Source organism: Phyllostomus hastatus, unplaced genomic scaffold (genome assembly GCF_019186645.2).
Source record: "Phyllostomus hastatus isolate PE091 unplaced genomic scaffold, TTU_PhHast_1.1 phas_scaffold_216, whole genome shotgun sequence".
Classification (NCBI taxonomy): Eukaryota; Metazoa; Chordata; class Mammalia; order Chiroptera; family Phyllostomidae; genus Phyllostomus; species Phyllostomus hastatus.
The window spans coordinates 6,824,676-6,894,251 of NW_025334018.1; the positions used below are offsets into that span (position 1 = coordinate 6,824,676).

At 48.9% G+C, this 69,576-nt stretch overlaps 5 protein-coding genes and 1 pseudogene across 6 annotated transcripts in view; 2 read left to right on the forward strand and 4 right to left on the reverse strand.

The window, feature by feature from the left end:
• Window positions 1-9,188, reverse strand: part of PGLYRP3 (peptidoglycan recognition protein 3) — a 19,459-nt gene extending 10,271 nt beyond the window's left edge. Inside the window, exons 1-4 of one of the 2 annotated variants that reach the window (XM_045817357.1) lie at window positions 8,952-9,188; window positions 4,509-4,604; window positions 3,137-3,244; window positions 2,041-2,242 (exon numbers count right to left, since the gene is read on the reverse strand). In XM_045817357.1, the coding sequence (XP_045673313.1) occupies window positions 2,041-2,242; window positions 3,137-3,244; window positions 4,509-4,563 (365 nt within the window). In that variant the 5' untranslated portion in view covers window positions 4,564-4,604; window positions 8,952-9,188. Of the gene's footprint in view, window positions 1-2,040; window positions 2,243-3,136; window positions 3,245-4,508; window positions 4,605-8,906 lie in introns of both variants that reach the window. The other variant, XM_045817356.1, reaches the window with a different exon arrangement.
• An 8,880-nt stretch (window positions 9,189-18,068) lies between these two features.
• Window positions 18,069-30,715, reverse strand: LOC123804858 (peptidoglycan recognition protein 4-like). Its single transcript, XM_045817358.1, has 9 exons — window positions 30,453-30,715; window positions 29,820-29,914; window positions 28,847-28,945; window positions 27,946-28,147; window positions 26,469-26,587; window positions 25,057-25,209; window positions 23,495-23,693; window positions 19,859-19,977; window positions 18,069-18,812 (listed from the first exon to the last, which is right to left on the reverse strand). Exons 2-9 carry the CDS (start codon window positions 29,872-29,874, stop codon window positions 18,634-18,636), a joined length of 1,125 nt encoding a protein of 374 aa, XP_045673314.1. The 5' UTR covers window positions 29,875-29,914; window positions 30,453-30,715; the 3' UTR covers window positions 18,069-18,633.
• Window positions 30,716-38,767: 8,052 nt separating this feature from the next.
• S100A9 (S100 calcium binding protein A9) lies at window positions 38,768-41,290 on the forward strand. The gene is given in 4 exon segments (XM_045816770.1): window positions 38,768-38,921; window positions 39,299-39,462; window positions 40,952-41,119; window positions 41,121-41,290. Coding segments are annotated over 3 exon segments (369 nt in total). The 5' UTR covers window positions 38,768-38,921; window positions 39,299-39,321; the 3' UTR covers window positions 41,181-41,290.
• A 10,588-nt stretch (window positions 41,291-51,878) lies between these two features.
• LOC123804742 lies at window positions 51,879-52,336 on the forward strand (annotated as a pseudogene).
• Window positions 52,337-53,690: 1,354 nt separating this feature from the next.
• S100A12 (S100 calcium binding protein A12) lies at window positions 53,691-54,193 on the reverse strand. The gene is given in 2 exon segments (XM_045816966.1): window positions 53,691-53,831; window positions 54,056-54,193. Coding segments are annotated over 2 exon segments (279 nt in total).
• A 13,883-nt stretch (window positions 54,194-68,076) lies between these two features.
• On the reverse strand, window positions 68,077-69,231 carry S100A8 (S100 calcium binding protein A8). Its single transcript, XM_045816961.1, has 3 exons — window positions 69,080-69,231; window positions 68,423-68,585; window positions 68,077-68,273 (listed from the first exon to the last, which is right to left on the reverse strand). The coding sequence occupies exons 2-3, from the start codon at window positions 68,561-68,563 to the stop codon at window positions 68,148-68,150; spliced, it is 267 nt and encodes an 88-aa protein (XP_045672917.1). The 5' UTR covers window positions 68,564-68,585; window positions 69,080-69,231; the 3' UTR covers window positions 68,077-68,147.
• Window positions 69,232-69,576: the final 345 nt, after the last annotated feature.

The following is a 69,576-nucleotide window of genomic DNA, read 5'->3' on the forward strand; positions in this document are numbered from 1 at the left end:
CAGGGTGGGGCAATCCACGTCACTGGGTTGTGACACTATGTGGGGAAAGGATCTGAGAGGGAACAATGGCGCTTGCTCTGCTCTCTGCCAGATTTCAGTCACTTCCCCCATTTCCCACAAGCAAATTGGGCTGTGCTGGTGCTGATTCCAGGTGGGTGGGCTTGTGTATGTTCTAAGACCCTGTGGGTCTCTCCACTGAACTCCCCTGTGAGGCTGGGAGTTTCTCCTGCTGCCGCCTCAACCCCCACAGGTGTTTTCAGTCAGAGGGTTTGAGGCTTTATTTCCCCGCACTGGAGCCCTGGGTTGCGTGGTCTGTTTCCCTCCCCAATTGTTTTTCCCAGTTTATCTACATGCGAATGTGGGACCACCCGCTCCACAATCCACTGCCTCGCTGGGTCTGCCAGCCACCGCCTTGCCACGAGTCCTCTCCACCCCAGTTGCCCATCTCCACCCCTCCTACCGGTCTGGATGAATGTTTCTTTAACTCCTTGGTTGTTGGACTTCCATACAATTTGGTTTTCTATCACTTCTAGTTGTTTTTTGTTTTTAAATTGTTGTTGTCCTTCTTTTGGTTGTGCAAGGAGGCACAGTGTGTCTACCTATACCTCCATCTTGGCCAGAAGTCTCCTTTTTCAGTTTATTTTTTAAAACAAATGTATTATTCTTTTGTTCTACGTGCACCCTTCTCTTTGCTTCTTTAAATCTTTCTCATCCTCCACTTTCTAACCACAGACTTGAGAATTCATGTTGTTACGACTCTTGCCATATTCAGCTTCCACAGCAAGCTGAACACAGAGAGAACACTCCCCTGAGGTCCCCCAAAGACCCTGAGTGGAGATGGGCAGACTTCCCATTCTGCGCTGACATCAGCCTGAGGTTCAGGGAGCCTTAGCATGTCCAGCACACCCCTGGCTTTGCTGCCAGCACATTCAACATGTTCCTGTGTCACAGTGATCAGCCCACTGTGAACAGTCCCTCAAGGCTGCTGTCAGCTGCACTGTACTCACAGCAGGCTGTTAAATTGTCACCACAAAGCCTGACTTGGAGACTCAACAGCTGAAATCCCCTGGAAATGCTCTGGCAGAAGAGGGGACCCAGCAGTAACAGCAGTGGCAGTGGCAGTTCTCGTGGCAGGGACAGCAGCTGAGTTGTAGTGAACACAGCTACCCCAGAGGGAGGATGAAGACCCTGCTACCACCCCCAGCCCCAGGGACTCTGGAGCTGCAACGAGGCCTCCAACTGCTCTTACTTATTTACATCTAAAAATAAATTAAGGACATGGATTACACTTTCCAAATGGGTAATTCAGAAAGCATTTATATTTGTCTTTAGAATTCAGGGAGGAAAGCTCTATTCCCACACTCTCTCCCTTCTTATGAAGATAGATAGATGATAGATAGATAGATAGATAGATAGATAGATAGATCTTCATATATATAGGAAATCTTGGCCTCCACTGATAATCCTCAGCACAGATACCCAGTCTCCATGCCTCACACTTGTCTTAACATGGGGCTGTCCTCACTCCAACCCCAAAGCCATACCTCCTATGGAACCCCAGTGTCACTGTGAGGTGGCCTCGCAGGGTACCTGGTGGGGACTGCTTCTCAGCATAAAAACCTGTCCGTGTGTGAAAATGGAGCAGGCAGTCTGGGAGAGTCTGGGTCCACGCTCCCCAGTGGTGTGACTCTTTCTAACCTCCCCAGACCACAGTGTTCTCACCCAAGAAGCAGGACTGGTAATGTTTCTCCTGCCTGTTCCTCAGAGCTGCTGGGAGGGCCCGCATGGCTAATTCTTGTGAAGACCTTGTAAACCATGATGTTCTTCGAGCTGCAAGAGAGCAGCTGTGGGGACTACACGAGGTCCCTTGCTTCCTTCCCAGATCTCCCAGAGTCCTAGACCACATCTGAATAAGTAGCTCACGGCCTCCCTGCTAATGATCCTGGGAGGATTTTGGATTTTGCATGTTTGTTTTAACACTTCATACTTATTTTTAAAAGCAGCATGAATGGGAAAACAGAACAGGTGGAAGGCTCTTACTTGTAGGCCACATCACACCAGCCTTTGGTGTTGATGGAATGGGACTGAAGGTCCCGCAGCTTCTGGCTGCAAACATTCTGCTCCTGGCACTCCATCCCCATGAGCTGGTCCGAGATGACATAGGCCACGGGTGGGGTCAGCAGGGCCCTGCAGGTCAGTGATTGTGCCCCCCACTCCTTGCGGGAGACAATGGTGGGGGTACCTGCAGGGGGTGCAAAGGATGGCACATGGCAGCTCCTACTCACTTCCCCTGACAGGCTGCCAGCGCCACCCTTGTCCTCTCCTGCCCTGATGGGGGGACAGGCCCTGGGGAAGAAGTTTGCCACCCACAGCCTCCCCTTCCCATTCTCTATAGTCTGTTTAGGCTAAAAAAATTTCCCCATTGGACTCTGTGTTCAGCCTGGAAGTCAAGTTGCCTTCATTTCCAAACACTGGCTTCTTGTACTTCCCTAGAAGACATCCCATCCTCAACTCCTCTCAGGCCGGCTTCTCCCTCGAGGCCTTCAGAAAGCAGCCCCGGGGACACTCACGCCCAACCCTGGGGTCTGAGCTACCTTCTCTTGAAGCACCTCACCTGGTTGCTTTAGGAAGCACTGTCCTCACTGGCATTTGCCCCGGGTCTCTAAATGTGTCTTTTGTCTGGCCCTCCCCTCACAAAGGTGACTCTCAGGAAGTTCTGCCACTCTCCTCAAACTAGAGACTCCAGGATCTAGAGCCCACAGGAAGTTCCATGAACATCAGGTACATAGCTCTCTCTTTCAGATGAAAAGTCACTGTGCACAGGGCTGTGAGAGCCCCGAAGGGCCCCAGTTTCCCTGAGGCTCCCTGTCTGTGTCCATCTTGGTGCCTCTGGAAGCTCACTCAGGGACAGGATATCTCCACCCTCCTACTGAGACCTGAGAATAGGGACTTTGTCTTTCCTACCCAGGGCCACTCTCCTTTCTGCACCTCACCTTTGCCTGAGGGCTCCAGACAATCCATGGCACTCTGGCAAATGCCCCTCTTGGGATCCCACCCGCCCCCACCCCACCACAATGAAGTCCTGAGAGGCATTCTGGCCACCTAAGCAGCCCCAGCCAATGCCAAACCACCTCACCATTGCGACCCTTTTGAATGAACTGCGAGATGCTGACAAACAGGTCCAGAAGCTGCTCCGACACTCCTCTGGCTTGGGTTTCATTCCAGGAGAACCAAGGAGAATCCCCTACAAAGGAACATTGCACTTGGTGCTGGTCCTTACAGAACACCTGGACCATCCCAGAGGCATGGGCTCCACATCCCCACCCCACAGCCCACAGCCTCTCTGCCTCCCCAAGTTCCCTGGCTTCCTCTAGGAAACAAGACAGAGATGTTTCTTTCTGGCCTCACCCTCCCTCTGCCTCTCACATCTGCCCCAATGATGCCTTCGTGTTCCCATCTTCCCCCAACCCTCCCTCCATTCCTGGTACTCTGCAATCTCTCTGTCCCTTATCTGAACAGCCCAGACTTTCCCACTTCACCTGCTTACCTATTAATAAATCAGAATGTCCCATGCCAAAATGTCATCATCATTTTGAGCTAACACAGAAACACATACTAAACACCTACTGATCCAGATAAGGTTCTTAAAATATAGAAGTTTCCCAACTGTTGTGACTGCTCTTACAAACTAGGTGTTTTAGATAGGATTAATTGAGGATTAGTCATTACAAATATGTCTCATTTCCCTCTGCCTGTCCAGTACCTGAGGTCATGGGAGCAATAATCCCTAGAAGCAGCAATGTCACCAGCATCGCCACCCACAGGCTGTGCTTTGTTGGTTACAAAGCATTCTCAAGAACACTATCAGATTTGTGGCTTAAAACCACTTTAGAAGATGAGCAAAGCATATCAACTACTCCCTCTACACAGATGAGAAACTAAGGATCAGAGAGATTAAGTTACTTGCCTAAGAGACACAGACCTTAAGCTATGGACTTGGATCCTGACCCAAGCTTTTTGGCCCCAGAGCAATGTGCATAACTACTACCTTCTCCAGCCTCCCCAAAGTTATCGGATGACCTTGGACAACTGACCTTGTCACTGCCACAGTGTGGCCTGTTTCTCTGGCTACACAACAAGGTCAGGAAGGGTCTCCACCAAGGCTGAGATTCTGCACTTTTGTGAAATCATCAGGAACACATACATGACCATGACACTGAGGACAAGGCGTGCTGGGCAAACTGGAGAGACTGAGGACTACAGCCATCTCAGCAGGGAGGAGGAACCAGAGCTGGGCTCAGAAGGGGAACATCACCTCACCTCAGAAGGGGCCACCTCACAGTGACCCTGGGGTTCCATAGGAGGTGTGGCATTGGGGATAGAGGGAGGACAGCCCTGAGTTAAGACTCAGTGGGGAGGAGTGATGAGTCTAGAGAGGACAATTTGAAAGTGAAACCAGGTTGGGGCTGATGCCAAAAGTACTTCTGACCCAATGAAAGAAATCTTACCCCAGGCACTGAGACCCAGAGCTGAAAAGAAAAGAAGCAACAGCAGCATCCTCATGTGGTCCCAGGACACAAATTAGAGCAATGTGGACCACAGCCCTGAAAGAGATACAGACAGTTAATCCAACAGTGCTCACTTTTCCAACAGGATACAACCCTGCATGGTGTCCTGTCTGCCTCCCGCCCAAACTGTGGACTTCCTGAAGGTCAGCACCTGGCCAGGCTTCTCACCATCCCCAACATAGGGCCTGACTCTCAGCAGGTGCTCAGTAGAGGTGAGGGCATCAACATCTCCGTCTAGCCACCACCCTTGCCCACCTCCTATGACCCTGGGAGCTCCTAGTCCCTCAGAAGAGCCCAGTGCCTCATCTGAAGCCTTCCAGTACACATAGGAACAATTTCTAAAATCCTTTAGTAGCTGTTATGAATAAATCCTGTGTAGATAATTTCACATATGTGCTGTAAGTTTATATATAATCCTTTAACAATTCATATATTATGAACCCCACTTTTTTAAAGTGTTTTAATTATATTTTATTGACTATGCTATTACAGTTGTCCTGATTTTTCCCCCTTTGTCCCCCTCCACCCAGCACCTAGCACCTCCCTCAGGCAATGCCCCCACCATTGTTCATATCCATGGATCATGTATATAATTTCTTTGGCTACCCTATTTCCTATACTGTACTGTACATCCCCATGGCTATTCTGTAACCACCTATTTGTACTGCTTAATCTCCTCACCTCTTCACCCATTCCCCTACACCTACCTCCCATCTGGCAACCATCAATACGCTTTCTGTATCCATGATTCTGTCTCTGTTCTTTCTGTTTGCTTAGTTTGTTTTTCAGATTCAATTGATGGTAGATATGTATTTATTGCCATTTTATTGTCCATAGTTCTGATCTTTTTCTTAAATAAATCCCTTTAAAATTTCATATAATAATGGTTTAATGATGATGAACTCCTTTAGTTTTTTCTTGTCTGGGAAACTCTTTATCTGCCCTTCAATTCTAAATGATATCTTTGCTGGGTAGAACACTCTTGGCTTTAGTTCCCTGCTTTTCATGACTTTGAATATTTCTTGCCAGTCCCTTCTAGCCTGCAAAGTTTCTTTTGAGAAATCAGATAACAGTCTTATGGGAACTCCCCTGTAGGTAACTAACTTCTTTTCTCTTGCCACTTTTACGACTCTCTCTTTATCTTTAACTTTTGGCATTTTGATTATGATGTGTCTTAGAATGGGCCTCTTTGCATCCATCTTGTTTGGGATTCTCTGTGCTTCTTGGACTTGCATGTTTATTTCCTTCACCAAATAAGGGAAATTTTTTTTCATTATTTTTTCAAATAGATTTCCAGTTTCTTGCTGTTTCTCTTCTCCTTCTGGCACCCCTATGATGAGAATGCTGGAACACTTGAAGTTGTCCTAGAGGTGCTTACACCATGCTCATTTTGGAGGGTTCTTTTTTCTTCTTGTTCTGATTGGTTGTTTTTTGCTTTCCTATGTTCCAAATTATTAATTTGATTCTCAGCTTAACCTACTCTACTGTTCTTTATTTCAATTAATGTATTCTTTGTTTCTGACTCTATCTTTTTTATGCTGTTGAGGTCCTCACTAAGTTCCTTGAGCATCCTTGTAACCAGTGTTTTGAACTTTGCATCTGATAGATTGCTTATCTCCTTTTTGTTTAGTTCTTTTTCTGGAGTTTTGATCTGTTATTTCACTTGGGTCATGTTTCTTTGCCTCCTCATTTTGGCAGCCTCCCTGTGTTTGTGTCTATGTATTAGGTAGAGCTACTATGAATCCCTGTCTTGGTAACATGATCTAATATAGTAGGTATCCTGTAGGGTCCAGTGGCACAGCCTCTCCTATCCCTCAAGCTGGGTACTCCAGGTGCACCCTCTGTGTTGGCTGAGTACACTCTCCTCTTGTAGTGCAAGGACTGTCTGTGACCACTGACCACCAACCTCTGCCCTCCTTGGCAAATGAGCTGTACAGGAGCAGGGTAGTGGTGCTCTGACATGGTCTGTAGCTATCCACTGGGTGCACAGGCTTTGGGGTATCCCAGGTGGTGCAAGCCAAGGTCAGCCTCCACCTGTGTCCTGCCCAGAGCCACCCTGCCTGAGCTATAAAGCAATCTGAGATGGCTGCTACTTGTGCTGGGCTTGGAGATTTCCAGGCAAAACCAAACTATGAAGCTAGGCTGACTGCTGCTAGTGCCAGGCCTGGGGCCACTTAGCAAAAAGTACAGTAGCTGGGGGCTTCCTGAGACTGGCTATTGCTTATTTGATAGGATTTAGGGAGTTGTGAAGCATGAGCCAAAACCAGCCATTCATATGGAAATGTCACAGTTAATAGTTCAGGTGGTCCCATAAGTTGGATGGGATGGAGTCTTAGGGATCTCCATGTGGGGCAAACAGTGTTAGCCAGGCTGATGGAGTCTCAGATATGGTACCCACCTGCTGACTCTGTGGGAAAAGGGCTCAGAAAAGGGGACAGTGGCCTCTGCCCACCATTCTTTCTGGGAGAAAGCAATTCCCCCAGCTCCCACATTGATGCCAGACATTTCACTTCCTCCCCGTATGCCATTTGTGCCTTTCAAGCTGCTACCCCGGTGCTGGAGTTCAGACAGAGTGAGTCTAAGTACATGTGTGGATTCTTTAAAGAGAACTGCTTGGGACTTCAGAAGTTTCTTCCACCAACTTAATCCCTGCTGGGTTTTGCAGCCAGAAGTTTGGGGACTTCTCTTCCTGGCACTGGAATGCTGGGCTGGGGAACCTGGTGTGCAGCTGGAACTCCTTGCTCTTGAGATCCCCCTCCTGAATTTTTATACGTCATATGTGGATGTGGGACCAGCCCTTTCCATGTCTCCACCCCTCCTACTGGCCTAGATGGATGTGGTTTCTTTAATTCCATGGTTGTCAGACTTCATTCAACTAGATTTCTGACTGTTCTGAGTGATGGCTGTTCTATATTTTAGTTGTAATCTTTATTAACCCTACTTTTATAAGTGAACACACTGAGGCTCAGAGGAACTAAACTATAAGTAGGGCCAGGACTAGCTTCATCCCCAGCACTATTTGAGAGTCAGAGTTGTGTCAGATCATCCAGTTTGGTCCTCTACCCCACAAAAATCCTACCAGATGCTAATAACAGCAACAGTTACATCCTATATTACAGGTATTTGTGAAGGACTCCATGGACGTTCCATTAAATTTCCTCACAGTGCTCTATGAGACCCACTCTTACCATCAGGAAACTGGGCCTAAGTTACCCAACCAGTAGGAGCAGAGTAGCACAACACCCAGGTCTGTCTGACTTCATAGTCTGTGCCTGAAACTTCTCTGCAACCTGCTTGACTTTCTGGTGGTGGAGTTTCAATGTGGGCCCAAGAGGTTGAACTCTAGGACCTCTACAGTCCTTTCCAGCTGCAGGAATCTTTTCTGCTGTCAGGAAGAAATGAATTCTTACCTGTGTTTAATCAAAATTAAATATCAGCTCCCTGGGATATCAATCAAAACATCAACTCTTCTCCCAATTATCCTACTGAGAAACTACAGGGGGAGGTTTGAGGTAAAATGGGAAATAATCACCCTCCAGAGTTTTTTTTTAATAATCAGTGGTCCTCAGATGGAAAATGTTTAGAACCACTGTTTAAGACTTGAGCATGTGGGAGCTTCCTTAAATTAGAACAAGCAACCTTTTGGCAAAAAAAAATGCTGAATATTCCTTTCATCTGAGAAAACTGTGCACTGAAGAAAAAAATAAGCCCATCAAATATGAGGACAGGCACCTAATAAACAGGCAGGACAGTGTTCAGACTCCTTCAAGGGCCAAACAAGAGACCCCAAGAGCTTGCCCCAAGAGGGAAGCTCTGTAGGCTAGCCTCCTGCAAAGCTACCTGGAAACCAACAATCAATTCTAGTCAACGGGTGATCTGCATGCTTCCTCAACCACTAATGTTACCTTGCAAATGTTGTCCTGAGGTGTCACATCTTTGGGCTGAAACTGCAAGGCTTGAGCCCGGCTTTGATCATGCCAGGGTGTCTCCCACCCCCAGTCCCACTCCCACCTCCAATCACAAATGTTGAGCTGACAAAATAGGCTGGGGCCAAGGTTCAGCCACCTTGGCTCACATTCTTATGCATTCTGTACACTTTACAAAAGAAGGATGCAAGTGAGACATAATACATAAGATTCAGGGTTAGAGAGAAAGGGAAGAAATTGTGTAGAAGTAAACCCAGGACCCACAGCCAATAGATAAAATTTTCTTATTAGGAAGAATTCAAGATGAGAGACCAGAGCAACTTTCTCCACTGTGTTAACCTGATAGACTCTAGTCCCTTCTTTGAGACAAGGCTTCCCAAGAAAACCCACCCACACTCACACTCAGAAATACCTGGGAATCCCGTGCAGGTCAGGGTGCAGGTTGCAGGTTGCTCACCCCTCATTGGCTGACAGCTCCTCCCTTTCAGACTTGGCTTTGGCCCTGCCCTCCTTGGCCAGCAGCTGCCTCCTCTGGCTTTCACTCTCCCGACACTAGAGGGCACTCTCTCCCAGGAATGAAGCTTTGGGCTCTGGCTTCTCACAGAGGAGGAAAGCTGGATCCTTAAAAATAAAAGGTAAAGAAGAGGCAGAGTTCTGAGGCTCTGAGCCTGCTCCCTCCACAGCACCAAGGGGAACTTGGTGAAACCAGACTCGGGTTGAGAGCAGAGACCCGCCCTGTGAATAAGCCCAGGTGCCTCCTCCCTGGGAAAGAACGAGATTGCCCAAGAGCCATGAGCTCCTTCCTCCTCCCAGACTTCAAGAAGCCTGGCCAATGTGGGGGTGCCCGTGGGACCTGGGTTTTCACAACCCTGATGTATCTAAATTACCATTGAGCTGTTTTAAACTGAATAAAGTTTTCTTCTCAAATTGGGAAGTACCTCAAATTGAGTATTCCTGTTAGCACTGAATTGGCACCAAGCATTGGTTGACAGTCCTCATACCTGAAATTTTTATTTATGATTCTGGATGTTTTCTGTTGTGATTAGTAGAAAAGCCCTTAAAAGGAGAATGAGCTTGTCTTTGAAATAGCAAGTTAGAGAGAACTAAGGAGAGGGTCTCACTCTGAACTTAACAACTTGTAAAAAAAGAAAATCCAAGTGATAAGGGAGTGGCGGCAGCCAAAAAGGGAAAGAACAGGTATGATTGAGGGTCCCTGACTAAAGCCTGGGGGCCAACCACAGGGGCAAGGCCACTGCTGGCTCATATGGGATTTTTAAGAGAATTAGAAAAGGTGCTCCTTCCTTTAGTCACTGTTTTAATCAGTGACTAAAAATTGTAGTCACTGATTTCTCAAGAAAAAAAAATTATAGTAAGTAACCACTTTCTCTAAATCACATGAATCAAGTGATTAAACATAAAGTAGCACTTTAAATTTTTAACTACAATAATTAAGAACTCAAAGTCACAGAAGTATGATTTGTTATGCATTTGCTTTGCTTTCCTGGAAACAAAACTCATTGTGGTAATTTTGACACTTGATCCAATATCTCATTTTCTTAAAAACTGATAACTAGTCTTTGTTGGATCATTTTAAATACATTTCACTTGAAAAGTGATATTCTCTACTAGTGACCGATATCAACCAAGTTAAATACATTTTAAAAGCTACCACAGTTTTCAAAAAGATAGCTAATGTATTTTTGCTGCCAATATGCTCCAACTTCAGCATGATTCACACTAGATGAGGAAATAACTTAGTCTCCACTCTCATATGTGGATGTATAATCAATATCACTTTTATTACTATGTTCATCAGTTAATTTCAACTGCAAAATTTTACCTAGTAGTAATAATGCATGTTCGTTATAATTTTCCAAACTTCAAATGAAATCTAAGTACCAAAAAGGCCATAATCTTTTATCTGTATTGTAAAATTTTCCTTTAAAAAATGATACTGTCATATCCAATTTTTTAAAAGATTGAAACATCAGTTTGGTTCGTGGGTGGGTTGATATAGACACAACAGAAGTGAGTCATTTTCCTTTTTTCTAATATTTTCTACATTGGAGAAATTATTCTCATAGTCAAGAGATTCTTAATTTGTTAACATCATTAATACATTTTCCATAAACATTTTTACCTCTAACTTCTTTAAATCATCTGTTTTCAAGGGCATTATGAACACCAAATTGTGCTTCCTACTTAATCTTACTTATAAAAAATAATTTTACTACTTCCGGCCAAGATGGAGGTGTAGGTAGACACACTGTGCCTCCTCGAACAACCAAAAGAAGGACAACAACAATTTAAAAACAAAAAACAACCAGAACTGCCAGAAAATTGAACTGCATGGAAGTCTGACCACCAAGGAGTTAAAGAAGACACATCCATCCAGACTGGTAGGAGGGGCAGAGATGGGCAGCCAGGGTGGAGAGGACTCAAGGCAAGATGGTGGCTGGTGGACCCGGAGAGGTGGTGGATTGCAGACCAGGTGGTCCCACATTCGCACACAGATAAACCAGGAGGAACAACTGGAGAGTGGGATGGACTGCACAACCCAGGGTCCCAGGTCGGGGAAATAAAGCCTCAAACCACTGATTGAAAACACCTGTGGGGGTTGAGGCAGCAGTGGGAGGAACTCCCAGCCTCACAGGAGAGTTCATTGGAGAGACACACAGGGTCCTAGAATGTACACAAGCCCATCTACCCGGGAATAGCACCTAAAGGGCCCAATTTGCTTGTGGGAAGCAGGGGAAGTGACTGAAATCTGGCAGAGAGCAGAGCAAGTGCCATTGTTTCCTCTAGCACCCCTGCCCCATATACAGCATCACAGTGCAATGACATGGGTTGCCCTGCCCTGGTGAACACCTAAGACTCCACCCCTCACTATGTAACAGGTGCATAAAGACAAAAAAAAATGGCCCAAACGAAAGAACAGATCAAAGCTCCAGAAAAAATACAACTACGCAATGAAGAGGTAGCCAACCTATCAGATGCACAGTTCAAAACACTGGTAATCAGGATGCTCACAGAATTAGTTGAATTTGGTCACAAATTAGATGAAAAAAAAGGCTACGCTAAGTGAAATGAAGGAAAGTGCACAGGGAACCAATAGTGATGGGAAGAAAACTGGGACTCAAATCAATGGAGTGGACCAGAAGGAAGAAAGAAACAGCCAAACAGAAAAGAATGAAGAAACAAGAACTCAAAAAAATAAGGAGAGGCTTAGGAACCTCCAGGACATCTTTAAAAATTCCAACATCCAAATTATAGGGGTACCAGAAGGGCAAGAGGAAGAGTAACAAGTGGAAAAGTTATTTGAACAAATAATAAAGAACTTCCCTAATTTGGCAAAGGAAATAGACTTCCAGGAAGTCCAGGAAGCTCAGAGAGTCCCAAAGAAGTTGGACCCAAGGAGGAACACACCAGGGCACATCATAATTACATTACCTAAGATTAAAAATGAAGGAGAGAATCCTAGAAGCAGCAAGGGATAAGGAGGCAGTTACCTACAAAGGAGTTCCCATAAGACTGTCAACTGATTTCTCAAAAGAGACCTTACAGGCAAGAAGGGGCTGGAAAGAAGTATTCCAAGTCATGAAAGACAAGGACCTACATCCAAGATTACTCTATCCAGCAAAGCTTTCATTTAGAATGGGAGGGCAGATAAAGTGCTTCTCAGATAAGGTCAAGTTAAAGGACTTCATCACCACCAAGCCCTTATTATATGAAATGTTAAAGGGACTTATCTAAGAAAAAAAAGATAAAAAATATGACCAGTAAAATGACAGCAAAGTCACAGTTATTAACAACCACACCTCAAATAAAAAACAAAAACAAACAACTAGAACAGGAACAGAAGCATGGAAATGGAGATCACAAGGAGAGTTATCAACAGGGGAGAGGGAGAGAGGGGGCAAGGTACCGAGAATAAGTAGCATAAATGGTAGGTAGAAAATAGAAAGGGGGAGGGTAAGAATAGTATAGGAAATGTAGAAGCCAAAGAACTTATTTGTTTGACCCATGGACTGAACTAAAAGGTGGGGAACATGTGTGGGAGGGGATGTGCAGGTTGGAGGGGAGTGAAGGGGAGAAATAGAACAACTAACTGTAATGGGATAATCAATAAAATATATTAATAATAATAATAACTTTACTAAACATTATGCCAAGTTAGTACTGAGAAAATAAATTTTAAAATGGTTATTTTAAAACATACTATACCGGGGGGTGGGCTGGGATGGGAGTAAAAGATAGAAAACTATATTTGAACAACAATTTAAAAAAAGACAAAGAGGAAAAACCAATATACCAATATTGACTATTAAAAAAACATATTATACCTTATGCTCAGTTCTGGAACATATCTTTATTAAAGGCATTAATTTGATTTTTACATCACATATTAGATAAAGGTTTTATACTATTTTTGTTAAATCTCTCCTCAATACACTCCAATGTTTCATTGATGTTGAAAAGTAGCCATAAGCTCCTGGACAATATAAAAAATATCAGGAGCATCAAAAATATTTCAGCTTTATTATTTACTGCCAAGTTTAAAGGTTTCAGAGGAAAGGGGCCACAGAATTCTCTAGAAATTTTTTAGTATCTTTTGAGAACTTTTAAGTGTTCTATATGTATTTGTAGCATTATTGTATTTCTGGTTACACCATACCTTCAAATCAAACCCATTTTATTTATTTAATTATTCTGTACACATTTATCAGGGCTTTACTCTATGTGAAGCTTATTACCCAAGGAGAAGAAAGAAGAAAGAAGAGAATGCATTCACTTTCAAGGAGTTAATAATATAAGGTGCAACATGGGCACAAACACCAACAATTGTTATGACAATAAGGTAGAATGTGGAAGTTCATGTTCTCTGTAAAGTGATGTAGAAGTTCAGTGAATTGTAAGGAGGAATTGGAAAACCAGAAATAGGTTTTTAAGGCTGGAATTGAGGGTATTAATTAGGCTATTAAGCCACAATCCTGTGGCTTCCTGCTTGCTCTCAGCAAGGAGTAAAATGGTGGGGAAATTGGAAGTGTTAGAAGCAGAAGAGACTGGGAATATAAAGGACTCTCAATCTGGGAGGTGAGGTAGTCCACAGATATGATAAGCTCTGTGACCAGGGACAGCTGAGACGATGTCAGGGGAAAGCATTTAGAATGGAAAAGGTTGAAGGAACCAAGATAACAGAAGTGTTCTCAGTGTGAAGCAGCCTAGAGACCAGAAGGATGATCAAGTCTTGCCTGGTCTGAGCCCAAAGGGCAGGATCACGGTCTGAAGACACCTTTGGGCCATGAAGAGTACACTGAGACCTCATGCACAAGAGACATGGGGAGTGGGTAGACGGTGAATGTATTGGACAGTGCAGGGAAGTTTGCAGGCAATAAGTTCCAGGCAAAATGGTGGTTGCAGAAAGCCCCCTGGAAGGAGATCTGAAATGAAGGGATAAGATGAGAGGCAGAGAGTTGGAATCCATTCTTGAAAAGGCTGGGATCATGGTCCACCTCTGAGAGTCGTGACCCTCCCCAGACTTCAGATCCCTCTGGGAAGGAAAAGTCCCTGTACACTGGTGGGACACGGCATCTTCTGCTCATGGCGAAGCAGGTAAACCTGGATTCAGGAGATGGCCCTGTAGCCATGAGGCTCATAATAACACAGAATCTAAAAACTTTAATCAGCTCCACATGGTCCAAACTCTGTACTTTAAAGAAAAGAACACTAAAGCCCAGAGAGGACAAGACTTTCTCGAGACCACAGAGAAAGTCGTTTTGAGCCAAATCTAGAACCCAGCTGTCATCGCCAGTCTAGTGGGCACCATCTCCCACATCCCAGTGATCCAGGGAGGGTAAGTAACATCAGGTGTCAATGGCCATTGTTTAATATCTTGAAGGAGAAAAGCTCCCAAAGTCATCAGCAGAATGTGGGGTCGTAGACTTGCTCTCTGTCCTGGGAATGGAAAACCTGTTGCTTTGTTCAGTTTTGTGTTGGAATCTGAGGAAACTCCAGTGGCTTTCTCCCAGTGACTGCTCAGCACCAAAAGCCAGACAGTTACCTCTATTTATGCACTCACAGAATTGTCTTCCTCTCTGATGCGTAGCAACCCTGAAGGGAAGAACCTACGCTTTGTGTCCCCTCATTCTTAACTGGGGGCCTTAGTGACAATGAAGAGGCAAGTCGGGGCAGGAAATTCTGTGTGTCAGGCAAAGGGTGAGAAATTCAAACCCCTCAGCTCTGCAGAGGTTAGAATAACCATCTGCCTGCTACGGCCTCAGAGACATGGGCCCCATCAATGAAGTGAGATTCTGCAGTGAGAACTCCGCTCTGTGGTGGCCCACAGTACATGTGGGATCCCCACTTGTTGGTCCACCTCCCCCTGCCACACTTGTGATCCTTCTTCCTTCTCCTCTTCTCTCCTCCCCCTATCTTGTTTGCCACTTGGACCAAAACCATCATATGGAATGAGTCATGATTATCATGTTACATTATACACTATGTAATATATATCATGTGATTTTACATAATCAGTCAGTGGCTCTGAGCAAAATCACAGGGCAGTGGTGCACAAACCTAGTGTTCATTCATTTATTAATTTGCTCATTTTTGCTTTTATTTAACAATTACTCATTCAGCACATACTGTGAGCCATGCACTGCCTAGCACTGAGGGTAGAACCATGAATAAGACCTCTAATTTGGGGATGATGCAGAGATATAAACAACCATAAAGCAGGGGGCTAAGCAGTCCGGCCTAATAGAAGGAGGCACAGTGTTAAGGGAACCTTGAGGAGTCTTCTGCCAAGGAGGTAGGTCCCAGGGTGGGGTGGTGAGCAGGGGGGGAAATTTCAGAAAGGACAGCATTTGAAATGAACTCAGAAATCACAAGCATTTACTGAGCTACCTTGAGCCTGATATACTAAGCAAAACAGGGTCTCTGCCCTAAGGAGCTCAGAGCCAGAAGGGGGAAGACTAGACCAGCCCACCAACAACTACTCTACAGAGCAGAGGGTACCCCTGACAGTTTGAAAACTCATTTTATCAGGTCTGCATGCTATTTTTAGTTTGGGATTTCAATTAAACCAGTCATTATTATTTTAAAATCTGGAGATTTAATTTTTTAAAAAATAAAGATGTACTGGTATCTTAGCTCAGGCTGCCATAACAAAATACCACAAACAGAATGACTTTGTAACAATATAAATTTATTTTCTCATGGTTCTGGAGGCTGGCAGTCTAAGATCAAGGTGCCAGCATGGTCAGGTTCTGGTGAGATCCCTTTTCCTGGCTGTAGACAGCTGTCTTCTCACTGTGTCCTCACAGGATGGGGAGAGGGGTAGAGCTCTCTGATGCCTCTTCAAGTGAGAACACCAATCCTACCACGAGGGCCCGCCCTCACAGCCTCATCTATGCCTTTCTTTTTGTCTTATATTAACTTACATATTAAACCTCAATTGTTTTCTGTTGCTTATTTTATATAAAATTAGTTTTCCTGAACCTTTAAAGGGTCTGGTTTTGAATAGCTTTCCTAATCACATTGCTCTAGAGCTCCCTGTTCATCATTCTTGTCAAGCAAGTGTTCAAAGATGTGGTGGCTTCTATTCAGAGCTCGACTCCCTTTCCTCCCTCTTATCTGAACTTTTTCTTTTCTTTTGTATCTCTGATCTATGATCTTAGAGTCTTTTCCAGATGCTCTCCTCTTTGGGACTTTATTCAAGATGGAACTTTGGCTGCTTTTTTGAGAATCATGGGACCCAGACTGCTCCAGGTCCTGCAAATAGCACCATGAACTCTGTGTTTACTGACCTTGGGGGAGTGTAAACCTCTCCGATGTCAGCTGCTGAGCTGTCTAAACTTTAGGTAAGTTCATCTTGGTCATCTGAAGTCCCAGATCCACCAGGCACCCTGTTCTCTCCCTCTGCTTCCTCCTGCACAAATGCCGAAAATGTAGATATCTATAGCACTTAGTGGCTGGTTCCCATCTGCTCGAGTTTGGGGTTTGTGAAGAGACTGTCACCTAATTGTGTTGATTTTGCCTGTGGATTTTTGGTTGTTTCACTAACTTTGTTACTTTATGCGTTTGTTCTGTTTTGTGTTGGGAAGTACTCAAAATTTCTGCTGGTGCTACCATCTTCCAATCTTCCACCATGCCTGCTTTGCTGTCAAATACGTATCTGTCAGAAACAATGTTGTGAGAAACCATGATTGTGAATAAGGCATTCTAGAATTTCACAGCTGGTGGTGCCAGAAGCACTGTGTGCAAGGTACCTGTCAAGTACTCATGGGTCACCCCATCAAGTACCTGTTCCACGGAGGACAAGTGACTAACCCTACCACAAGGTAGTCAGCCTGCTGCCAGATCGTGGCTGGATCTCCCAGGTAGTAGTGCTAGTTGGCAACACGTCAATTGTTGGGAACCGCTCTTCCTGGTTTCAGAAGCTGTAACCCGCCCATTGGCTAAGGCTGAGTGAGTGACTGGTCCGAAGGTCAGACCAGAAGCCACTGAGACAAAGCTTATCTTCCTGGCAGGGGTGCCGCTTCTGCTCCTTTTACTTCATCCATAACTGGCCCCCAATGATGGGTTAGATTCTCCAAAGCGGGGAATGACCTAAGACAGGCACGAGCATGTGGAGGCCCTAAGGGAAGGACTTGGGGGGCTACAGCAAAAGGGGGTGATGGACCCTTGCCCCTCGGCTTTGACAAAGCCTGAGTCCTCGCTTTGTCTGCGAGAAGTCTCCTAATCTCTTGGCTGCCTTACTTCCCCTGCCTAAGCCTGAAACAATGACAGAGGGCAGTGCATCTCTGTGCTGGAAGGGGCAGGCTCCCCGGATGATCAGGCCTAAGAAAGAATACATAAACTCCTGTGAAACCTGCTTTGCTAAAAATGTTCTCAGTTAAATGATAAAGGTCCAAGCAGGAAATGAGTTTGTTTCCCAAATTTTGTAGCCCTTTAAGCTAATAGACCCTGACTCAGAATAGGCCCTCAGACTTCTTTGTATGTTATCTATTGTTTGATCCTTACTGCCTGACAATGATTAATGAGCTTTTCCTGTATTCCTGTGTAAAATGAACCCAATAAAAGCCCATTGAGGAAAAGGCTCTTGGCCCTTCTCCTTTGAGAGATCGGCCACCTTTCCTCCCCAAGCAGATCATGTCTTGGTAGACTTATTCTCATCCTTGGCAGACGGGGGGCTTTTGCCCACGGTGGACCCTGCAGGCAAAGTTCCCCGACAGTCAATGACCTCTACTATGGGCAGGGTGGCCAGCTTGGTTTTGTGAAGGGAAATATATTGTGGTTGGGCCCAGGCATAGCCTTCATCTCTGCCACAGGGTCACTTTTTACATGAGTCCCTTGAGTAAGTACCCAGGTGGTTAGTAAAATAGACGGACGGAAATCATCTTATCTACCTGATTATTATGACTCCACTCAGAAACAAATACCTTTGGTGAGTATTCAGATGGGACAAAAATGGTCTGATTTTACTCTTGCCAGTTCTTGGTCATGGGCCAAACCATTAGTCAGTACCCACGGTAGACAATTGATAATCCAGGCAAATCAAGAAGCAGACATACAGCTTAAAGTTCTACTCACTTAGGGGGGAGTATTTGGACAGGTGGTAGTGGTGGGGGGGAGAGTTTAAGGAAACAGTATGAGGATATCCCTGAAGATAGGGAAGCAGATATGTGATAGGAAAAGAGAAGTAATACAGTTCTGTTCCCAATCTACTCCTTTTCATACACATTTTTTCTCTTTTATTGGTTCCATCTGTTTTCTTCTTTCTCTCCTCTCCTTTCTTCCAAACTAAGATCCAGGAAAAAAAAATATTTCTGTGTTTCCAATGATAAGTGGAAGAGCCCAGGCAGGGAGGGCTGCAGAGCCCCACAGCTCTGGGTCTTCACTCAGCCCAATGCCCAGTAGGCTGAGGAGGTGGGTGCCGAGAGGAGAGAAAGGTAAGGACAGGGGCTGGGCCCAGACTCAGTGGGCATATCAGCCCTCTAAGACAGAAGAGACATGATAGGGCTGGCTGGGGTGGACACAAGGTGTTGAGCCAAGGTGGAATGTGAGGACAGGGTGGCCTAGAGCTTGTGGAGGAAGTTGGCAGAGCAGTCTCCAAAGGAGCAGGGATCTGTGCCCCCTCACTGTTTGAAGTGGGGCCAGGTGCTGATGATGTTGTACAAAGCCTTGCCAGGAGACAGAGTATTGGCAATATCACTCTGTCCCACCAGCAGGTAGTCAGGAGTCAGGTACCCCTTGTCCACTGCACACTGGATGAGGGTCTGAGCTGCCTCTAGTGCTGTGGCATTGGGTGGGGTACCTGCAATACACAACAACCCATCAGTTATAGAATTCCAGGCCACCCTACCCAGAGCAGGACACATGCCTGGATACCCACTAACCCACACCCACCACCAAGCTAGTATAGCCACTATCGCCAGCCACCCTAGACAGGCAGACAGAAAATTAAGTTAAAGCTTCAGCACCAAAGTTCTTCCTGAGTCAAACCCATAGAGCATAGAATAAAATATCCAATGACCCTAGGATGCACAAAACCTTTATTCACTGTAAAAGTTTAGCCTGGTAGTTCTCTACTAGGGGCAATTTAGCTCCCCAGGGGATATGTAGCAATGTCTGCAGATATGTGTGGTTGTCACAACTAAAGAAAGGATGTTCCGGGCGTCTGGTGGGTAGAGGCCAGGGATGCTGCTAAACACCCTGCAATACACAGGACAGCCCAACACCAAAGAATTATCTGATCTGGAACATCAATAGTACCAAGTTTGAGAAATTTTCTTTAGGCAAATGTGTGCTTCCTGCACCTGTCCCTTGTCTGGCTCCATCTCTAGGCACATTCCTGGTCACCCTTTGTCCCAGCCCAACACCCATTTTAATATCAGCCTGAACCAGCCTGAGGGGCATGGCCTCTTTTTTCCAGAGGTTCAGCAACAGGCCCCTGAGTCTAAACAAACTCTGGTCAAGAGATATGAGCAATGACAATTCTCAGTGTGCATTCTGGATACAGAGACAGGCTTATCATGGCTGTGACAGACAAGGCAAGTGTCCTCACATTCTTTCTGTGGTCTAAATTAGAAAAAATATGTACAAAGAGCTTTCCTCTTCATCTTACATGTGCCTTGGATGTTGGGAGAGAGACATTTGATTGGGTATAAAAGAAGTAGACTTATGGTGGCCATTCTGTGTGGGGCTCACTTCTGGTCACACTCGATTTAGTAAAAAATCAAATTTGAAGCTGGGAAAATCCAGCAAGTGCAGCCACTAAAATGACACCTGAGTCTGCATCATTGTCCATGATGTCCTTCAAACATGATACAATGACCAATGCTACTCAAAGTCTCCACTTACCTGAGAAGGTGCCCATGAAGGCGATGCCCAAGGCAATGTCATCATAGCCAGGATTTTGGGAGCCTTGGACATTCCAGCCCACCCCTTCATAAATGGCACCATCTTGGCCCACAAGGAAGCTAGAGTACCAAGAGGAGAGATAGAGATCAGCATGAAAGGGAGGCAGTATGGGATTGTTTCATTCACTCATTCATGTACTCATCAGATATTGATTAACTATTAAATTCACTGATTTCCAAAAAAGGGAGTCCTTGCCAGTGGCTTGCTGGTCAACCAGCTTTCAGGAGCAGTGGGAGGGCAGAAAGCCCTGATTTGTTTACTGATCTCTGTAGTGTAAAACTTCCACCTCAGTCGATCCAAACTACCAATGACTGGGCAACTAGCTCACAAAATTCTTGAATCTTTAATAACTGGAGCATGCCTAGTGACTCTCAGGCTGTAAAGAAAAGAGTCACAGCTTTCAACCCCTGCAACCTGGCCTTTCCCACACCTTGCCGATGAAACTGTTTCCCCCAAGGTGACCTATGACCTCCTTAGGACTAAGTACAAAGTATATTTCTCTGATCTTCATTTTCCTGATCTCTCTGTGCATTTGACACTAAGGACCCCTCTCACCTTCTTCAAGTATCCTCTCCCCCTAGCTTCCATCACACTACATTCTCCCGGCAATCTTCTCCAGTGGCTTCCCCTCAAACTCCTCTGCACCTCATCTTGCTGTGCCCTTTCCTGCACATGGTGGGGTTTCCTCAGGACACTGCCCTCCACCCTCTCTTTCTCTCCCTCCACACATTCTCCCAGGACTAACCCATCTACTTCCTTCACTTCGGTTGCCATCCAGGAAAGTCCACATGTCCACACCTGGACCCATGTTCTTTCCCACATGTTCCTCTTTCTGGGCTCTCCATCTTGATAAAAGGTGCCACTGTGCATCCTCCCATGGGCTCCAGCCAAGAGTATGGGCATCAGTCCACCTACTGCATCCAGTCATCAACTGCTTGTCAACCGTGTCTCTCAACCATTCTCCCTGGTCAACCCGTTCATCCTTGGCATAGACCATCTTCCACTAACCTCTTAGATTCCACCACCTCTCCATGACAGCTGCCACACTCCAGCCCCATCACCATCCTGTCTTGCCAGCATTGCTGCACAGCCCTCAGGTGCATCTTACCACCTCCAGCTTTGTCCTTCACACTCTGTTTCGGAAGCTTTGAAGTGAGCGGCCTTTCTAATACAAATCTTATGTCAAACCCTGCTTTTAGTCTCTTGGCACAGAGCCCAAACTCCCCACCTTATGTTACAAGATCCTTCATGGGATGGCCATTTGCTTCCCTAGCCTTACATCCCAATACACCCCCTTTGGCATCTATTTTTAACATGATAAACTTCTCTCAGCTCCTCAAAGGCAGCATGGTCGAGCTGGCATCCAGGCCTTTCCATAGAGTTTTTTCCCCCTTCCTCCTCTGACTAGCTTCCTCTCACCCCTAGGTCCTGTCTAACATGTTACTCTTCACACCCATTCTCCCAGCAACTGAAGGGAAAGGGGTTGGGGCAGATGTAGAAGAGGGTAAAGGGGGAATAAATGTTGATGGAAGGAGACTTGACTTTGGGTGGTGAACACACAATACAACATGCAAATGATGTATTATAGAACTGTACATCTCAAACCTATATAATTTTATTAACCAATGTCACCCCAATAAATTCAATGAAATTTTTTTTAAATAACAACAAAAAGAGCAACCTAAGCAAGAGTTAAGAATGCCTCCTGTTCACACTCCATGTGTTTCCTCTAATAACACTTAGTGTACTCAACTAGGATTTATTTGTTTAATTATCTTTCTCCTCCATCAGAGTATTAGCTCCATGAAGGCAACAACCCTACCTGTGCTGTACCTCATGACATCCACAGAGCATAGCCTACTGCCCACACGGAGGAGGCACCTAATCATGTCCCACTGGATTAATTTATAGCATATAGGTGTTTACTCTTGACCACAGACCATCTCAAGGTAAGGAAATAGCACAGTCACGCAGTTTTGATGCAGAAGACACAATAAAAGGTCAAAAGCCAAAGGACAGGCAACTGCCTTCTGAAACCTGAACAGTGAAAAGGAGAGGACCTCCCTCAGCCCTTATTATTTTTCAGTTTAGGATTTCAAAATTTATAGTCAATTTTCAGGTATCCACTCTAATTAAGCAGAGCAATGCTGTGAATAATCCTAATAGCAAGACCTAGCAAAACACCAAGTAGGTCCTGATAGATGATAGATGCTGGAGAAAAAGCTTCCTCCTCTTTTGGATGGGTTGCTACCCAGATGGGAGGAGGGAGAAGAGGCAGTGAGTCCAGGAGCATGTAGCAAGTGTTAGTAACTCCATCTAAGGCAGAGCACAGCATCGCTGCATGTGTTGCATCCTGCACAGAGGTTCTGGGCTGGGGACCAGACAGGACTGAAATCCAGCTCCACGAGCTAAGCCATGAATGCCTTAGAGGAAGTGCTCCTTTGATTAATGTACAAATATGCCAACTGGGCAAGTAGTGGAGCAGCCTAAAACAAGATTTTGTGTGATTGTTTCTGTTGGGACGTTAGATGGCTCCTCCCACTTCCTCTAAGGCTGGGCCTCCCCATCCTCACTCTTCACCCTGTCCCTCACGTCTCAAGTTAGTGTGATCCTATTCTGCTAGCATCCTCCAGAAACCATATCTGTGAACTCTGAAAGCATCCTTCAAGAAGCTTCTACTTTCCCACAGGTTAGTGTTCTTTATTAAAGGTATTTGAACAACAATTTTTTTTAAAGCCCCGGCTGCTGTGGCTCAGTGGATTGAGTGCTGGCCAGCGAACCAAAGGGTCACTGGCTCGATTCCCAGTCAGGGCACATGCCTGGGTTGCAGGCCAGGTCCCCAGTAGTGGGTGTGCAAGAGGCAACCACATGTTGGTGTTTCTCTCCTTCTCTGTCTCCCTCTCTTTCCTCTCTAAAAATAAATAAATGAATAATTTTGTAAAGGTATTTCTTTATCCACCCTAAAATGTTGGCAACTGTGAATAAATGAGCAAAGAAAAAAATTAATAAAAAATGTCTATACTACTCCCCCCAAAAAAAGAATGCAGACCGTGGCATTAGAGAAATCAGAAGATACTGTGTGGGCTGCCCCCTGCCTTCAAATAGGAAAGCTATTCTCCCTGAGGAGGTTGACAGCATCCAGATGCAGAGGAATAGCATGAGTCTACACTAGGGAGACAAACCTCAAGTTGCAACCAAACTGAAGGCAGAGCCTGAGACACTAAGTAGTAGGAAGCAATTATGAGGGGAGAAAAAACAACCTTAGATTATCCTTTCTACAGATTTCACAATCTTGCATGCTCTAATATCTTTCAGCAGAGCCTTGGCCCCCATGATGTCAACATATGACCTTGAAAAGGGACGTACATTTTGAGAACATGCTCTGGGGGAATGACTACACCCCAGCTATACCCTAACCAAGGCCCAGCCAGGGTTGTGTGAGAAATCTGTGGTTATACATGTGGCACCTCTTGTGCAGTGGGCACTCAGGAAACATTTGTCCCCTTTCCCTTCCTTTCAAAGGTTCAGTATCTGCCCCCAGGGCATAGAAACCCACATGTCCTGAGATCCACTTACTTATATGGAATGTCACATGAGTCAAATCTCTTCATGAGGAGAGACTGCATGGTTTGGACGAGCCTGCGGCATTCCTCAAATGTGTTGCAGGTTTTCTCCGCGGTGTGGATGATGATGGCATACTTAGCTGGGAGGGTCATCTTGGGGCAATGCGTCTCCCTGGCCTCCCAAGCAGACCGAAGTACAATGTCAGGGCAAGCTGTGTGGGGCCAAAAATATAGGAACATGAGGATTGATTACGCCCATCCATGTCAACCACCTCACCAGTAAAGGCCTACGTGATCCTCAGGATCCCCCCACATCCGCCACCCTCTGGGCATCCTGACCTCATCCTGACTATCCTGACTAGAACTTGGGAGAGCCCAGCAGCTCTCAGAGTGGCCTACCTGGGAACAGGTGTGTCAGCATGGAGAGGCTGGGCTCAAGAGGCAGGAACCAAAGAGCCACTGTTTAAAAATCAGAACCCAAAGGACAATGGGACTGTTGATTCTGAGGGAACATGGATGCTTTGTATTCCAAAGACAGTGTATTTATTTATCTGCATGACAGTCTTGTCTGCTCGACTGTGTGTGTGTGTGTGTGTGTGTGTGTGTGTGTGTGTGTGTGAGAGAGAGAGAGAGAGAGAGAGAGAGAGAGAGGAAGGGAACGTGTAACAGGCCCCTTTGGAGAACTCACTTGAATTTTCATTTTTAAGCATGTCTGTGGGAGTCACTTGTCATCTATAAAACAGTTCATCAATGTAGGCAATTGTTAATATTGATAGATGGTATGAGCCCAAAGGCAAAGATCAAATTTATTCAGAGATTTAATGTAATAGAGCTAAAGGCTTTAAAACTTTATTAAGTCCAAGAAAAGGTTGAAAGTGCTCATTAACTATGGAGAACAAGCCCTCCATGGCTGGCTGGTTTTGATGTTGCTACTTATTGAACTTGAAATTGACCTTTCATCTACCTTTTATTACCTGAGTGATGTGAAACTCCCCCTCTAAAGTCAACATAAGGGGAGACTCAAGCACTCGGTCTGCTGGTGCTGTTCCGGGGTTTGCACACAGAGATGTGCATTTGTGTTTGAGTGTTCATGTCAGATGCCTACCCTCTCCATGGTTTTCTTTTTTCCCTCCACAGCACTTTTCACCAATTAACGCACCAAATCTTTTCTTCTTTATTTGCTAACTGGCTTTCTCTACTCTCTAGGTTGAAACTTCATGAAACTGAAACTGCTTCTGTGTGTTTTGTTGCTTGGTGCATCTTCAGTGACTAGCAGGTGCTCCGTAAAGAACTGCTGAATGGTTGAAGGAATGAGTGTATCGTTGAAGGAATGAGCACGTGTACACACCAGGCCTGTTGGCATGGCCTCAACATTCCAGGAATCTGAGGGGCAAAGCCATGACCTGGAGGGCCTTTCTCAAGGTTTGCCAGCAGTAAAGTTTCAGACAATTGGGTGACCAGTTGTTTATCAGCAGGAATCCAATGAAAGCCTAAAGGAAAAGATCACCCCTGGTGGCCATTTGAAATTAGCGGGGGTGAGTCTGGAGGGAGACCCAGAAGAGTTGAAAGTCTTACCTTTCTTGGAACTCTCCTTCTGTAAAGGGACCAGGCAGTTCTCGCCTTTCACAAGAAATGGCTGAACGTACATGGGTGACAGGTGGCCCTTCCGGACAGCATAGGCTACCAGGTGCTCCATGGCTGACAGGGCAGCAGGGCTGGGACTGTGGCCTGCAAGAGAGTGACCTGTGGGACACCTCAGCCCAGTCTGAGTTGGGGGGGGGGACTGTGGGGAAAGGACAAGGTGCCCCACCAGCCCCTGTATGGCTCTGGGAGGGGAAGAAAGGGGAACAGGCTCATTTCCAGGTCAGAAGTCTCAAAGCCAAGGGTCTGCCTGGACAGAGCTCTAGGTGGCCCAGGATAAAGACCTTTCCCATCAACTGCCAAGCCTTCATCCATCCTCTCTCTGTCCCTGGACGAGCTAAAGGAGTGCCCAGCTGGCTGGGTCAGGGTTTCCCATCAGCAGGGGCCCTTCTGGGCAGGAGCCAGCCTCTTTACCTGCATTAACAGCTTTAATCCTCACCTGAAGCCACAGAGTTGGCTGCTATTTTTAACCCCACTCTTCACAAAGAGGAACTTGAGGCTCCAAACAGTAATGGGCTCAAGATCCCATAGCTAACAAGGTGACAGCAAGTGGTCACCTAAACAAACGAGGCTGAACAGTCCTCTGGCATGCCAGGACCACGGTGGAGCTGGAAAAGGAAGATGGGAGCTTGTGTTCTGATTCCTCTCCTCGAGGCTGAGTCACCTTGGGTCATTCACCTCTCTGAAACTCAGGCTGCATGTTGGATAATAGTGATCATGAGACTTATCTGGACTATCGCTAAGGGTGTTGGGAGGGGACAGTGAGAAACTGGATGTGCAAGAACTGTGTTAAGAGTCAAGGGTGCACAAATACCATGGAATGGTCCTGGAGGTTGTACATTAGGGCATGGGTGCTGGGGAAAACAGTAAGACTAGGAGGGAATAGAGGGGATTCAGGGGATCAGAGGCCTCAAAGTGGTTTCTAAAAATTATATGGAAAACCTTGGAGTACGAGAGCTGGGAAGAGGAGGCATCGTCAGGAAACAGGGAAGCATGGCCTGGTGCTACAGAAGTGTCAGGGTTAGAGAGGAAGGTGTGACAGTCATTGACACAGAAGTGAGAGCTGAGGCTCAGATCCTTCCAGGGCAGGAGCAGGAGGAGAACACGGCTTCAGAGAGAAGGCTGGACACCTCCGCTGTGAGAAGCCAGAGGAAGAGGACCTGCTGTAGAGAAGATAGCCAGGCCAGGAGGAGGACCACCAGCATGTCCTGCCACAGAAGTCAAGGAGAGGAGAAGTCCAGGAGAGAGTGGGTCATCGAGGAAGTTTGAGAAGGAGGAGAAGACACCTGAGTGTTGAGAAAGAAGCAGAGAACTCTTTGGAGAAGGGCAGCTGGGATGACTGTTACCTTCCTTTGTGCCAAAGAAGGCAAAACCCAGGGAGATGTTGTTGTAGCCCTGTGTGTGCACGCCTTGCACGCCCCAGCCGACACCTTCATACACCCTGCCATCGTCCCCAACCAGGAAGCTGTGAAGCATGGAGACATGGGCTCAGAGGTTGGCTCTGTGGCACATCCTTGCAGAGAAACCATTTACCCAGCCTCTGAAGGAGGAGGGCTGGGGCCATAGCCACTAAAGGAAACTTACATGGACTCATCCCCAACAATGGCTAGGAGAAGTCATTTATGCTCATCCTTAGAACTCAGAAGGACCCACCCCCACGCTCCCCACCCCACCCCGCCTTGTTCAGACACCTGGGTTTCATCATACTCAGAGGGAAAAATGTCTGGAGCTAACACAGACCCAACCACACAACATAAGGATTCTTCTCAGTCCCCACATTTCCTCTCCTTCCAAAGTGTATGCTCTCTGTGTAATCTCCACGCAGGCTGCCCATGCAATTTCTCCCTGCCGGGGCTCTGTCTTACAAAGACTTCCCAGGACAAGGATGTAGATGCAGACAATTTACCTGGGAAGAGATCCCAGATGCCAGAGTGAGGAAACAAGGAGGAGATGGAAGGAAGAACCCCAACAAAGCATGGGAGTTGGGCTGGCTTCACAGTGGCCACCTGAGGCTCAGTCCCCTCCACCTCTGACATGTAGCCTTACAAGGAACCATGTACATGCACCTTAGCATTGCCCCTCAGAAGGGCTGGGAGCTGAGGAAATTGCCCACAACTCCTGCCCTGCAGGGACATATTACTCACTGCCCTTCACCATGCAGGACTTGGGTGAAAGCCTGGAGCAGAGAAAAGAGAGATGCACTGGGCACTTCAGATGTAAAGCCATTGCCATGCACAGAAACTGCCCACAACTAGCAGATGTCAGAGGCCACGTACCCTTGGCCACCAATCGGGTCTACTAGAATGACCAACAGGGTAAGAGATTGCCTCACCAAGGTGAAAGCCCCATACGTGTGGTGTAGTGGAACACGCAATGGGTCGAGAGACAGTTCTGGGTCACATTGGGCTCCATAACCATCACACAGCTGTGTGACTTTGAGAAATCAACCTCCCTACCTCGGTCCCCTCGCCCACAGCACAGAGATGGCAGTGCTTGCCCTACCGACCTCACCTGCTGTCGGGAGCAAGTCACTCCTGTGCATGGAGGTCACCGATAACCTGCAATGTGCTGTGTGCACTAGGTGTGGAGGCATTAGAAAGTACCATCATTACTTAGCCTTCCTTGCTTCCTTTTAGAAGATCTCTGAGTCAAGGATCTCATAGAAATTCAAAGGATTTGAAAGTTTATAGGGTTTTTTAAATCTTTTATTCACTATAAACCTGATATAACCTCAACCCAGGAAGTCAGGAAATCAAAGGAGAAAGGGCAGGAAGAGCGCCCTAAGACGCAGCTTTGACCCCGTGCCCCCACCCAGTCACTCACTTGTAGGCCACGTCACACCAGCTGTTCTTGTGCACATGATGGGCCTGCAGCTCCCGCACCCTCTGACTGCAGGTGGTCTGGTCATGACACTCCAGTCCGGGGATGTGGTGTGTGACGAGGAAACCCACCGGCATCGTCAGTGAGGTGTTACAGGCAACAGCGTCTGCCCCCCACTCCTTACGAGAGACCAAGGTGGAGACACCTGTGGGGTGAACCGCAGGAGGGGGTGTCACTCAGCACACCTTGCCCCATCATTTCAACGTCAGCCCTCCCGGGTCCTGCGTGCCATCATGGGCTGTGTCTGCCCCATGCTGGTGGAGGCCCCTAGGAAGAGACCTTCAGCAGCAGGCACACCCTCCTCTTCTCACCTGCACACCCCCATCTCACCTCTACTCACCCTCAGCACAGACTCTGATCCTGTGCAGAGGAGCCCGGATGCTTTGCTCCCCATCCCAGGCAGTGCCCTCCCTGCTGCGCCCCTGGAGGCATCTGCTTCCCACCGCTCACCCTAGGGAAAGCCCTGAGCATCCTCTGAGTCTCACCTGCACGAATGCCCTCTGTGCGCACTGTGCTCTCCAAGTGTTTCCTCTGTGACTCTGACTGAGTCCTTTGTCCTGACTGAGCACTCCCTGAGGGGGCTACTCAGCCTGGGGGCTCCCCCAGGCAGGACCTGGTAGGGCAGTACCCTGCTCCAGTGCAGACCTGGCCTTTCCCCTTCCTGGTTCCTGTCCCTTCCTGGCACCACCGCACCCCCAGGGGCCAAGGCAACCTGTGCAGTTGGTTTGCCAGTGCCCTTCTCCATGCCTCCACCCCACTGCCCCCCAATCTCAGTCACTGTGCTGATCTCAGAGACATCTGGTCACGTGAGGAACCCCGACGCCAGCCCGTTCACCATACAGACCCAGTCTGTCTTTGCCAGTGAGCTGGGAGATGTTGCCAAACAGATCCTGGAGCCTCTCTGACAAGTCCTTGAGTTGTATTTTATCCCAGGAGGAATCGCCTGCAAAGGAACGTTCCATTTTGCCTGGGTCCTCAAGAAGCCCAGTATCAGCCACCTCAGCACACAGGTTCAGGCCCCTCCAGGCTCCCTCTGCCTCCCCATACCCCATCCCCTCCAGGAACCCCTCTGGGATGACCAGAGAGCCACCTCCAACAGAAGCACGTGGTGCTGTTTTCTCCAACACCAGCTCCAGGTAATCGCCCAGGAAGTTAGATACACAGGCAAGGGCAGGGAGTAGGAAACATACCCTTTCCTCAAGACGTACACCTACACACACAGTTGGAAAAAAACAACTGGAAATGTATCCAGGCACTTCAAAACCACACTGTGTGAATTTTACCTAAGGGAAGTGATGGGGAAACTAAGTGGAAGAGGGATAGAATGACCTACAGGAATCAAGACAGTTCCCGGGGACCTGGTTTTGGGGGCATTTGTGATGCCCTTGCTCCTGTGTGAAGGACCATAGGGATGGGCATCCCTACCTCCAGGGACTTTCTCTTACTGACAAGCATGAACCCCAGTCACAGGTTAGCCTCTGGTTAACACAACAAATAGAATCACTGCTCCCAGCTGCAAAGTTCTTCCTGTGAATTACAGTATCTCCTATAGCCCTCATAATAAGTTTAGGAGATCACAACATTATCTCAATTTTCAGGTGGTAAAATTAAGATTTAAAGAGCTGAATAACTTGTTTAAAATCTTTGCCAGAGTCAGGGCAAGGATTTGAACCCAGGTCCAGAGATTCCAAGTTCTGGGCTCTCAATGAAAAGCTATTCTTTCTCCATATGGGAGAGCCAGCATTTAAAGAAACCTGTAATGAGACTTTAGAATGATCTTCCTCAGTTACCCTCTGATTCAATGATGGAGCACTTACCCCAGGCCCCGATACCCAGAGTGGAGAAGACAAGAAGCCACGGCAGCATCCTCATGCGGTCCGGGGACACTGGCGGGAGAGTGTGGACGGCGGCCCTGGCAGAGGCGCAGACAGTTGACCTGACCTTGCTCACTCCTCGGACTGGCGCCTCCCGCTGCAGGGCACCCTGCCGGCTCCCACCAACCGTGGGCCTCCTGAGGTCCAGCACCCAGTCAGACTTCTCAGGGTCCCCAGGACAGGTAAGCTGCTCATCGAATAGGTAAACACCCTCGTTCTGTTACCCCAGGCAACCCCATTTCACTGAGGCCCTACTCCGTATAGGGCCTGTGTGGATACTGGCACATGCAGTCTTGTCTAATCCTCACACCAGCCCTGCAATGTAGGATTACCGACCCCCATTCTCATAGAAGAGAGTCGTAAAACCCGGGAATACAAGAACCAAGAAATCCAAATGCTTGGGCCTAGTGCAGAGACCTTCCCAGCTGGGGAGGGGGGAGGGGGTGAAGGGAGTGGAACGGTCCCAGTTCTGAGGCAGAGGAAATCTGATCTTAGCTCTCCATCTAGTGGAAGCCAGTCCCTTCTACAAGAGAAGGCTTCCCAAGAAAAACCACTCACACTCACACGCAGAAATACCTGGGGATCCCGTGCAGGTCAGGGCACAGGCAGCTCACCCCTCATTGGCTGGCAGCTCCTCCCTTTCAGACTTGGCTTTGGCCCTGCCCTCCCTGGCCAGCAGCGGCCTCCTCGGGCCTTCACTCTCCCGACACTAGAGGGCACTCTTTCCCAGGAATGAAGCCTTGGGCTCCAGCTTCTGCCAGAGAAGAGCTAGATCCCTAATAAAAGTTGGAGAGGAGAAGGGCAGAGTTCTGAGGCTCTGAGCCTGCTCCCTCCACAGCACCAAGGGGAACTTGGTGAAACCAGACTCGGGTTGAGAGCAGGGACCCGCCCTGTGAATAAGCCCAGGTGCCTCCTCCCCGGGAAAGGACGAGATTGCCCAAGAGCCATGAGCTCCTTCCTCCTCCCAGACTTCAAGAAGCCCGGCCAACGTGGGGGTGCCCATGGGACCTGGGAGTAGTGTCCCACATCTGGGAACTTCCTGTCCTGGAGACAGATCTTCACTAGGAGTGTGAAGGCTGTGGGTGGAGGCCCCTCACCAGCACCCTGCCCCACGGGAGACTGTGGGGGCCGGCAGAGAGGTGTCCAAGGTGGCAGAAAAGAAACAGAAAGATGTGTTCCAGGAGGCAACTGCTATGCCCAGTTCTGGTGGGCCTCCATGCCCATCATCCCCCCTCCTGCCACACCCCCACCCTCAGCACCCACTGTCACCACCCAGGGAGCCTCCTACAAACCGAGAATGCCCAGGCCCTCACCCACCCCCAGCTCAAGGCCATATTACACTCGTCACCTAACCAGTCCCACGGGGTGCAGTCTGTCTCACAGAGCCCTTGAATCCTCCCAGAGGAAACGCCACATGACACTCTCCACGGGTCAGTAGGACCTGTGTCTGCACTGGGACCCACCGGGGGCTCCCACCTCCTGGGGGTGGGGCAGCCTGCTGAGACTGCGGCCAGGACCCTTCTGAGGGGACGCTCCAATCCAGAAAGGATGCCCTGATCAGAACTGCAGTCCCACCCTCAGGCCCGGGGTCCCCTGGGTCTTTGAAAGAGCACTGGCCTCCCCCAGTGTTCTCCCCAGCAGGTCCACGCAAGCCCAGGCCGGGAAGAAAAGCCAGAGGGCACCTGCTCAGGAGAGCAGGGGGTTACTAGTCCTGGGGCAAGGATGCAGGTGGGGACAGGCCTGGAGCCAGAGGCGAAGGAGATGAAGAGCTAGCCTGGGGCCCAAGCTGCAGAGACCCTGTAGTTTCACAGACATGGATTGATTGCTGTCTCCCCTGCCTCGGCCATTTCCAGTCCTGACTGACACTAAAACTCTTACACTGAGCAGCCCTGTCGGCTTCCCTCCCTGACATCAAGTTAGGGAGTTAAGGAGACTGGTTCCCCTCTGCAGAGGGGCTTGGGGAACAGGAAGCCTGAGGAGAGGCTGGGTGGTGGCTGCTGAAGAGAGGAGAGGGAGCAGGTAGAGCAACAAATTCCTGGGGACTAACAGACAGGGGGTGGGGGCTCCCTGAAGCAAATGCCTATTGCAAGCCAGGGCATCAGGAGGGAGGAGGAGTGCCATGTGGTTCTTTGCCTTAGAACTAAAACCCTAACGGGACCTGCTAATTTCTGGGGTCCCCTCCCCAGCCCCTCCCACCTCTCTCAGAAAGAGTGGCTCCCTTCCCCACCTGGGCCCGAGGCTCGCCTGCAGCCTGGCCTCTTCCAGACGCCTCTGTGAACAGGGGTGACTACTCAGGCCTCAAAGCCCTTCTCCTGCACAGAATTCATCATAAATTGTAGCAGTGTAATTATGAGCCCTCGGTGATGGCAGCTCCCAAGGCCATCTCCTTACCTGTGCCTGCCAGAGCAGAGCACACTTCAAAGGTGTGGGAAGAAGGAAGGAAAAAGCAAAGCAAGCCAGCACACAGGTGTGGTTCACGTGATCATGGCCAATGGCAGTGGTTCTCAAAGAGAGGACCATGGGGTCCCCAGAATCTTGCAGGGGCTCCGTGAGGTCAAAACTATTTCCAGAATACTATGTCACTCCCTGATGACACGAAAACAACAGGACGTGAAGCTGCTAGTGCCTTAGCCAGAACCAAGAGATGGCACCGAACTGCGCTGGCAGTCGATGTGCTCCTCACAACTCGCTCTTTCAAAATGAAAAAAAGTTTTGCCTGCCCTGGCCAGGGCGGCTCAGTTGGTTGGAGCATCATCCCATCACTGAAAGGATGGGGGTTCAATTCCTGCTCAGCGCACAGGCCTACGGTGGGGGTTCAATCCCTGGTCAGGGCATGTATGAGAAGGTAACCAATCAGTGCTTCTCATTCTCTTCCCCCTGCTTCCTCTCTCTCTAAAATCAATAAAAATATCCTTGGGTGAGGATTTTTAAAAAATATTTTTAATGTCTTCTGGTGAAGATTAAAAAAAGTTTCACTTGAGAAAGTTCTTGATGAAACAGTGAAAATTATTTATTGTTTTACACCTTTGATTTTATTAAAGCTCTCATGTGATTGAGCGGTGAGCTGAACTAGCCGCTCTTCCCTGGAACACCGTTTTTACCCAAAAGAACAAATAACAGCCAAATTGTGGGTTGGATATTCATGCTGGGGTATACGTGGCAAACATTTTCTCCAAAATGAACAGAGTTAACCTTTCGCTTCAAGGAAAACAGCCAATGGGATTTGTTAGCATAATAAAATTGGAGCTTTCAAGCAAAAAAAAGACCCTTGGAATATTGTGTCTGCCACCATGAGTTCGACAGTTTCCTAAAACTTGAAGACTTTTCTGAACATAAATGGTGATATTAATAAATGTTATGTTGTATATCTGTATATTAAATAGTGAAATGTGTCAGTTTTGGGAAGATGTGATAACTCAGCGCAGTGAATCATTACTTTCCAAATGGCCACATATGAAGCTGCAGAGTCACAAAAGAGCCCTTCAGTTTCATGGCGGACCAATGGATTCCAACGCAACAGAGTACAAGGATCCGGGATATGGTTTCAGATTCCACATTGCAACTAACCTTTAGGAAACCCCCACTTGTTGAGTTTACATGAATGATTAGAAAGTAATATCCATGGTGATTTTTAAGACCATTTTTCAGCTACTTACCTTTGTGAGGCTGAATTTTCTTCATATCTTCAATCAAAACAATATATACAACACTTTGAATGCAGAAATAGATATGAGAATCCAATGATCTTATTTTAAGGCATACATTAGTGAGGAGTGCAAAATGTTTTAACTTACATCACTCTTGTTACTAGCTTTGTTTGAAAAATTAATTATTTTGTATTTAAAAGTTAAAAATTTTTTACTATGTAACGGGTTTACTAATACTATTTTAGGTGAATTAATAAGTATTTAACATTTTAATCAATGTAACCCACCTAAACCAAAGCTCTTTGAAATACTCAATAATTTTTCAAGTGTAAAAGGGTCTTAAGAACAAAAAGGTTGAGAACCCCAGCCAAGGATTGCCACAAACTGTCCTGATGCAGGTAGGCCACAAGGTGGCAGCATGCACCCTGATAATCCCAGAGCCGCCTCCGTCCTACCTGACTCTTCCCCATCTCCCTGTCTCCATCACACCTTCCACTTTTTCTCCTCTGCGTTCTCCCAAGCTGTACAACTTCCTAATTATAGGAAATAACAATCTTCTAAGCATAAGTTCCATCAAAACCAAGTCAGTCACATATTAACCTGCAGACGTTTATCAGATGTCTGTCATACACAAAGTTTATCATCCAGGGCTGAGTAAACAGAAGAAACCCCACTCTCAGGGAGTTACTAATGAGACTGACCCAAGGCCAGCAATTAAAATGCCAACACGGTAATGTATGTGAAAGCCCTTCGTTTTCTGTAAAGGGCTGTATACTTCAAAGGGATTCCTGAGAGGCAGAGGAAACCAACAGCCGATACTGAGATACTCACCAGAAATTTCTGGAAGGACAACAGCTGGGTTCTCCAAGACACAGAAGAGAAGGACCAGGAAACAGAAGCCGGAAACAGAAAAAGGAACATCAGATTCTTTTCATCTGGAAAGTCAGGTTTCCCAGAAATCACAAGGGTCATGAGAAGACAGCCGGGGTGGAGTAAGGGGCAGGTTTCAGACTTGGGGACGCTGCAGGTTGGGGATCTAAGAAGCCAGGTCACTGGAGGGGCCTCGCTGTGGGTGTCAGAGCAGGGGACGAGGCTGCTGTGAGCAGGGTGCCTTGGGGCCTCAGGACAGCCCACTGGTGATGCCCACGAGGATGCAAGGGGTCAGTCAGGGCTCGGTTCGGACTGAGCCCAAAGGTGCAGGACAGTGGTCTGACAGCACCTGTGAATAACTTCTCTGAGACACTCTCATGCACCAGAGACTCAGAGTGAGCAATGGGGTGACAGGGGATGTCAGCGGGCCTGTGGTCAGGGGTCTGAATCCAGAAATCTGCATGGAAGGACAAGTGGGAGGCCTGAGCCAGGACGGGGGTGAGGAGGAAGGGAGGTGTTTTGGGAAGAGTCAGTAGGTTGTGCAGCCTGGAAGGGGCTGGGCCCCGGGCTCCAGCTGCCATGTGGGGAGGGGACACCTGACTTCCCCTGCCGGGGGAGCAGCAGGTAAACCACGAGCCCACCAAGATTCCATTAAAACCTGCAGTAAGAGCTTGACAGGACCTAAAGGCCAGTTGACTGTACCTCCTCACTCAATGGATAAGAAAACGGAAGCCCGGACACACAAAGAACTTCTAAAGCCCACCCAGCAAGTCTGGCAGAGCTGGGACTAGAACCCAGCTCTCAGGCCCTCTGTCCACTGTAAGCTCCCAACCAGCGTCTCTCCCATAGGCTAAAGGATTCAGAGCCTGGGGAAGCCCCACGGTGTGCCTGGTGTTACCCCCTGTTATAACACCTGGTATAATGTGGACACCTTAGAGGAGGCAAACCTTCTTGAAGGACAACATCAAGGGAAGGAAGGGGCACAATGCCTGGGCTGGGACTACAGGAGCTCTGCCTGCTCACCTGCATGCCGGTTTGTTTTTAACACAGCAAAGAAAACCATGCTCTTTTCTCCCAACGGCAGCCTGGAGAGCACAGGTGGCAAACACAAGGCCCGCAGACCGAATCCGGCCCTCCACCGTGTTTAATCCGGCCCAGCACTTTGTTTCCACCCAGCGGCAGCACCAAGCTCTCTTAACTATTAAGGAGTAATTACACTTATGCAGTCCTAAAATTACATTCGGCCCTTTGAAGGCAACCAAGAGGCTGATGTGGCCCCCGGTGAAAATGAGTTTGACACCCCTGCTCTAGAGTTACTGTCCAGAACCAGGAATATTGCCCCAATGTATGCCCTAGCAGGAGGCTCTGAGTTTCCCCAAGGAGAAAACCCCACCTCCTACAACCCCTCATTCCAAGCTCTGGCCTTGGGCAGCAGTGAGAAAGCTGGGCGTGGGTAGGACACCTCTTGATGGAGCCAAGAGTAGCCTGCCTGGGACAGGACCTCCACGGCTCAGCCCTGGCACCCCCAAGTCTGGGCTAATCTGGAACCATGGGACCCGGTGTGGCCTTTGGACACAAGGGAGCCCACTGCCTATAGAGGGGGACCCCGTCTGTTTGAAAGCCCTGTGCAGCTGCTCCCGCCCACCAGCTGCTGCTCCTCTTATCCCGGCACCTCGCCGTCATTTCCCTTTCATCCTGAATTAACACCAGAGGGTCACAGCCGATGGCCCTGCAGAAAGTCACAGGGCCACAGACCAGTGTTCTCTTCATGCTCACTCACGTCTCCATGTAGTCGTGCTCTCCTGCATTTGTTCGTTCACCTAGTTCATCCAGTGCCCACCAAGCCAGGCCCGGTCCTACGAGTGCAGAGGTGAGTCAGGCAGCAGGGCGGGGGGGAAGGGACCTCCGGGGCAGAGCAGAGGTTGCACACCGCCTGCCTGAAGTCACGCTTTGTTCGCCATACACCATGCTTCATTGTTAATATCTTTATTTTCATGTAAAACCAGTTGACAAATCTTATAAGCAAATTTTCACATAAAATTCAGATTTCCTGGACCTTCGGTAGGACCAGCAACAGGTAGTCCACTCTCCCACATGGCCACTGTGGCCTGAGGCTGTGGACCACTGTCCCTTCAAGTTAGGAAGGCTCCCACTCACCACAGTCTCGGCCACTCCCTAGCGTCCCCAGCCCTGAGGCCCCACGTGAATTTCCACGGTTGTCCTGTTGGTGGTGCTGTTGACGTTCTCAGGCCCAGCCAGCCTCACCAGTTTACTAGGTACCTTGTTCCAGCAAGTTGTCTGGGATCCTTGACCCAGAGTGAAACGGGCTTTAACAGAGACAGCAGAGGGCGCTGTGGGCCCGCGGAGGAGAGGCGCCCAGGTACCGCCCGACGGCCAGAAACAGCAGAGATTTCCTTACAGCCTGGAGAGAGAGGGCTCCTTGCTGTATCGTGTGCTTCCTCCATCAGCTCAAACAATGGAGGGCGACCCCATGAGGGAACGCACCTGAAGTTTCCATTCACGTACTCCTGGGCCGGACCTGCACCGCTCATCCGTTCATAGAAGATTTACTCTTTCATTCAAGCATGCATTCATTAAGCGTTGATTTAAATATTTTTGTACACTTGGCACTGCACTAGGCCCTGTCCCTAGCTCCCAAGGGTTTCAATGTGATTAGGGACTCAGGATATGAGATTATGCCTCCCTCATGTATTGCAACTCACTCACCCAGTTCCCCAGCATCAGGCACTAGTGTCTGGTGCTCAACCAATACTGTTGGGAATGAATGAAAAAATAAACAATAATACCTCTCATTAGTGAGCTCTTCCACCTTTACTGTACTGTTTCCATTCTCAAGGTAGGTCCTGTGATTATCCCTTTTTACTGATCAAGAAAATGCAGCTCAGAGAGGTTAAGTAAATTGCCTAATGTCACACAGCCAGTCTGAACTCTAAACAACTATTCCATGTGTCATGTCAGCAGTGTAAGACAGAAGGTGCTCAGGGCCAAGGGGTAGCCCACAGGCTGCCTCGGGCTTTCGCGGGGCAGGGCTATCAGGAGGGGCCGGGGCAGTGAGAGAAGGCTTCCTGACAACTGGACAAAGGGGCTGGTAGAACCGGGAGAGAACACCTTCCCTGATGGAAGGGGGGAGGCTGGGGGAAGCAAGGGCTGGGGAAGGTCCCTATAGTAGGTCCTCCAGACACACTTCCTGGGCTGAGGGGTGGGGGTGCCAGTAAGGACACGGTCCTCCAGCAAACGTGAGGTCTCCCTGTGCCAGCCCTGGAGCACATGAACGCGAACACGAACTTTGCCTGAGGATCCATGGCAACGATCAGGCAGAGGCAAAATATGTAAATAACTTCACTCCAGAAAAGGGAGTGTTGAGAGCCAGAAGTGATGTGGGAGTAAATGTCCAGGGAAAGAGACTATTTCCTATTGGGAAAAACAAAGCAGGCTCCCTGGACAGGGTAGCATTGGACCGAGCCCTGTGGGGTGGGTAGGACTGCACCCCAACATGTGGGAGGGGCACACCTGGGCCAAAAGCACCAAAGAAAAGCCTGGAGGTGCTCAGTGGGCCCCATGGGCTCCAGGGGAGGGGGCAGGAAGCTGATCAGGCCAGGCAGGGCCGCTGTGGACACTTCGTGTGCCGTGCTGAGATAGAGCCACAGGAGGTTCGCAGCCTTGCAGTGGGAGGGGCAGGTCTTGCCCAAGAAGCTACACAAAAACACTTGTCTTTATGTTATAAGCTCCTTAAGGGTGTGGTTCCCACTAGCAGAATTTAGAAGAGCTAACACTGACAACCTCTGGAAACACTTAAGCCCCAAGGGTCTCTCCTTCAGGCTACAAGAGGGAGGGGTGATCCAATCACCCTTAGCCAAGAACCAGGATGCCAAAGCCTAGTTCCTGCTATGTCACCAACCAGCTATGTGACCTTGTCATACAAGGGGGTTGACCACCTTACCCCCCACCCCACCCCCACCCTTCCAACCCAGGTTCACCCCCTGTGAATCCAAAAACCCCACTCCAACCCCTCGCCCTCCACAGAGCACTTAACACAGAGCCAGGAAGGGGAAGGCTCAGCCATCTGTGCTGGGCTGCTCACTGGGGTAGGCTGAGTGGGTCCGCCCACCGCCCCCAGGGGTCCCCAGCCCCCCACCAGCCACTGGCTGTCACAGGGAAGGTACAAACTCAAGGAGGGGAGAGGGGAGGGAGGGATGCCAGAGGAGAGGCAGCTTGCTCAGTGAGGACAGGAGGGTGGGGTGGAGGAGAAGTGAGCTAAGCCAGCAACTTCCTCCCCAACCAGCTCCTGACCCGGGACTGGGAATTTCACAAAAAGGCAAAAGGATCTATGTGAACATTTCCTGTTCCGCCCCAGCCCCCTTCCTGGCAGCCCAGCTCCAAGTTACCACACTGATCGCCTGTGAAGCAATCTTCCCACTAGAGGGCTGAGTGTCCCCGCCAGGGGAGGCCTATAAATGCTGGTCCCACAGGACACTGTCAAACTTCTCTCTCTGACTCCTCAGCGTTGGTAAGTGAGCTGCCAGCCTCCCTGGCAGGAGCCTGCCTGCTGAGCCTTCCTTTTCACCTTCTACCAGTCTTCCTTTCAAACCCTCCTCCTGGAAGCCCTCCTTGACTAATTCGCTCGCTTTGAAGCTCCCTTCACGTTTTGTTAGGTCCTGTTCTGCTGAAGCCTCCTGTTCCCACGTGCTCTGCTTTCTGACATTCTCCAGATATTCTAAAAATCGTTTTTCCCACATGTGGGGCAGGGTCATCTCCCAGCTCAATAAAAATCGCGGTCATTTTATCATTTCCCCCTTCATTTCTGTGAGTAGCCAGTAGGAGGTGACGAGGAAGGGTGACAGCGTTTTTTTTTTCCTAAGCACCCTTTGCTTCTCCTCTGCACAGAGCACAGGAACACAGGGGACAAAATGCCGTCACTGATGGAATGCAGCATCAACAACGTCATCAAAATTTTCCACCAGTACTCCAGGCACGAGGATCACCCTGACAGGCTGAGCCAGAGTGAATTCAAAGAGCTGGTGCAAAAAGAGCTACCCACCTTCCTCAAGGTAGGGCTGGACTCCCGGCGGCCTGACCCGGCCTGGCAAGGGCCTGGGCTAAGGATGGAGGGTGGGTGCGGTCTGCAGCGGCCAGCGGGAAAGTGTGAGCCTTCAGCCCAGCCGGCAGCAGCAGCCCGGCACTACGGGCGCTCCAGCCGAGATGGCACAGGCAGAGCCAAGAGAGAGGGAGTGACCCCGGGCTGTGTGCCAGCCCTGCCCCGGGCAGGGGCCTGTGGTGGTGAACAGGGACCTGAGTCCCAACGGGAGCGACACACAGTAAAGGTGCTGACTGATGAAGGGCACAGGTAAATCCAGTGTCAATTTGAGCCTGAGAGAGAGTGAGAGATGCTGTAGGTGAGTGGGGCTGGGCAGGCAAGCACCTGAGGACGAAGGAGCCTTGGCAGAAGCCGAGTGGACCGGCGGGGCTCAGCTGCGGTGAGAGGAGGCCTGAGGGTGCTGTCCGAGGGAAGGGTCTCTGGCAGGAAACGGACAGACGGCAGGTGGGGGACGCTGCCCCGCCTGGACGTGCACGCCTCCCAGGGACGCGCCTGCACCTGCCCATCCGAAAAGGGCTCAGCAGTTCTAAGAAAAAAGGGATTTGTTCCACCAGATATTTTCGGTTTCTTCACAAATTTGAGGGCTTTGGGGGAACAGAGGCCTAAGAAGGTGGCTTTGGGGGAACAGAGGACTAAGAAGGTGGCTCCACGCCTGGGCGGGCGCCCCGGGGGAGGGGGCCACCCTTCCCTGGAGCCGCCCCCACCTCGGTGGGGTGGGGAGTTGCAGCAGCAGGAGATATCAGGGATGCTGACAGCCCTCCACTGGCCGGACCTCAGCAAGCAGGACGCTGGGTCAGGGTCCACAAGGGAGGGTAGTGCTGGCCAGGCTTCCTGTGTGGGAAGCCTGAGCCTGTCCCATCCCCCGCCCCACCCCCTCTGCCAGAAGCAGAGTGACAGGCCAGGGGGGAAAGCTGGGACCTGGTCAGTGGGCTACCCAGGAGTGACAGCTGGTCTTCCCCAGGGCGACAGCAAAGTGCAGCCAAAATAGATGGTGCGGAAGCGCAGTGTGGGGGAGGGCCTGGGAGAGGAGCTGGGCACCCACAGGCTCCAGAGGGGACTTAGCCGAGTGCCCCAGCCAGCAGGTGGCTCTGCTGGAACCTGCCCAAACTCACTGCCCTCCGTCCCTGCACAAGATCCCGAGGGCCCTCTTTTCCTCGGTGCCTCCCGTTACACAGGTTGAATGAGCATCACTAACTTGTCACCTTGTAACCGTGAGAGGGAAGGAAGAGGCGAGGAAAGGAGGGGCGCAGTGGGCAGGAGCAGAGGGGTGGGACAAGACCGCTCTGAGGCCGACCCGAGTGGCGTGCGCAGTCATTGGAAAGTGAATGGCGCCCCGTCGACGGTTGTTTTCAATTTTGGGATTGAGGCCCAGAAGCCATCGGGTCCTTTGCTGTGCTACCCATCCCCAGCCCTGACCAGCCTTTCTGTCTCTCAACCTACAGAAGGAGAATAGGGATGAGGAGGCCATAAAAGAGATCTTGGAGGACCTGGACACAAGTGGAGATAAGCAGCTGAGCTTCGAGGAGTTCGCCATGCTGGTGGCCAAGCTGACGCAAGCAGCCCACGAGGAAATGCACAAGGGTGGCCACATAGGGGATCACCACCAACATGAGGGAAGGCTTCGGGAAGAGCCAGGGCTCCTGCCAAAGCCAGGGTGGCCACAGCCACTAATCAGGAGGCCAGGCCACCCCGTCCCTGAACGAGGGCACCGGGGCTGTGCGCCACGCCGCCTCAGTGGCAGGGCTGGGGGCTGGGATGAAATAAAGTGTTCCTTCCTCCAAGCCAGCGCTCTGCGTGCTCCTTCCACCCCCGACCTGGCCCTCCCGGGGTCTGGGTCAGACCCCACGCCCTTTAACTGGGGCTGCGCCCCTTTGTTCGTAGAAACAAGATGAGAAGCCTCAGTGATGCAGTTCTGTCCTGAGCCCCTTGGGCTCACCTCCCGACCGTTGCCTTGCTCCAACCTCAGGCCCCACTGCTCAGGTCCCGGCCATGCCAGCCCAGCTCAGGACTCCCCTGTCCAGCCTGTCACATTGGCCCTTGTCACCACAGAAAGTAAAAAGGGGCGTATCCCACCCTCTCGACATGCCAGCCACCACCCCACCACGACCCCCTCTTCACCCAAGGCTGTTCACACAGCCATCTCTCTCCAAATAGAGCCTGATTCCTCTGGAGCATCTCAGACAGTGTCTGAGGGGGGATACTGGAGCTCGGGCCTTGAAAACAAGGACAGATGGGGTGTGTTTATCCACAAATGAGGTTCTGAATCCACGGGAGCAGCTGGTGTCTCCTAAATGAGGCATCTCTCCTGCTGCCCTTGGATGCTTGTGCGCACGGATGAAACTCAGGGAGTCCAGCCCATGCCCACCAGCCCATGAGGAGGTTGGACTCTGGGTCCAGAGAGCCTCCCAGGCCTGAAGATTCTGGCTCTGAGTCTGAGGGCAAGCTGACCTCACTGAGGTGACCAAGGTGCCTTCAGGAGGTGACCGCTCAGGCCAGCAGGGGCACCTGCTTCTCTCGGCTAACCTGTTGTTGGGCCTGGCTCCCAGCTTCTGCCCTCCAGCCGTCTCCAGACCCCACCACCCACTGCAGAGACATCCCAGAGACTTCTCTGCCCTCTCTTTCTGCCCCCTGTCCTGAGAGCATCACCAGGCTGGGACAGGCCTTCCAAAGACCACGGTCCAAATCAAGGGTGCTGTCCCTGCCCTGTCCTTCCACAGAGAAAAGACCAACAGAATTAGGATTTGGAGGAGCTGGAGAAAGGCTGACAATCCTCTATCCCCCACGTTACCAGTGACTAAATAAAGCGCGACACAGAGTGGGGAAGGGACCAGCCCAAAGTCCTGCAGTGGCACAGTTGGCCAAGGGCCTCAGAACCAGCTGGCTTTGGCCGCTGCACCTCCCAGCCGCCCCCCCAGCCGGCAGCTGAGGGTGAGGAAGGGAGCTGAGGAGCAAGAAAGACTGCAGCTTTCTGCTCTCCCGCACAGCCCGGCTGCAGCAGACCAGGCTACCCTGCTCTCACGGCCCTGGGCCTCTGCTGTGGGCGCACAATTAGGAGGGCTCCCACTGCAGAGCAGGGGACATCTCCAGAAACTTCTCCAGGCTGTGAGCTTGGGCAAGAGAGTTTAGGATTCCCCAGTTCCTTCCCTGCCTAACCTGGGGACCAGACATCTGGCCGCACTCATGTCCGACAGCCCTGCTCAACTCCTCTCAGGTCCCGTAGGGGCCGCCCCTTCTGAGGGCAGCTCTGGAGGGAAAGAGAACCCACTGGGAGTTGGGAGGCCTGGGCTGGGCTCTGTCGGTGGCTTGGCCAGGTTTCCGTGCTTGGGGTAAAGTGGCGCAGGGTCCGGGGCAGGAGAGGAGAGAAGAGGGGTGGGAAAGGGGGCAGGGGGAGAGAGGGGAGGGGAATGTGCCACCGTTACATTTGTGACTCTGCCTCCCACTGGTCTGTGAGCTCCCGTTGTTGGTGCCGTCTGCCTCGTTCTCTGCTTGACTCCCAGCACCTAGAGCAGTGGCTGACGCATAGTAGGTTCCAACCTACTATTGGCTGTCCGGGTGTTGTCGAATTCCTCGCATGTCCCATGCTCTCTTCTCAGGGACAGGTGTGGAGAAAGGAGGGTGGGAATGAATTCAGCAGATGGAAAGCGTCTGGGTATCATGGAATGTCAAACTGGCAGGTAGGGGGGCAGCAAGGTGATGGAGCCTGAAGCCCCCTCCCCAGGTTTTTTCAGTCATGCCAACCTCTACCTGTTGTACCCTAGAAGCTGCCATTTAAATAAAGAGATTTGTCTTGAAAAAAACATTTGAACATTGTTGATTTAACCCAGCCTGCCTTAGCCCCACACTTGAGTGATTCTCCCCAACATCCATGCCCAGTGGTAGCCAGGGCCCTACCTGCACCCCTCTGGGAAAGGGAGCTTGCTCCTTTGTCACTGGCACTTAGAAAGCCTTCCAGTTCGTGGACCCAGAATCTGTCTCCTCGGGCCTGTGGGGCATTAACGCTAGTTTCCCTCCACATCCATGGGGACACAGAAAAACCTAACCCTTTTCATGCATGCAGCCACCCACCTACTTCTTCAAAACATTTCCCTGAATGGCATCCAGCCTTCCTCTGGCCTCTGAACCTTTGCACCAAGAATGTCCTCCCCATCCTGGCGTCTTGGTGTCACCACCTCCTCTGCCAGGCCCACCGAACTCTTGGATACTTCTCCCTTTGCACTTCCAATGTGGGATTGGAAACCCTTATCAACAAGTCTGGCATGGCCCCGAAGGCAGGGACTGTGGCTGATTCGCCACATGTCCCCTGGTGCCAGCAGGGAGCAAGCTGTCAGTGAGGCTTATGGAAAAGTAAGTGAAGTTAGAGTGGTCCTAGGGCCTGATGGGCTGGAGAGTGAGATGGGGACAGCTGTGGGCATCAGGGACACGTCCACGTGCAACCTACACGCTGGGAGACGGTGGAACAGCAGGGTGGCAGGGGACAGAGCTTCTGGACACCAAGCACTCTTCCTTCGCCTTACTGCTCTGCTAGCTCGTCCTGAGAGTAGGAGATTGCTCTAGACCCAGGGGAGGGCCTGACAGCCAGGCACTTTACAGAGCCCTGTGGAATTTTCTTTAAACATATTTAAAAGAGCTGGTCAAGATGAGTTAGCCCCTTCCACTCCAGAAAACCCCTGATTCTGTTGAGTAGAGGAGAGCTGGCTTCTTCCCTCTGAGAGGGAACGAGGGTGTCAATGTCAACGTTAAGATTCCACCCCAAGTAAGAATTGGTGACTACTTGTATGATTAATGTGTCTTTTTGGAAAACAAGAACTTCGGGGTTTCCCTGACATCACAGTCACTGAAGAACAGCGAACCTGTCATCAAAGGTCACCTGCTGTCCTTAGCTGTGGAGCCTGAACTTCTGGGTGGCTGTCAAGAGGATAAGGAAGCAGCAGTCTCAGACTAAGCTGCCAGACCCTGCCCAGATACTTAACAATACTCTGACTGTGCTCCAGGGCCTGGGTGATGCGAGATGCTCCCGGAACCAGGGGTGGAGGTGAGTGATCACATCAGTCACTTGTCAGTCCACTCAGCAGACGCTCATCGCGGACTCACTGTATGTCAGACACCATAACGCTCTGAGGGGCCCCCAGGAAAAGGAAGGCTTCACCCTGTCATTAAGGCACTCCCAGGACTGCAGGGCAGGCAAGACAGCTCCTCAAATAATTCGAATACGGAAAATGCTGGGCCAGCAAGGTGAAAAGTTCTGGGAGGCTTTGAGGCGGGAAGGCTGACCGTCAGCCAGGCTGTCACCATGGCAGGCAAGGATTACAGTGGCATCAAGCCTGGCGGTGGCAGGCGTCCCAGAAGAAACATGCAGATGCCTGAGACATAGGAGAACATGCGTGCAAAGGCCTGGACGCGGGTGCAGGTGGGGTCTGGGCGGCACTGAGGAGCCCCTGAGCCCCTGGGCTCAAGGTGGGGAGGGAGGGAGAGAGGAGAGCGGGGCCGACGCTGGGCCACAGCGCTCACACTTTCAGGGGGAGAATGGAGGGCAGGAGCAGTGAAGGTTTTAGGGAAGGAATGATATCATCATAATTGTGTTTTAAGAAATTGTCCCTGTGGGATGTGGATTTGGCATGGGAATACGACCAGCGGCACAAGGCCCAGGAGAGGCTGCCGCCATTGTCAAGGTCGCTTCTCCGAGGACATGAATTCAGCCAGGATCTCAAGTGCCAGGCCCCATCTCCCTGGGCAGGCATGCCCTGCAGTCCCTAGAGCAGGGGTGTCAGACTTATTTTCACCGGGGGCCACATCAGCCTCGAGGTTGCCATCGAAGGGCCAAATGTAATTTCAAATCCTTAGCAGTTAAGGAGTAGTTACATGAATATAGCCTAAAATTATTTCGGCCCTTGGAAGGCAACCGTGAGGCTGATGTGGCCCCTGGTGAAAATGAGTTTGACACCCCTGCCCTAGAGGATAAAGAGAATAATTTTGCGCTGTTCCCCAAGATTTGCTTCAGCTTTCGCCAGCCCGGTGAGGTGGTGAGGCAATCTTGCACAACCCTGACACCAGCACTGCTCTGAAATAAACTCCAGATCCCCGCCTCAGTGCCCTGCCCGCCTCCCAGCAGTTGCTGAAAACATACATTTTAGAAAGCCCTGTGTCATGGGTTTTGACATTCCAATGACCAAAGTGACAACAGGACTGAAACAACTGGTTGCTCAAGTCCTGTTGCCTGAGGTGAGGAGCGAAGAGGAGGTGGCGGCAGAGGCAGGTGCAGGGGGGACGCGAGAGTGTGACATGCAGCTGGGGGCAGCCCCGGCTGGCTGGAGTCTCTTCCCTCCCTCGCCCCTCCCCGCCTCTCCCCTTCCTTCCTTCCTTCCTTCCTTCCTTCCTTCGCGCCTGCCCCTCTCCTCTCTCTCCACTCTCCTGTCAGTCGCTCCCTCCCTGGCTGCTCCCTGTCCTCCTGGGGTCTTGTCAGTGAGCGCAGTCCCAAGTAACCGGGCTTCCGGGAGGGGAATGCCTTAGGAAGTAACTCGGGGTCACGCCTAACCAAGAGTGACTCCAAAGGAAGATGCTCAGCTTGCGAGGTGCCTGTAAGTAATGGAAGGAACAATCACAAGGGAAAACAGTGGAAGGGCTGAGGATACTAAAGAGGATCAGGGGCCAGGACAAGTGCCTTCAAATCCTGCTGAAGTCTGGGCTCCACGGCAAGGCCTCCCAAACCCATGCGCCGCCCTCCGAGTCCTCCTCGCTCCCCTCCGCCACCACAAGCGTCTCACTAGCATTTTCTGTCTGCTGCTCACTCGCTTGGGTAGGAAACAGGAGCTCTGTTAACTCCAACATGCAGCAGCCATTCCCTCACTCAGAGACGGTCACAGAGGCGCTACTGCCATTGGAGCGCCCTCTGAGGTGGGGGCCACCAAAGGAGCAAATCCCAGCTCTCCTGAGCTTACCTCTAGGGGAGAGTCAGACAAAGAATAAACAATAGATAAGTTCAGATGGCGATGAGTTTCTCAAAGAAAATAAAAGAGTGACATGATAGCCCTGGCCGTGTGGCTCAGTTGGTTGGAGCATCATTCCACTCACCACAAGATTTCTGGCTGCTCAATTTCTGGCTCAATTCCTGGTCACATACCTAGGTTGCAGGGTTTTTCTGGGTCAGGGTGCTTATGAGAGGTAGTATATATATATATATATCCATCTTTCTCTAAAAATTAAACATGTCCTTGGGTAAGGACTAAAGAAATAAGGAGTGACAGGATAAAGTGACTGGCTGTGGCGCTGGTGGGGGGGGTGGGGCGGGGAGGTGGGAGCCAGTAACAGTGAAAGTGAGATCTGAATGACAAGCACTGAAAACCAGAGGGTCTTGATCAGGCAAGTGACACGATACGACTGCCAAATGGGGGAGATCATTCTGGCTCCGTGTGGAGAGGGCTGACGAATCCAGAGCAGAAGTTTGGGGACCAGTCAGAAGGCTGCTCAAGGAGCCCTCAGTCTCATGGGGGCCACAGGTGCCCAAGTAGATATTTTCAATATTATGTTGTGGGAGAAAGAGAAGCAGAGGCGGTTGATGAGCACAAACCCCTGGAAGCACAGAGGAGGTGTTTTTCTGTTTGTTTGGGTTTTTTGTTTTTTTGGTTTTTTGTCTTCTTGGCTAGAGTGGAGGCAGGGGAGACAGGTTAAGTAAGGTATGAGGAAAGCTTCCTCAGAGTGGGTTTTGAAAGGGCTGTGTTAGGTAACAAGAGAAATCAGAGACACACAGGAAGTCAGGGTTTTGCAGTCTAGTTTGCTTTCTTTCAACTCTGAAGATTTTCTATTGGTCACGTTAAAATGCTGAGTCCCAGCTACTCCTGCCCCGGGGCTCTGGCAGCCATCCCACTGAATCCAGAGCCTTCTCCTGACTTCCAACGCCCCGATACACCAGTTGGCACTGCCTGCGTTGTGCCAGGAGCCTGTCTGAAATGTCTTCCTGAAGGGCAGGGTGGTGTACACATAGCTCCCAAGAGAGTGAGACATTGGTCCCTTATCACACACTGACACCCTTGCCCAGAGGCCTCTGTCAGACTAGTCGTCCCCACAGGAGCCTGAGAGCAGAACAGGCAGATGAGGCCTGGTGTCCCCAAGCTGCAGACTACACTGGACAGAGGTGGAAATGTGAGGGTGTGTGAGTGGGTGAGCCCCCAGGAGGAAGTGACATTTGGGTTGGGTCTCGGCAGACAAGCAGGACTTCCAGAGCTAAACAAGGGCCCAGCCGCCTGGTGCTGGAACAGAGCAGACTCTGTACAATGTGAGTGAAGGGGAGAGAGGGCACCTCAGACAAAGTGAACAACAGGACACCAGATGCAAATCCAAGAAGTCTGCCAGCTCATGGGGACACTGGAGAAGGTTCTGGAATGGCTGGAGACTAGGGCTCACGGCAGCTGACAGGAGGCAGCTGGCAGTTGAAGGCGGGAGGCTGGCAAGGACAGGTCAGTGCCTGCGGTCCTGCGGCTCCAACCGTCCTCACGTTCGCTGGCTTCTTTCATGGTACCTGCCACCGTCGGGAGACTAGGCTGTGCATTTTCATGGACGGACTAGAGATCACCTCGCGTCCAAGTACTGCACTTCAGAGACAAAACAATTCAGGTTCAAAGAAGGGCGGTCACTTGCTCAAACTCCAAGAAGCAGTTGAGCTGGGAGCTAACCAAGCACATTTGATTCCAGGTTGAGGATGCTTTCCGTTCCCCTCAGGTGCCTCTGATGGATTCTGACCAAGCTGGGGGCCCTTAAACTTTTTAAAAACAGGACTTAAGTTCAGTTTGTGGTTCAATTGGTTGTTTTGAAACAAAATCATGGCTGGTGAATGTTTTCAAAATAGCAAATGCACTGAGTTTTTCTCTTTTTTTGTTAAAATATATTTTACTGATTATGCTATTACAGTTGTCCCATTTTTTTTCCTTCCCTTTATTTCCCTCTGACCTGCACCTCACCTCCTACCCTCATTCCCCACCCCCTTAGTTCATGTCCACAGGCCATACATAAAAGTTCTTTGGCTTCTCCATTTCATATACTATCCTTAACCTCCCCCTGTCTATTTTCTATCTACCATTTATGCATCTTACTCCCTGTACCTTTTCCCCTATTCTCCCCTCCTCCTCCCCATTGATAACCCTCCATGTGATCTCCATTTCTGTGATTCTGTTCCTGTTCTAGTTGTTTGCTTAGTTCACTATTGTTTTTGCTTTTTTTAGGTTCAATTGTTGATAGTTATGAGTTTGTTGTCATTTTACTGTTCATATATTTTATCTTCTTTTTCTTAGATAAGTCTCTTTAACATTTCATATAATAAGGGCTTAGTGATGATGAACTCCTTTAACTTGAACTTATCTGGGAAGCACTTTATCTGCTATCCTATTCTAAATGATAGCTTTGCTAGATAGAGTCATCTTGGATGTAGGTCCTTGCCTTTCATGACTTTGAGTACTTCTTGCCAACCCCTTCTTGCCTGTAAAGTTTCTTTGGAGAAATCAGCTGATAGTCTCATGGGAACTCCTTTGTAGGTAACTGTCTCCTTTTCTCTTGCTGCTTTTAACATTCTCTTCTTATCTGTAATCTTGGGTAACTTAATTATGATGTGCCTTGGTGTGTGCTTCCCTGGATCCAACTTCTTTGGGACTCTCTGAGCTTCCTGGACTTCCTGAAAGTCTGTTTCCTTTGCCAAACTGGGAAAGTTTTCCTTCACTATTTTTTCAAAGAAATTTTCAATTTCTTGCTCTTCCTGTTCTTCTTCTGGCACCCCTATGATTCAGATGTTGTAGCATCTGAAGTTTTCCCAGAGGTTCCTAAGCCTCTCTTCATTGTTTTGAATTCTTGTTTCTTCATTCTGTTCTGACTGAATGTTTATTTCTTCCTTCTGGTCCAAACCGTTGATTTGAGTCCCGGTTTCCTTCCCTGCACTGTTGGTTACCTGTATACTTTTCTTTATTTCACTTTGTATAGCCTTCACTCTTTCCACTACTTTGTAACCATACTCAACCATTTCTGTGATCATCCTGATTACCAGTGTTTTGAACTCTGCCTCTGATAGGTTGGCTATCTCTTCATCTCTTAGTTCTTTTTCTGAAGTTTTGGTCCGTTCTTTCATTTGGGCCATAGTTCTTTGTCTCTGTGCACCTGTTATGTTGTAAGGGGAAGAACCTTAGCTATTTGCCAGGGTGGGGCAACCCAGTTAGCTGCATTGTGGTGCTGTATGTGGGGGAGGGGTCCTAGAGGGAACAATGCCACTTGCTCTGCTCTCCTGGCTTTCAGTCACTTACCACTCTACCCACAAGTAAATTGGGCCCTTCTGGTTCTGATTCCCTGGTGCATGGGTTTGTGTTCATCCTAGGACCCTATGGGTCTTTCCAACAAACTCTCCTATGAGGCTGGGAGTTTCTCCCACTGTCACAACCCCCTCAGGTTTTTACAGCCAGAGGTTTTGAGCCTTTATTTTCCCATGCTGGAACTCTGGATTGCATGGTCTGTCTCCCTCCCCAGTTGTTCCTCCCAGTTGAAAACTTCACACACAAATGTGGGACCACCTAGCCCACCTGGTCCTCCAGCTGCCGCCTTGCCATGTCCTCTCCACCTCAGCTGCCCAACTCCACCCCATCTCCCAGTCTGGATGAAAGTTTCTTCTTTAATTCCTTGGTTGTCGAACTTCCATACAGTTTGATTTTCTGGCAGTTCTGGTTGTTTTTAAATTTGTTGTTATCCTTCTTTTGGTTGTATAAGGAGGCAAAGTGTATCTACCTACCACCAACACACTGAGTTTTTCTCTTGTCGTTTGGTTATTTTTTACCTGATTCTAATACTATATCCCTCAGAAGTGGTCACAGATAAATGTGAGTGCATTGAACAGGAATCCCAGTTTTCAGAACAACAGCTTAGTCTAGTTTGAAGGCCTTTAGAGAAAGACTGTACCTAAGTGCCCTTGGATGCTTGTGTAACACTGACAACTTTAACTATAAAAGTAACCCCTAAAAATAACCTGTCTTTGCTGTGGTTTAAAATAAACTTCACCTATTGTGGCTGCTGCAGAGAGAGGGTAGCTGACCAGCTACAACTATTACCTCCTACATAAATTAGTACCTTACTGGTTAATGCTAACATCTATTGAACGCTGACTCAGAAATTTAACTTTAGTTCTTATACTCTTGGATGCTACCCTTTTAGTCCAAAGAATAACCTCCTTCCTACTTAAATTTAGATCCTATTTAAATTCTCCTCCCATCAAAGTATCTCAGAGTGTTAAAACTGGGTGACACCTGGGTGTTCATCTAGCCTAAACTCTGCAAATGAGTATCTTCAGTTCCTTTGAATTCTTCAAAAATAAAGAAAACAGAGGTTCAGACAGGCAAAGTGATTTGCCCAAGGTCACTCAGCTAGTGAGGGCCTCCCTAGAATGCTCCCCCATTCTCACTTGATGCCAGAAGCCTTCCAGGCTGGGGCTATTCCAAGACCATCACCTCTGGGTCCAAATTCCTTTGTCCTCTGCCAATCCCACTTCACCCTCATCTTCAGCCTCTCCACCGTGCCTCATCCCCAGCAAAGGGGTCACCACAGGCTCCTGCTGTACTTTCCACACTTCCTTCCTGCTTCTGCTTTGCCTCACCTTCAAGTCTCACAGGTGCAGTCCCTCTGGTGTGTGGTCCAGCAAATCTATAAACCCAGGCCTCAGGGGTCAAGACCAGTCATTTCCCGGTCTCTGTCCTGATTCCTAACTTTCTACACATTATCTCCAATACATTCTCTACAACCAAGTTCCATAAGTTTTCAGTACCTATATTTTCTTCTAGATAATTTATTGTTTCAGATCTTATATTTAATTCTTTGATCTTTTTGTACATGGGGACAAATTGTAATCTAGTTTCATTCTTTTGCATATGGCTTTTCATTTTTCCCAGCACCATTTATTGCAGAGGTTTTCTTTTCTCCATTGTGTGTTTTTGGCTCCTTTGTCAAAAATTATTTGCCCATATACATGAGGGTTTATCTCTGGGCTCTCAGTTCTGTTCCATTTGTCTAGGTGTCTGTTCTTCTGACAATACCATGCTGTTTTGATTATCATAACTCTGTAGCATAATTTGAAGTCAAGTAGTGTGATACCTCCAGCTTCATTCTTTTTCTCAGAACTGCCTTGGCTATTCGGAGTCTTCTGTGGTTTTGTATAAATCTGATGCCAGCTGCTCTTTCTATGTCAAAACAAAGAGGGCACTGTATGGGATTTCTGCTGCCCCAGGTTCTCCCTAACAAAGTTGAGCATCTGCAGGCAAGGATTTTGTCTTTCATTTCTGTGCCCTCGGCATCTAGCTCAATGTCTGAGAAAAAAACCTTTGGCTTCCACAGGAGGCCTACTCCACTGCAGCCATGTCCCTAGTGATTCCTGAGAAGTTCCAGCACATTTTGCGAGTACTCAACACCAATATTGATGATGACAAAAAATAGCCTTTGCCATCACTGCAATTCATGGTGTGGAGCGAAGATATGCTCATGCGGTATTGAGGAAAGCATACATCAACCTCACCAAGAGGGCAGGAGAGCTCACAGAGGATGAGCTGGAATGGGTTATTATCATTATGCAGAACCCATGCCAGTACAAGATTCCAGACTGGTTCTTGAACACACAGAAGGATGTGAAGGATGGAAAATACAGCCAGGTCCTGCTCTATGGTCTGGACAACAAGCTTCGTGAATACCTGGAGCGGCTGAAGAAGATTCAGGCCCACAGAGGGCTGCACCACTTCTGGGGTCTTCATGTTCGAGGCCAGCACACTAAGACCATAGGCCACCAGGGTCTCACTGAGGGTGTGTCCAAGAAGAAATAAATCTCTAGGCCTTGTCTGTTAATAAATAGTTTATGCACCTGTGGAAAAAAAAACCTTTGGAGGAATCCTCCAAAATGTATCCTACCTTCATAATATATCCAGAGCCTGGCCACCCCTTGCCACCACCTTTACCACCACCCTAGTGCAGTCCTACTTCTCTCCTGCGGTCTGGGGCTACACTTCCAGGACAGTCACCATGAGCTGCACGTGACAGCTGGCCACTTGAAATGTGACCACAAGCATGAGCCATGCTGTAAGTGTAAAACACACACTGGATGTCAGGCTTAGAAACAAAGAGAAGAATGCAAAATAATGATAATTTTGATATTTAAGTGATACTAATTTTGATCTATTGGGGCTTATAAAAAATATTATTAAAATTAATTTCCTCAAATTATGGCTACAAGTACACTTACAATTACAACAGAAATGTAGCCCCATTATATTTCTCTCGGCCAGTGCTACTCTGGGGAATCCTTCCTTAGCCGGTCTCCCTGCTTCTACTCTTGCCTGCCTCCTGCTATCTCTTCTCCATAAAGGCAGCCAGAGTGATCCTCCAGAAGTGTAAGTGAAATCATCTCTCTCCCTTGCTCAAAAGCCCCCAACGGCTCCTGAGCCCACTTACAAAAAAGTCCAAAGTGCTCCCCATGGTCTGTAAATAGGACCTGCTCTCTGCCCCCTGCAGGGGGCACACCTGCCACCACCCCCATCTCAGCTCCTGCGCATTGCCTTCAGTGCTGTTCTTCGAGCAGGTCGAGCATGTGTTCACCTCAAAGCCTTAGCTTCTTCTCACCAGGAGCGCTTGGCCCCCAGATACCTGCGGCGGTTCTCCTTCCTGTCTCACTCAGATTTCTGCTCACACACATTCCTTGATCACCCTCTCTAAACCAGCACCCCTCCCTCCCCGACCTGGCTTCCCCACTTTAGCTTTCTTCATATCACCTCTCATTACCTACTGGTGTATCATGAGATATATTTTTATTTGTTTGTCTGTTTATTTCCTACCCCCTCCCCAAAAGAATGCAAGCTCCAAGAGGAGAGAAACTTTGTGTCTTTGATTTCTGGCGATCATAGATGCTTGGTGAATATTTGTGGAATGAATGAATGAATGCACACGTAGTGAACATATACTAAATAGGTGGTGAATAAATGACAAACAGAGAAAAGGGTCCCAGGGTCCTAGAAATGAGACCTGTCAGAATAGCAGGGGTGAGTTGTGATCAAGTTTGAAAACCATGGTTGTGGAAAGAAAAGAAGTGCACAGACACTGTTAAGAACTTTTGAAGAATGCATTTATTTACTTCTCCTCAGTTCTTCTTGCAGACCTTGCTGGGGAAAAGCCACTCAGAGCTTCCTAGTGTTTGTGGATATTCTCATGGCCAGTCTCTTGCACACTGGCCACCAGGGATATAAATTCACTAAACATGACCTGTCCATCTAAATTAGCATCCAGTTCTCAGAATATTCTGTTAATGGTGGGTTGATGTTTGGTGTTCTGAGGCAAGAGGGCAGCAGACACAGTCAGCTCAGACCCTCCTTCCTGGAGAGAGGAAGGGAGTCTAGCCTGAGGGGACAGAGTGAGTCAGCTGAGAGGGGGAGGTGCAGCCCTTGTCCCACAGCAGGGGGAGAACTTCCCTGGGTGCTCACACTGAGGCTGAACCCACCCAAGTCCTTACCCCTCGGTCACCCTTTAGTTCACCGTGACGGGCAACCACCGACCTTGATCGTGTTGTCAAGTTCCTTTGTGATCAGCTGCTTCAGCTCACCCTTGCAGAAGGCGTCGAAGTCCCCCACCTGAACTGCGTACTGGTGGGACACGTTGATGATTCGCTCCAGGTGGCCTTCCAGCTTAGTCATCTTCCCAGTCTCACGTTCACCTTCAGGAGACAAAGCGAGTCTAGGACAGCTCCTCCTCCACCCCCACATCGCATCTCTCCTCTCTTTCTGCATCAAAAGTTTAAATAAGGAATGGCTTCCCCTTGCATCTGCTTTGTGTCCTCTCAGCTCTGTGTTCGGTCCGTGGTGAACTGCTCATCTGTGGGTCGGGTGGGGGTGGGAGGCTATATAACACCATCCAACGTCTAAAAGAATCGGCCTCAGTTGCCACAGTTGCCAGTGTTCCACGGCCCCATATTTCCTGGGGAGTATAATTCAGAGGGGGTCACTCACTCATGCTCAGCTGAGGAGAGTTCGTGGCTCCCCAGGCTGTTCCTTTTCCCCAAGTGATGGCACTTTGGCCGCAGGTCCTGACAGACGTTCCCCAGCCCACTCACCTTGCCATCCCTGTGTCCTGAGACCGGGTCTACCTAGCACAGCCAGGGCTGTTCTCTTGGGTCCAAAATGCAGCCAGCCCTTCACTTCATAAGATACATAAGTGTCTAATCACTATGTTGTACACCTGAAACTAATGTATTCTTGTATGTCAACTGTAATTGAAAAATAAAATTTAAATTAAAAAAAATTTTTGGATTGAGTGCCAGCCTGTGAACTGAAAGGTCACTGGTTCAATTCCCAGCCAGGGCACCTGCCTGGGTTGCAGGCTAGGTTCCCAGTTGAGGATGTGTGAGAAGCAACTGATCAATGTATCTCTCATTCATTGATGCTTCCCTCCCTCTTTTTCTCCGTCCCTTCTCCTCTCTCTAAAAATATACAAATAAAATCTTTTTTTTAAAAGAGCAGTTCATTAACTGTAACAAATGTACCAGATGAATGTGAAATGTTCATAAGAGGAAAACTGTGTGCTAGTGTACAGGAACTGCTTATGTTATCTTCTCAGTTTTTGCCTAAATCAAAAACTCTTCTAAAACATAAAGTGCATGCACTTTTGAATGTGAGCGTGCATTGAGCACTCGCCACAGGCCAGGCTCTGCCTTCACTGACCCCCGCAGGGAGAGTGCTGTCAGCACGCTCATTCTGCAGATGAGGGAAATGAGTTTAGACAGGTTAAGTGACTTTTCACACTCTAATCTCTCTGCTTTCAAAAACTTTGCCTTTGTCACTTTTTCCCTAAAGGAAGAATAGTTCTCTTGTTATAAACAATAATAATAATAGCTGCTCATAATTTTTGCAAAACACATAATTTTGCTAGATGCAGATATTCTCATCAAACTCTGATTTTTGTTCTTTCAGTTTTTTTTCCTAATGCTATCAATTCTTTTTTTTTAGATTTTATTTATTTATTTTTTAGAGAGGGAAGGGAAGGAGAAAGAGAGAGAGAGAAACATCAATGTGCGGTTGCTGGGGGTCATGGTCTGCAACCCAGGCATGTACCCTGACTGGGAATCGAACCTGCGACATTTTGGTTCGAAGCCCAGGCTCAATCTACTGAGCTACGCCAGCCAGGCCTAATGCTATCAATTCTTGATTAGCCTTTAAAAAATTCTTTCCTTGATGCACTCCCAACCCCATCCTTAAGTGGAAAGTCCTGTCCTAGGCTCAGGGGCAAAGAAACACAAATTCCGTGGCTGCCCTATTGGGATTTGGTATCAGATGGGTTCAGGCACCTTCCTAAATCATAACGCAGAGAGTTCACCTCACAGGACCCAGGTGGAGAGTCCTGAGTGGGGCCAGGCCAAGACCAGCAACCCAGACTCCACACTGGGAAGGGGTCCTATGTGAGGCTGCTTTGCAGACCACAGTGGAGGGTGGGGAGCAGCTCTGTGCCCTTGGGCAAACCCTGACTTCTGTGGGCCTGTTTCTTCATTTGTGTGTCCTCTCACTGGTCCCATTTAGTTTCCAGAGTTGTGGTGAGGCTCAACTGGAAGAATATGTGAGGAAGTGCTTAAAAACAATCAAGTGTGGTGTTTAAATTTTACTTTTGTCCTTACGCACCCAGCATGGATGTGGATCATTCAGACCAGCGTGGTCACTGGCCACTGGGAGTCCCCTGCAAGAGACCTCCCTCCTCTGTGTCCTGACAGTGGTCACGTGGTGGAGGGGCCTACAGCCCTGTCTTTCCTCTGAGGAAGCTCCCCTCGCCCTGCTGAGCACCAGCCCAGAGTCTGTGCCGCCCAGCAAGGCCTACAGGGAGACGAGGAAGTCAATAAGCAGCAGGCACCTGGCACAGTTCCTGGCACGTAGAATAATGTCACTTGCCTTACCTTACTCCCACCTCCCACCTGGACCCCACTGAAAAGGTAGGATTGGCCCCAAGGCAAAAGGCCAAGCCCTGGCCATGCTCCTTCCTGCTCCATGGTGAGTGCCCCGCTGCTGACCTTGGGACTTCCAAGGGGATTACTGAGACCTGTGGCCTCCTGGCTGTCACCTGGACCAGCCCTGCCTCTCCCACTTGACAGGAACACCTCAAGGCTGGGACTAGGCAGAAAGGCTGATGCTCAGGGTGGCCAAGGAGAATGAAAGTATGCGACACTCCTCTGTTGAGGGTTTGAGATAGATAATACTACAACGGTGAATATGTGCATTATGCATTTGTCAAAACCCACAGATGTACAATGCAAAGAGTGAATCATAATGAGGATTATGGACTTCAGTTAATAACAGTGTATTAATGTCGGCTCATCAGCTAAAGCAAATGCACCACCTCAATGCAATAGGTGTTAATAATAGGGCACCTGGGAGAGGCAAGGCCAAGAGAGTATATGGAAACTCTACTTCCTGCACAATTTTTTCCTCTAAAAAAAGAGTCTATTATTTCATTTTAAAATTATTGCCGCAGCCCTGGCTGGTGTGACTCAGCGGGTTGAGTGCCGGACTGCGAACCAAAGGGTCACTGGTTCATTCCCAGTCAGGGCGCGTGCCTGGACTGAGGGCCAGGTTCTCCGTGGGGGGCACTCAAAAGGCAATCACATGTTGATGTTTCTCTCCCTCTGTTCTACCTCCCTTCGCCTCTCTAAAAACAAATAAATTTTTTTAAAATTACTGTTACATATAAAATCACTATGTACACATAGTAATAGCGTACTACACAATAAGGAAATAAGCTTTTCACCTGGCCAGTGTGGCTCAGTTGGTTGGGTGTCACCTGACAAACCAAAAGGTCACTGTTTCAATTTCCGGTCAGGGCGCACGCCTGGGCTGCGATGCGGACACCAGTCAGGGTTCATGTGGAAGGTGGTCAGCTGATGTTTCCCTCTCACATCACTGTTTCTCTCCCTCTCTTTCTCCTTCCCTTCCCTTCTCTCAGAAAGAAGAAAAGAAGCTTTTCAAATAAATTTTGAACCCAATTGATACAGATTCACTTTCACAACTAGAAATATACGTGTAATTCTTTTCTGAGGTATAAAAGATTTACTTTTAGAGAGAGAGAAAGAGGAAGAGAAATATCGATGTGAGAGAAAACCACCAACTTGCTGCCTCCCACTCCACCACACGCAGCCCGAACGAGGACCAAGGGAGCAGGGGCACCAAACCCACAATCCCGCAAGGGCCTGCAACCGGTGACCGACCCCCTCTGTGAGACAACACCCAACCAACTGAGCCACATGAACCAGGTTTAAACGCACATTCTTAAGACAGATCTTCACCTTCAAGAAAATTGAACTAAACGTGATCATGTAAGTATCCTGAAGAGCATATCAAGATAACGGCAAATTTTTTTAATGTATAGAAACAATGGATTAAGCCGATAAATCTGAGTAGAAGGTATATTGGAGTTTCTTGTACTATACTTGCAACTTTTCTGTAAATTTGGAACTCTATCAAACTAAGGCACATCAAATTGAAATTATATCAAAATTAAAAGTTACTCCCCAAAAAAGTACTCATGGCAACATGTGACTTTGTTAGTCACACCCAATCCGTGGGGAGGGGTACACACAGAGCTTACGGTGAAGCCCGGTGACCAGATGGGGCGGATGGCAGCCCACCAAGGTGGGTTAACCCCCCAAGGTATCCCAGAGACTGCCCTTTCAGAGGCACCTTCCCTAAAGCTACGCCCTCCAGGAGGGGAGGGGCTCTCAGGTAAGCAAGGAGAGAGAAAAAGAGGATAGCATCGCTTTAAAGGATGGGAGACTCTGCATCTAAAGAGGTCCCATCCCTGGAGAGGTGGAAAGAGCCTCAGATTGGCTCTAACCTCTGAGCAGTGGTGAGAGAGACGGGGAGTGTGACTTCCTCACCTGGCATGCACTTGCTGGCCCTTCATGTCTGCTAGTCACTCGCTGTCCAGGCACTGGGGGAAGCTGCCATGAACAGGACAGACACTGTCCTGCCCTCCCTGAGCTTACAGTCTGGGGAGGAGACAGAGTTTCCACAGGCATCTGGTGAGGCAGGGAGAGCAGTGGGAGAGCCAGAGCAGCAGAGGAACTGCTTCTTGTTTCAACAAAGGGCATGCCAGCTTCACCCTCAGTTCCTGCCAGCTGGGAGATCTTGTGTGTCTATGGAGAACACGGGGAAGGCGTTCTCTCCCGCAGTTGTTCTGAAATGCAAAGCCAGTCACTGGATGGATTTTCAAGAAAGATCTCAGGGTTTTCAGGAAGTGAGACCCCAGTCCCTCTGTGCCTTCCCCCTACTTTCCCATCACAACCCCCGGGCATGGCAGTGAAAAAGAGCTACCAAGTTGGACAAGGAAACCACCACCAAAGTGCCAAGGTAGGAAGAGGTTATCAAGGTTTCAGAAATAAAGATTTTTTTAAGTCTAGCCTGGGGACCAGCATTCAATACCACAGACTCCCCTGCATGCTTCATTGGCCTAGTTACCATGGCAGCATGGACTCTGAGAAACAGAGTCCCAGGGTCCCACGGTCCCATGGTCCCACACAGGACACCCCTGAGGCCTGGGCATGGACCCAGCCCCCTCTGCATTGTGCCCCTGCAGCACTGAGCCAGGTCTGTCCCTAAAACTGCACTGCAAAACTGCCCCCACCCCCCGGGCTTCAGTGGCCATGCTGTGCAGCCATGAGATGCAACTGCTCTAGAGGGACAGCTGGGTATGAGAGCCCAGCTCCCTGCCCCCTTGGTGTGTGGGAATGGAACCCTTCCCAGCAAAGCAATAAGAAAGCCCCTGGGGTGTCTGGACAATTCAGAGAGGAGAAGACCACAAGAGAAGAAACTGGACAGACAGTACGAGCAACTGATGGGGAAAAAAAGATCCATGGGACTTATGGGATTTCAGTCCTGTCACAGTTACTACTGGGAACCCATCCAGCATACTTGGGCAGCTTTGTTCCTCCAGAACAAATGCTGAACAAATGTTGACTGATGTTAGACTAATCCTATTAGAAAATCAGATGCAGCAGAAGTTGTGCAAGTCATTATTTCCTTCCTTCTTTCTCTTTCAGGAGTAAACAACTCTATGTTTCTATAGCTTTATTAATGTATAATTAACATACCAAATAACTGCACATATTTAATGTGCACAATTTGATGAGTTTGGACATATGTCTGCACCTGTAATATCATCACCACAATAATAAACATAGCATTGCCTCCAACAGTTCCTTGAGTTCTTTTGCCCTTTTTTTTTTTTTTGGTAGTGGTGGTAAGAACACTTAACATGACATCTACCCTCTTAACAAATGTTAAAGTGCACAATCCTGAATTGTTAACTAGAGTATGTTGGCCAGCAGATCTCTAGAACCTCTTCATTTTGTGTAACTGGAACTTTACACCCACTGAACGATAATAGTCACAGCTTCCTTCAAGGAATCTGGTCAAGAGAGGTGAGACTGCGTGAAGAACTCCTGCAGGACACTTATTTTTTGCCTGGTTTTCTTTCCTTCCCTTTACTATCACTTTCCATATCTTTTTGAGACACACACAAGACTGTTTGTAGCTCATAAGTTAATTATAAGATGAAATAAAACAACAAATATCTGTGAACATACAGGATGTTCTTAATCCCTGAACAGATACCAGGTGGTGTCTCCTGAGAGCAGAGAAGGAAAATAAAGAATTCTTTGCTTGCTAAAAAAAAAAAAAAAAAAAGTTAAATTCTTTGCCCTGACTGGTGTGGCACAGTGGGTTGAGTGTTGTCCTACAAACAGAAAGACCACTGGTTCAATTCCCAGTCAGGGCACATGCCTGGGTTGCTGGCCAGGTCCCCAGTTGGGGGTGTGAGAGAGGCAAGCAACTGACGTTTCTCTCCCTCTCTTTCTCCCTCCTTTCTCCTCTCCCTACAAATGAATAAATAACATCTTTTTTTATTATTTAATTCTTTAAGAGTCCCTAGACAAGCCAGCCAAGAAATCAGGTGTGCTTCAGGAATGCTTTTTAGCATCTGTGCCTCACACCCTGAATTTCTCAAGACACTGAACCTCTTCCTCTAGAATGGGGCACTGGCCCACAGCGCTGGGTCCAAGGGTACTGGGAATGAGGTCACTCTGTGGCTCTGAGCCAACCTTCAGGGCAGGTGTTGGAGCCAGTAATATGCCAGGGAAAGTGTGGTTGACAGGACTTGACATTACAGCCTCAGAGGAGCAGGCATTGCAGAGAGGACTAGAACTTGGCTGGGAACTGAAAGTGGCAGGCATCAGAGAAAGAAGGGATGAAAGAGGTCACAAGGTGCCCTGCAGGGCCCTCAAGGGCTACTGGTAGGGAGAATGTCCATAGCCGTGGTGAGAACAGAGGCCATGCAACGTGCACTAGAGCTTTGAAGAGTCATGTGGCCCCCGAGGGGCTTCCCAGACATTGGGGAAGACCGCTGATGCTGCTGGATCCTGTGCTCCAAGCAGCTCTGGAGAAAGAGCCAGAGCCCAATGGTGCAGAAGCCAGGCCAGGCCAAGTCACAGCAGGGTCATCCTTCACAGAAGGCTTGGCGCTGAGGGCTTCCGGCCTCCTTGGAGTCATGGAGGCTGTTCCAGAAGGGAAGAAAGGCTGTTGTCCAAAGCGAGAGGGAAGAGAGGCATACCTCATTAGAGAAAGTGGCTAAGGGCCCTGTGCAGGCCCAGGCACCTGGCGCCAGGCTGGGACTTTGAGTTCCTTCAAAACATCAGTCTAATGGGAACTTCTAAAGGTCTGAAGGTCTGTAAAGGCCTGTCTCTAAGACATGCTCTAAGGACCTCGAAAAATAAAAATGGCCATCTATTCACTTTACCTGTGGGGAAGATGACCATTTTCTGGTGACCTGAGACCATTCTGTGAACCTACCTTGCTTATTACACAGACTAAGGTTAACGTGCGCAGAAGAGAAGCGTGTGGAGCTCCTCAGCCCACGAGGATTCATTCAGCTTAGTTAATATGAGGGTCTTCTCCTGCCTCCCATACTAGGGGAAGACAATAAAAACTCAGGTGCAGGGGAGACACAGCCAGACACCTCCCCATGGCCAGCCAAAGGAAGTCAGTGAAGGTCTCTGTTCCCCCAGCCAGCAGCCCTCCACAGAGGACGAGGAGAGGAAGAAAGAGGGTTTCCTCAGTGGGGAACAAGGGCTGCCCCTTCCCAACCTGCAGGAGCTCCCTCCTGACCCTGCCAGTGAGAACAGTGTGGGTGGTGACTTGGTCTGGGGATCAGCCCCCACGGTGTCCAAATCCCAGTGACCACACTACTGACTTAAAACTTAAAACAGGAGCTGTTCACCGCCAGCATGGCCAGCCCATCGGAGATTCCACCAGAGTGACTGAGAACTCAGCCAAAGCAGGTGCCCCAGCTGTGAATGGAACGTGCTGGGCTTTGTGTAGTAATGAGAACAATTACTGCCCTGAAGTAGATCTTCTCCTCACCCAGCGCCCGCCCCGCACCACTGCAGAGGCAGGGCTCCTGGGGTGCTCTGGGAGAACCCCCATCCCGGTGAACTGTTTTGCTATAAGACACTTGCTCTCACAGAATGGATTTTGAAAAGAGTTGATTATCCTCTTAAAAGCATAACACTTCAAATGGGTGAACTGTGTGGTATGGGAGCTACATATCTCAGTAAAACTTTAAAAAGGGGCACGGAGGGCTTATAACAGAGGCCCCCTCCTGGCAGATGCAGAGACACTGGACCTGCGGGGCATGGCCGGCTGTCTTGGTGAGGGAAAGATGTCAAGTTGTTCAGGAGAGCGAGGCAGAGAGTGACCATGGAGCAGTTCTTCTTTGCCCTGTTGGGCAACGGTGTTGAGATGCTTATCCTGTGATGCCATGCAGTTAGTCAGCAATACTGTTGGCCAACTTTGGGGAAGAAAGCGCCTGGAGCTATGAGGTAAGAGAGCTGTATTGGCCCTACCTAGATCCATAGGCAGGAAAATTTTCTTGAAGTCAAATTACCATGAGGAAAGAGGAGACCATGCCAGGAACAAAGAAGCCACAGGGACAATAAGAGCTGCTGGTGGAAATTCCCAAACCCATTCTTCCCAGGAACTCTGGGGAAAGATGCCTGGCCATCAGGACAGAAACTCAGAAGAGCAGAACTTGTTTCCCAGCACAGGGAGCGGCCCTGGCACCTGGAGGGAGAAGCATCATTTTTGGAATTCGGCAGGCCGGCCTCAACATCAGCTCCTAGAGCAAGTGGAAGCAACCCCAAAAGAGGCTGCTGTTGTCTGTCCCCCAGTTCAGGGGAGCAGAGTTGATCCCTAGACCCACACCAGCCTGAGGGACCCGTGGCTCAAGGATAGGATACCGGACTTCCTTCAACAGGGGTTGTGGGTGCATGAGCAACTACGGGGGGAAATAAAAACACATGACTGTAACTGAGGAACTAAACACACCTATTGCATTTGGGGGTTCCTTGGAAGACTCCTGTCTATCTCACAGATCAATTGACTCCCCTAAAACTGCAGCAGCTGCCTGAGAGACAGTAGCTATAATTGTGTCTAAAGTTTGGTTGTGGCGGTGGAGGTGGTGTTGACTACCCAATGTCAGTGCTGGGATGGACAGGACTTCAGGGAGTCCTGTAGGATACTTCCAAACCCTTGCACAGCACAGAGTAGTTGGCAGAATATTCTGGAGGACAGAGAAGACAAATAAAGCATTTTTTTAATTTGTTGGAATGTTAACTCTCTGCGAAACCCAAAATAGACATCAGAAAAGGGAAATGCATGAGAAACGATCTTTGAGTACCTTGGACTGCAAATTTCAAAATTTCTGAACCTTTTCCTACAGGAGAGGACTCAGTAGCCGATGTCTCCGAGTCTGAGAGCATGGCAGCATCTTTCCTGGTCCAAGCCTGGATGTCCAGATACAGCGATGGAAAAGGCCATTCAGCCCACAGCGAAAACTAAGAGATACCAGCAAGCGTGTTTTTCAGGAATGACATTACTAGCCTTGTGCGAAGAACTAAGTCCAATCTGGCAGGGGCACATTTCTAAAAAGTCGGCAAGAGGAGCTGTTATTCACAGGGAGAAATGAAGGAGGCAATGAAACGCAGAAATGGGAGCACGTCCACTTCACGTGGCCAGAGCCGCCAGAGCCTCCAAAGCTCCCATTTCTTCCCATTTATTTGTTCTTATCTTATAACACTGGCTAGGGCCTCCAATACAGATATTGAATAGAAGTGGTAATGGGAGCATCCTTGTCCTCTTCTTGTCATCAAACAGAAATATCTAACGTTTCTTCATTAAGTGTGATGTTTACAGTGAGGTCTTAATAGATACACCTTATCATGAAAGGTCTAGGACAAACGTAGGAAAGAAATCCCGAGCGTCCTCTTTACGTTAAATATTTTGCTCTAGAAAGCACGGGGGGAATGTGCCACAGCTGAAGAAAATGCTGAGCAAGCTGAACTGAATGGAGCCCTTGCTGGGCTAGATTGATGAATTGCTCTGGTTGGGCTTTGGCTGCAGGAGAGCTCCATGCTTTCTGCTACTAATTAGGCCTTTTCAGCAGGAAGAGGAGGGGGCTCCTATCCACTGAAAGAGGTGGGTCAGATGATTTGAAAAAGTTGCTAAAGGTCTATGTCCTGGCCTTAGCAGCCAGTTCAAACCGTGATTTTACAAATCAGAGAATTGTGTACATGGAAACTTCTACAGCTCCTAAGACTGGAAGAAAGGCTCCCCAGCCCAGAATGAAGGGGAAATTATTATTGCAACACCTCAGAAGTCAAAGAGATCAAAATGCCAGTCATCCTGTTTATTGTCGAGAGGATTGCTCACACCAGGAAACAACCCACAACAGCTCAGCCCTGAGCCCACTTGGTGAGTCCTAGACAGGGAGAGGCCCCAGAGACAAGCTCACCCTGGCACCTGCTGTGCTTTGTTTTATCCTGATTGGTGGTGGCAGAGCCCATGCAGGAGGCAAGGACCAAGGGGCAGCAGAGAAAGCACAGGCCCTCCACACACACAGCATGGAAGAGAGAGCTTTCCCATAGTGTGCTAACTGGGCTTTTTAGCCTGAAGATAGTTAGGGATCCACACTTCCCTCTGCCACTTGCCAGATTCGTAAATTTTGTCAAAGTTTTTAACCTCTCCGAATCTCCTCATATACAAAACAGAAAGAGTAATGACTTCTTTCAGAAGTGTCACAAAAAACAAATGAGATAAACTGTCACAAAGTCTGAGAAGCAAAATGATCAACAAATTTAATGGGCCCATGTCAAAATTTTTATTTTATTTCATTAAGAGAATCAGCAGGTTTTTTTAAGCTGGTTTGAAAATATTTGAGAATATATAAAGACAGTCAGGAAAAAAATGCCTAATTAAGACTCTTAGTTAGATATAAGACTCTTTTAACTTTAAACAGAGTGATGTTTATTAACTAACAGTTAGGGGTTTGCCATCTCTACCAGGTCATACAATCATATTATTCCATCAGGCAGATAAACTGACTTTATCTATTGGAACTTGTTAATCAAATGTACTGTGCCAACATTTAACATTTTTCAATAATGGAAGATTAACAAGTAGCAGGACTTGCTTCTATTCAGACAGACTCTAGCCTGAGATCAAAGACTTAAGCAATCACCCTTTTGTCTTTTCCAGTTTTGCGATGCTATTTTCCTCTCACACTGCCACCCAGCAGAAGCCCAGTAAATGTTGGTAGCTTTCCCTCCCCTCTTCAGCCCATTTGAATTTAGGCTGAATTCCCCAGGTCAGGAGGCCAGAAAATGGGCTGGTCTCTGGACCCCAACAGAATGATTTTGGTTCCCATGTAGAGGGATGTATGAGGAAGCCCTTTCCATTGGAATAAGCTCCTTTGTTCAGCTGCTAAACACAAGTTGCCCAATTCCAGATCCTCTTCATGCCCTTTAGGATTTTTGTCACAACCGTTAGGAAACTGGCTGAAGTCAGGAGCCTTGGGTGGAGAGTCTGGGCGAAGAAGCAGAATTTCAGACAGGTCATCCTGACAGGCCCCGGAAATCTCAGTGGTCGGATCTGCCTCAACTGGTAAGCCAAGGTCTCCTTTGTGAGCCCAGATGTTGCAGGTAGTTTCCTGCTGAATGACTTATTTCTCAACTTCCCACTGCCTTCTTCTTCTTTTGTAGGCAGGGAAACAGGAACCCAAATCACCTTGCTCTGGGCTCAAGCCTGACTCTGCCCAGTTGTCCCTGTAATGGGCACAGTTCTGTTTGTAAACCACAGTCTTCAAGCCTGCCTCCTCCCTGGGCCTTCCGGTGATGCCCCCCTCGCTTCCACCTCTTTCTCCAGGTAGCCAATGCCAATGGGGTCACCTCCCCTCCCCGACCATGAGCTCAGGTATCAACGGTTGATGGCCCGAGGTCAATGCAATTCTTCACAGCCAGTGCCCATCATTCACAGGGAAATTCCAACAGACACTTTGTGCCGCCCTCCCCATGGTCTCTGGTCAAGCTTGGCAAACAGAATTGATAATGATAAATCTCCCCTGAAGAACCCATGAGCAGCAAGTCCAATAGAACATTTTCAAGGAGAATCAAAGGCACCGGGACATGTTTCCCCCAGGCCTACTCAGACACACACACACACACCCTCACCGTCACCACCACCAGCGTGGATAACAGCAAGGCTGTTTTCTCTTTGGTGTATTCTCCCATTATATCTCCTAAAGGTCCAGTTGGGCCTGGACTGTGGCCATGAGAACCCTGTAGACGTTTGTCTTTTTTTGCCAGGCCACATTTGGGCCATCTCGCCTCTAAGGTACCTCTCAGACCTGTATGATCTCCCTTCCTGCAATGCATCCACACTCTGGACTTAGGTGGAAGCCCTCGCATTGGGAGATGGATAAAGCTCTCCTTCAGGAAAAGCAAGAAGGAAGAGATTTTGCCCCTGTGTCTTCCCACTCACCCAGCAGAAAGAAGCCCAGCTTCTCTGCTTGATGACTAGATCCCCTCATCCCATGTTAGGTTCCCAAGCTTACTTTTCCTCTGTCTGCCAACTGTTTTCACTAACATGTAGGCTGATAATAAAACTGGCTGGTAATTAAAGCCTTGGTTGATGAATAAGGGTGTAAGCTGTGGCCTTTGCCTGCTCATTTGCATTCTCATACGATTAAAGTCTACAAGTACAGTAAAAAACCCAGGACCCAGGAGAAAGTAATCTTCAACATTGGAAGCCAGTTAATCTGAGTGGCATTTTGTCAGGTTAGGGAACAGTTTGTTCCTCCTGAAATCCTGGGGAGCTCCTCTTCTCTGCTTGGGCAGGAAGCATTTCTGCCTTCTCCAAAGTACCTCACCCCCACCCCACCCCCACAGAGTGGGTTCCTCTTCAGCTCAGGCTCTTGGGGTCAGAGGCACACAGTCATCTCAGAGGGGCTGAGGGGTCCCTGGGGTGCTTATGCAGAGGCTCAGTGCCTCCCACACACAGAGGGACCCCCAGCCAGCCTTGGTCTCTGAGGAACACTGACCCTGAGCTTCACAGTGCAGGAGAGGGGGCAAGAGGTATGGACAGCAGGAGAGAAACTGGCCCTTAGCAAGGTGTCTCTGCAAAGTCCAACTGCCCACACAGCAACAATAGTGGAAACACTGCACTCTTCGTCACTAAAATCCAGCAGCAGCACAGGTGTCCTTAACATTTTATGGCTCTTTGCACCTCTATGAGAATCTGATGAAAGCCACAGAGGAATGTGCTCATGTGCCCCCAAAATGATGCATTCACTTCAGTTCCATTTAGAGATGTATAATAGACCCAAGTTAAAAACCCTGGTTTGGAGATTCTGGTGACAGCTCCCTATCCCCTTCTCCATCACCAACACTACTGCCTCATCACACAAGTAGAGACAACAGAAAATTTCCCCAGGCACAGCAAGAAACTCTTTCCGGGGTCTGGGATCTGAACTTCCCGTTTACCCGGGCCCTTCAATACTTCATTGATTGACAGACATTCATCCGCAGGGCAGCATTTGAGTAACCTGTTCTTTGAGCTGAGTTTTATTTGTGTATTGGCTTATCTGCCCATTTCTTTATTATTTGATTGACTTGGGAGCTTGGAAGTCGAGAGAGAAGGAAAGGTTCCAAAATCTGGAATGGGAACTATTAGTGTTAGTTACTGGGGGATTCTAAACATCCACCTAAGGTCACACCACACACAGGGTCAGTCTCTGTCTCTGTCTTTCTCTCTCTCTCAAACACACACACACATGCACGCAGTTATCTCCCAAGGGTTCCCAAGAGTCTCAGGTAAGAAATTTAGCTGGAAATTAAAATTTAGTTTAGAGGACAGTAGTGTTTCTTATATCACCCTGTTTCCTTATCACCCTCTTGAAAGATCAGCTATAGTGTCATGGACTTTTTAGAATCCCTAAGTCCTAGAACCAGTGGCCCAGGGCTGGGGCTAGAAGAGACTCAGACAGTTGAGGGGGATGCAGAGAGGACACCAGGCAAGTTGTAAGCACTGAATGTTCTTGAGGCATAGGGAGTGCCGGGCAGCAGAGGTCCGGTGTTCTCCTGTGGGTTTTCCAACACTCCCTCCACTCCCCCAGGAACCTCATTCCACAAGAGAAAAGCAAGAGACCAAGAAAGACCTGAGGTATCAATTACTTTATTATTCTTCAGGGACAATTCCAGGGGCGCAGCCCCAGCACCCAACAGCCATGTTACTTGTGGCTTTCTTTATGGGCCAGCACACCCATCTTTATCACCAGTATGAGGAACTCCTCGAAGTTGATGGCTTTATCGCTGTTGATATCCAACTCTCTGAACCAGGCATCTGCACTCTTTTTCTGTCGAGATTGAGGAGAGAGAAGCAGAGTGTAAAAATCTCAGTGAAAGCTGAAGAGTGGACATTTATCTGGGGCAGGAGAGGGACCAGTGGCCCTGGGGCATCATCAGAGCTAGGCAGAGAACGGGACCACACCCAGCCCATCCTCACCTTCATATACTGAGGGCACTCGGCCTCTATCATTTTCTTGAAGTCACTCCTGTAGAGGGCATGGGCGTTCCCTTTCTCCAGAGAGTACTTGTGGTAGACAGTAATGAAGTTGGTCAGGGCACTCTCCAGTTCCGTCAGCATGGTGTCCAAGGATGTGCCTCACCTGGAAGGGAGAGCACATGGGTAGGGATGGCGCCTCTGCCCACAGCTGAGTGAAGACTAAGACTAAGACTGAGTGAAGACATTCAGAAGGTTCAAAACCCAAGTAATGGCTTTGTCCTGACCTGCACCATCCAATAACTAAACCCAGAGAATGGCTAGAGCTATGATGGGAAGGGGTTGACTGATACAGACAGGAATGCGGGAGGCAGTAGGTACACACACATGCACACATGCACACATAGTGCCTGCCACCTTTCTCCATGCTCTCACCCTCTGCCCAAGAATGGCCCGGCTTAGGAAATGAATGTGCCCTCATCCAAAAGTGCTGCAGGACTGGCCTTCTCTGTCCCTGTCTCACTCTCCTCCCCTGGGAGGTTCAATCACCGTCCAGACCTCCCTGACCTTCTCTCCCCACTCTCAGAGAAGGCTGCTGAGCTCTCCAGCCCTCCCCTGGGGAAGCCCAAAGTGTGGGGTGACCAGGGCAGTCCCACTTACCAGGTCTTCCAGAAACCTTGTTGACAGAGTTGACTGAATTGACAGAATATGCAGGCTGAGCAGTGGCTCCCTTTTATAGCAACTGGGCTTGGCCAGCCGCTAGGGCTTGGCAGCTGCTCCCTCCCAGGGTTGCTACAGCCCCGGGTTTCCTAACCAGGTGAATGGGGTAATCACAGCAGGATGAACAGTTCTGATGTGGGGAGGGGAGAAGGAAGAGGAAGAGGAAGTCCTTTTCCCAGCAGTAGTGCCCAGCTGGGGAAACCAGGAAGTAGCCATACCGGCCGTAGTAAGGACTCCTTCTCTGGGCTGCTGCCATCCTCCAACTTGGTGACCATGGCACTCCCTCCTGAGCCCCCACTGTCACAGTTGCTAATCTCTTACATGGTGGCCTGTCTGTGTGTCTCCAAATGGAACTGAAGTGAATGCATCATTTTGGGGGCACATGAGCACATTCCTCCGTGGCTTTCATCAGATTCTCATGGGGATGCAAAGAGCCA

What these genes read in the sequence shown, in the direction of transcription:
- LOC123804858 (XM_045817358.1), bottom strand. Translation starts at nt 29,874, where the DNA reads ATGAGGATGCTGCCGTGGCTTCTTGTCTTCTCCACTCTGGGTATCGGG. An exon ending in CTTCTTTGGCACAAAGGAAG is followed by an intron (nt 25,210 to 26,468) that starts GTAACAGTCATC and finishes ACTCTCTTGCAG; the next exon opens with GCCACAGTCCCAGCCCTGCT. An exon ending in GAAGGAGAGTTCCAAGAAAG is followed by an intron (nt 23,694 to 25,056) that starts GTAAGACTTTCA and finishes GGCCCCACACAG; the next exon opens with CTTGCCCTGACATTGTACTT.
- S100A8 (XM_045816961.1), bottom strand. Translation starts at nt 68,563, where the DNA reads ATGCTGACGGAACTGGAGAGTGCCCTGACCAACTTCATTACTGTCTAC. An exon ending in AGTGCCCTCAGTATATGAAG is followed by an intron (nt 68,274 to 68,422) that starts GTGAGGATGGGC and finishes CAATCTCGACAG; the next exon opens with AAAAAGAGTGCAGATGCCTG.